Genomic DNA, 72,089 nt, shown 5'->3' with positions numbered 1-72,089 from the left:
CAAAGGCTTTAAATCAAAAACAGGATCTTCCTTTGGTGGAGGTGTTGTACCCAAGTCTTCCACCGGTAAATCATGCTTGAGAATGGGTTGGCGAAGAAAAATTTCCTCAAGCTCATCTCTTTCCTTCCTAAAAACTTCACTCTCGCTATCCTCCAAATGTTGCTGCAAAGGATTATTAGGAACAAGAACAATAGATGCACACTGTTCCATTTTAAAATCATTACTAGGCAAATCAGCTTTATAAGGAGTTTTGGTAAATTTAGAGAAGTTAAACTCATAAGATTCACCAGCAAATTTAGTCAAAATTTTCTCTTTCTTGCAATCTATAATAGCTCCACAAGTATTTAGAAAAGGTCTACCAAAAATAATAGGACAATAATCACTAGCAGCAGAACCAAGTACCAAAAAGTCAGCAGGATATTTAATCTTACCGCATAGAACTTCCACATCTCGAACAATACCAATTGGAGAAATAGTTTCTCTATTAGCCAGTTGAATAACCACATCAATATCTTCAAGTTCACAAGAATCAATTTCGTGCATAATCTCCGTGTAAAGCTCATAAGGAATAGCACTAACACTTGCACCAATATCACATAATCCATAATAGCAATGATCACCAATTCTAACAGATAGCATAGGAACACTAGCTTGTTTGGGTTTATTAGGATGTGAAACAATATTAGAAGCATCTTCACAGAAAATAATATGACCATCCTCCACATTTTCAGTCACAAGATCTTTAACTATTGCAACAGCAGGTTCAACTTTTATTTGTTCTTCAGGTTCTATAGGTTTCTTTTCACTTTTATGAACCGCACTATTTATAACAGAGTACTCCTTCATTTTAGCAGGGAAAGGAGTTTTTTCAATATAAGCTTCAGGAATAACATGATCAGCAGTTTCAACTACAACGCATTTATTAATAGATGAATCAATTTTATCTTTATACGGTTCATGATACTTATCGAAATTCTTCTTTGGCAATTCATAGTGAGAGGCAAAAGCTTTATAAAGATTTGCAGCAACTTGAGAATCAAGACCATATGTAGCACTCATATTACGAAATTTATCAGTATCCATAAAAGCTTCAATGCATTTATAATCATAAATTATACCTGATTCTCTATCCTTGTCGTTCTCCCAACCTTCAGTATTTTCTTGGATCCGATCAAGAAGGTCCCTTTTAAACTCTTCTTTGTTGCGTGTAAATGATCCAGAACAAGAAGTATCCAGCAAGGTCTTGTCTTGAAAAGAAAGTCTTGCATAGAAATTATCAATAATAACATTACCAGGAAGCTCATGAATGGGGCATTTGAGCATTAAAGACTTCAATCTCCCCCAAGCTTGGGCAATACTCTCTCCATCATGAGGCCAAAAATTATATATGCGATTCCGATCCTTATGAATTTCACTTGGAGGATAGAACTTAGAATAAAACCAGGGCACAATATCATTCCATTCAAGAGAATCCCCATTATCCAGTAATTTATACCAATGCGCCGCTTTACCAGACAGCGATAAAGAGAATAGTTTCTTCCTCACTTCATCCATAGCAATACCTGCACATTTGAATAACCCGCATAATTCATGCAAAAACAGTAAATGATCACCAGGATGGACAGTTCCATCCCCTTCATAGCGGTTATCCATAACACGTTCAATAATTTTCATAGGTATTTTATATGGTATCACTTCCTCACTGGCGCCTCATCTACTACCGTTGCAGTAGTAGTAGATTTCCCAAATAAAAATTGAAGAGAAGATCTCTCCATAATGACTTATAGCAAAGCAGAAATAAAATCAGCACAACAGTAAAGGTTTTCCTTACCAATTCCACTTACCAATAGCGCTTCACTCCCCGGCAACGGCGCCAGAAAATAGTCTTGATGACCCACAAGTATAGGGGGTGTATCATAGTATCTTCGATAAGTAAGAATGTCGATCCCAACGAGGAGCAGAAGGTGTTGACAAGCAGTTTCGATGAAGGATTCACTGTAAATGCTCACAGACAAGTATTCAGGGGGTTTTGATGTAACAGTTGAATAAAGTACGAGTAAGTAAAGTGCGAGAGTAACAATTGCAGCGAGTGGCCCAATCCTTTTTAGCACAAAGGACAAGCCGGTTTGTTTACTTATAATGACCAAACGTTCTCGAGGACACACGGGATTTTAGTCTAGTGCTTTCGCTACATACGGCTAAATAATCTTCATTGTTATGATAAGTGTTGTGTGGGTGAACCTATGCTAATGTACCGCCCTTCCTAGGACTAATACATACTTGTGATTATACCCCTTGCAAGCATCCGCAACTACAAGAAAGTAATTAAGAATAAATCTAACCACAGCCTTAAACTCTGAGATCCTGCGATCCCTCCTGCATCGATATACCAACGGGGTTTAGGTTTCTGTCACTCCGGCAACCCCGCAATTAGCAAACGAATACAAGATGCATTTCCCTAGGCCCATAAATGGTGAAGTGTCATGTAGTCGACGTTCACATGACACCACTAGAAGAATAACACCACAACTTAAATATCATACCATTGAATATTACTCAACCATAGTTCACTACTAACATTTAGACTTCACCCATGTCCTCAAGAACTAAACGAACTACTCACGAGACATCATATGGAACATGATCAGAGGTGATATGATGATGAATAACAATCTGAACATAAACTTGGTTCAATGGTTTCACTCAATAGCATCAACAACAAGTAGAGATCGATACCGGGAGAGTTTCCCCTATCAAACAATCAAGATCAAACCCAAATTGCTACGGCGGTGACGGTGTCCAGCGGTGGAGACGGCGGTGATGATGGTGGAGATGATGATGATGGTGATGGAGATGATGTCCAGCTCGATGACGGTGACGATGGCGTCGATTTCCCCCTCCCGGAGGGAATTTCCCCGGCGGATTCCTGCCCGCCGGAGAGCTCTTTTCTCTCTGGTGTTCTCCGCCCCGCAGAGGCGGCTGTAACTCTTTGCGAGGTACCCTCTGTGGCTTAGGTTTTCGGGACGAAGGATTTCGCGAAGAAAAGGAGGCGAAAGGGGTCGTGGGCCCCCCAAACCACATGGCGGCGTGGCCAGGGCATGGGCCGCGCCGCCCTAGGGTGTGGGCCCACCCTGGGTCCTCCTGGCCCCTCCTTCTGGCTTCCTTCGTCATCTTGAAAAATAGGATTTTTGGTGTAATTTCCTCCCACAGTTGATCTTCCGAAATATTGCGTTCTGACGGTGCTTTTTCCAGCAGAATCCTGGCTCCGGTGCTCGATCCTCCAAAAATGATGAAACATGCAAAATAGATGAAATAACATAAGTATTGTGTCTCAATATGAAATATATCAATGAATAACAGCAAATTATGATATAAAATAGTGATGCAAATTGGGCGTATCAGGCTGCGGCCTAGGAGGGCTTGGTGTGGCCAGCCCCTCCCCTATGCCCCTCATTATATAGGTGGAAGCCCCAAGAGTTGTATCCCAAGTCTTCGAATAAGACCCCAACACCAAAACCTACCTTTGGTGGGAAACCTACTCAGGATGGGAGTCCCACTCTAGGTGGGATTCCCACCTTTCCTTGAGGGAGGGTGGCCAGCCACCTCAGGTGGAGCCCACCTGGGACTCCTCCCTTAGGGTTTGGCCGGCCAAGCTTGTGGAGTCCCTCCGGGACTCCACCTTCCATAGTGCCTTTCTTCCGGACTTTTCTAGAACCTTCTAAAACCTGCCATAAATGCACCGAATCATTTCCAAACTTGGAATATGACTTCCTATATATGAATCTTATTCTTCGGACCATTCCGAAACTCCTCGTGATGTCCTGGATCCCATCCGAAACTCCGAACAAAACTTCGAACTCCATTCCATATTCCATATCTACTTAAACGACATCAAACCTTAAGTGTGTCACCCTACGGTTCGCGAACTATGTAGACATGGTTGAGACTTCTCTCCGACCAATAACCAATAGCGGGATCTAGAGATCCATAATGGCTCCCACATATTCAACGATGACTTTAGTGATCGACTGAACCATTTACATACGATACCGGTTCCCTTTGTCACGCGATATTTTACTTGTCCGAGGTTTGATCATCGGTATCTCTATACCTCGTTCAACCTCGTCTCATGACAAGTACTCTTTACTCGTACCGTGGTATGTGGTCTCTTATGAACCATTCATATGCTTGCAAGCTATTAGACGACATTCCACCGAGAGGGCTCAGAGTATATCTATCCGTCATCGGGATGGACAAATCCCACTGTTGATCCATATGCCTCAACTCATACTTTCCGGATACTTAATTCCATCTTTATAACCACCCATTTACGCAGTGGCGTTTGATGTAATCAAAGTACCTTTCTGTTATAAGTGATTTACATGATCTCATGGTCAAAAGGACTAGGTAACTATGTATTGAAAGCTTGTAGCAAATAACTTAATGACGTGATCTTATGCTACGCTTAATTGGGTGTGTCCATTACATCATCCATATAATGACATAACCTTGTTATTAATAACATCCAATGTTCATGATCACGAAACCATGATCATCTATTAATCAACAAGCTAGTTATACAAGAGGCTTACTAGGAACTCTTTGTTGTTCACATAACACACATGTATCAATGTTTCGGTTAATACAATTATAGCATGGTATGTAAACATTATCATAAACACAAAGATATATTATAATAACCATTTTATTATTGCCTCTTGGGTATATCTCCAACAACGTTGAAGGTCATGCCTTCCTCGTCGAAATGGTACACCCTCAAGGGTGGTATTAAACCCGCCATTGGGGCAGAGGCTTCGTGTTCTTGGATTTTGGTTGGAGAATGCAAAATTTGGAGAGATCGATCGAGACCGGGAGATAGGCTGGGAGGTTGATCATCTTGTAATCATAGGATTTTATAGTAGAATCTAATGCGAAAACGGAATCGACAACAAAATTATGGATCAATTTTGATTGGCGTCTTTCCTCAAAAGTTAACCCGTAATACGTTTCTAGTGCACGAAGCGGTTTCACGCGGACCCGATCGCTTATGACTCACATCGACCGAAGCGTACGCCAGAATCACACACAATGGTAGAGAATACATTGTGTGCCAACTAGGACATCGCATACGATTCGGAATTACCAATCGTGTGCCGCCTACTTTGCCATATCGAAATTTCTTAACATGCTACTCCGATACCTCATTGGAACAAAGCAAATAATTAACTAAAAAAAATTATTAGCCCGTAAGGAATCGGGAAAGAATAATTTAACCTCAAATTTTTTGCACACAATTATTAAGAACATAGTTGAATGCCCGTGCGTTGCTACGGTTTTCTCAAATTATTATTTTGCCGTACATGTAAGCATAACACACATGATAATTCTTTTCTTTTGACAATCAATATCACATATATTTATAGTAACAAATAGTACATGGTAGAGATACGGGAAAATCACCGAGATCTTCAAATTCTCCTTCCTTCCATGACACAATCTTATAGTTCTCTGAAGGCAGCGAAAAATAGATACCAAACTATAGATATGAAAATACCAACAAAGTTTTTCCCATTGTTTTAACTTGAGCCGCAATACCAAGGCTACGTGCACACGTGTAACCACTGAAGTAGTCAATCAACATCGGCAAGAGTACCAACACTAGTATGCCAAGGAAAATTAACCGAACAGCCTGGTCGATGTTGCTGGTGAGCCGAGAGTACGAATCACCATTGTCGAAGATGTAGCAACCGAGACAAATATTGCGAGTATAATCCTCCTTGCGGCAACCATGAGAAAAGATCCAACATTGTTCTGGCGACGAAAGATCTGAAGATCCATACCAAGATAATTGTAATCCTCGAATGCCACCATTGACGCCATGAATGAGATCTTGTCGTCGAATGAAGGACTGAAGAATACTTATTATAGACGATGAGATCTCCAATGTGGCGAAGGCCAACAAGAAGATGGCTACCAAACCCTAACCTAATCTATTGAAAACCCTACTTTTTTAAAAACTCCAAGCATAGATCGGGTTTCCCATCCATCACGACGCCGGCAAGGCCGGCTGGAGGAGGGGGAACCGATCTATAGTGGAGGCCAAGGCGCGGTTTTCTTGGAGGCGGCGGCCAGGAATAATGATTATTGTGACACCATTAGAGCAGGCGGCGACACATAAGAAATTGTGTTGCATGCACGAGGTCACGTTTGAGCCAGCTAGAAAAATGATGTTTTCCTCTCCTTAGCAAGATTTTTATTCTCTTTTTTGAAAAAAAATACCAGTGGGCATCGGTACTTTCGGTTACCGGGAAATACCGATCCAAATATCTCCCTTAAAATTATACAAATCTGAGTAAATTTAAAAAATATGGTAAATACCGGTTGGTGTTCTTTACACCGGTGCATACCGAGAAAACCGGTTACCGGTGATGAAATTATTGGCCTGAAAAAAAAATCCCTGCTCCTTAGTGCATTCTTTTTGCTGATTAGACTTGACTGGCCAGCTAGCCAAACATGTAGGTCATTTTTAAAGCTATATTCTACATTTTTTTTAGCATATAAAGTTCTATTGTATCTGGAAAAATATTTCTCTCAATTCAAAATACGAACGTCATAGAAAATTTTCGTTCAAATCTCTTCACCTACTTTGGTCATAGAAAATGTACTACTTCCATCGAAATTCAATTTAGTTGCCTTAGAACTTGAGGCAGCATAGATGGATCCAAGTATTGCGAATGTACTATATGCCCCAACTTTGATTTCTGAAATTCTCGGTTGCATCACCGCATCAAACCAGGGAAAAATAGAAGCTGTAAAGGCAACTTAGGGCCCTTTTGTTGTGGCTTTTTTTGGCTTTGGTAAAAGCCAAAAAAAGCACTTAAATAGGTGCTTTTTTGGTTTTTGGGTTTTGGAAGCCAAAAGAATAGGATCTTTGTTTTTGGCTTCCAAAATCCAAAAGCCCAAAAAAGTACCTTGGTTTTTGTCAAAGCCAAAAAGCCAAAAAAAAAGCCACAACAAAAGGGCCCTTATCATATTTCCCAACACCATCATGATTCTAGCATCTATATCTCTTAAATTTTCAAAAACATATATGCAATGTTTACCTTTGCTCCGTTTCTTTTTCTTTCCTTCCCGGTGGATTGTGCTTTCTAGAGTACTCTTTATAGAAGAGATAGACACACCGGAAAAATAATCCAGATGAGAATATGAAGATCCAAAGATTGCGAAAAGAAAAGAAATATGGAGTACTTAGAACGTGCACACAGAGTAAGCTGATGTATATACTTTGCCATCCCGGCGTGCTTGAACAGACCATGGAGGCCGCACAGAGCTGATGACGTACTTGAGCCGTTGAGCACCGCCACCATCAAGGCAAGTAATCTTTGTGTCGTAGCAGTCGCCACCTGAGGCGTGGCCTCATCAACGACCTTTGTTTCGCCATAATCGGTACCTCATATTTGCTAGGGCAGCACATGGGCCTCTCTTCTCGTGAATGTTCCCCAGACCTGCAGTAAGATCGCTTTCTTGGACCTAGGGCAGCACAAGTGCGTTTTTTATTGGAGCTTGCGATGAGAGGCGAGAGGTCCACGCGGTGAGCTCGACAAAGACGTCGGAGTCGGACTCGGTGTCACGTGAATGTGAGAGGAGAGAGAGCTAGTCTGGCAAGAGTGGTGGCAGCCGACGGATGGCCGGAGAGGGTGCGATAGTGGCGGCCTGGCGGGGATAAGGGGTGAGTCAAGAAACCAATGAAAGTAGCGAGAGCATTGGTGAGACAAATTTGCCAGATAATACGAGTTTGAGAAGGGAGCGACGCACCACCAACCATCACCGATCGCTAACCGTGATTGCTTTCCATATTTATCTGAATTCTGGTAATTATGGCGGTGCTGGGATAGTTTGTTGACGAAGTTGTGCAGGACAACCACGGCGACCAAGCTAGCCTAACCCGCTAAAGATCAACCAGAAAGACTGTTTTCATTTGATATTGTGGCAAATATGTGCATGTGATCATGTTCTGATTGCTTTACATGTACCGTCCTTCCGATCATATCGTCCTAATTTCTTTCCATATATTTGTCCATTGATTGTCTCATCACTATTGACTATGCCGATCCTGTGATCAATTTGCTGATTGATTTATTTCTATGTATTAACTATGGAAAATCACGTGACTATGGCAGTCCCATTAATATGACAATCCCGTTTCTGCATGTTGTCGTTTTTTTTTTTGTAAGTATATGATGGATGGCTGGATGGCAAGCAGTAGACGTTTAGTAAGATTGGACGGTCAAGATGTCTCCAATATTTAACATCAAACATTTTTAACGACGTACGAACTCACATATAATAGTAAAGATAATTGTGTGCAAGTATAGGAGTAAGTCACACAGTTTTCCTACCGGGCGACCGTTTGCGTATATTCCGATACGCTCAAAATATATAGACCGTTTGGTACGTTCAAGCATTGCGGTCTGGCCCATACTACACAGATGCTAAAAAAATTCAACGTTCAGCTACACAACACACATAAAGGATCTTTCGTGTGCCACGTGGGTTCTTAAAAGACCCGATGTGTACTAGTGAATGTTGCTTTATATATGGAAAAAGCTATTAATGTGCATATTAATCAAATTCTGATCTAATCTGCTTGCACACAAAACTCTCAATAATCTATTGACTGTCCGAAGCTCTTTACATAGACCAACATTCTTAGATGAAAAAAGATGTGATGGAAAGGTGAATCAAACCTGAACTAAGTGTCACAGGAGCTTTACATGTTTACATAGACAAAAAAATGCATACATAATTCAGGAGCAGCCTGAACACAGGTGCTTTTTTGCGTGAATTATTTTAGGTATATGAAAACACTACTCCAAAGAGACTGCAATACCCGTTGTTATACATCATTATGAATAGGTTCCATGTTCTTGGTATGTTCCTATTTTTCTTACTATCAAAAATAGACTAAGAAAGGTTTAGATATTTCACATATTTCCCAGAATTCTAATGTATTTTCTTTAGTTTTTTGTCCAACTCCGCAAGGAAAAGACCTACGGAAAACAAATAAAATATTTTAACGATAACATGCAACTTGGTATTATGTGCTTCAGTAGAGGCCCATTCAGGTCTTAAAATGTTATTTCACTCTTGCATAAGTCTATCAAACCGTCTTATGAATTTTAGCCAATGATGTTTGTTTTAATGTACAACTGAGCACATAGAAAGAGATTAGCAGCTTTAACTTCATTATAAAACAGCCTCATTCAGCTTCTTATTTATCTTTTGCTCCATTTGTACTACAAATCATATTACAATAATCAATATGAGTACTATCCGTACATTCTATTTGCGGTTCATTTTACTAAAAATGATAATGAGTATGATTAAACTCTTTTATAAATCTATCTCGCCGCAACACGAAGGGTATCATCTAGTTGAAATTAGAAGCTTGTTGGGCTCCTTGGATAAAACAAACTAGAAGGATACTATGCGCCTTGTGGAGGAAATTTTGCGAGCAATTATATTGTATAGATGAAGTTGTACAAATGGAGATGTGGACAACTTGATGAAAAAAGGTGACATGTATCCGCTTTCATGTAAAGATGCATCAATAATAAATGTTAGCGGAGATGACATGAATATTTGATTAGCTAATGAAATAGATGATTTGGATGGTTTGCAAAATGTTGCGTAAAATTTATGGAGTTTTGTTTTATAAGAAATATAGATTAATCAACGAAGACTAATGTAAAATGTTGCGTAATTTTTTTTCTATATTTAATGAATCCATGTCAACAATGTGGATACTAGTTTTAAACTTCTTATTTTTTGCGAAATGGGGGAAATATCACCACAGCTTCTGCATCCAAGAGATGCACACAACATTTTTATTAGATTGTTCACAACACCTTACAAGAACAATTACGAAGATCGAACTAAAGCCACCAAAATTAACGATAACTCGCTAATCCTACATCATCGAGGAGGGGGGGGTCAATGAACAGAGCCAACACCCTGACATCACACCAACGCGCATGATCAAAGAACCGAAGGCCTTGACAAGTCGCCCAATGGCGAGCAGGTGGCACAACCGGTCCGGCAGACACTCGACGCGTACCACCATACACGCTCCAGAAGTCCTCGCCACCACCGTCTTCCGCATACCCATCTTCAGGAGAGACCAATGCAATGATCTTGCGAGGCCTGCCACCACGACGCCAGATGACACCACCATCCTGCACACATCCATGACGCTGCGTCCGTCTCCGAGGCTCCGTTGCACCATGCCGCCGAGACCCGCCAACATCGGCGCAGTAGATGGAACACCGCTTCGCCAGATGACTTCCTCAATGTATCACTTGTTCCAGAACGATGCCCTCAAGAGGGAAAACGACACTAGAGGGGCCGCCATCATCTGATCCGTATCCACATCTGGGGTTTCCCCCAGAACAAAGAAGTTGAGGTCGGATTTGTAGCAATGATGCATGCAACAAGGTGATGACGCCCGAGGGTGCCACCATCATCGGCTCCGACCGAATCGGAGCCTGGTTCTCACCGGCCAGACTCTACCCCAATGCTATAGATCCTCCTGACGAAGATTCGATGCCGTCCGCCGCGCCACCGATGCGGCGCCGTGGTACCCGGTGATGTCTACGTTCCCCCTCCTTTCCTGTAGACAGTGTTGGGCCTCCAAGAGCAGAGGTTTGTAGAACAGCAGCAAGTTTTCCCTTAAGTGGATACCCAAGGTTTATCGAACTCAGGGAGGAAGAGGTCAAAGATATCCCTCTCATGCAACCCTGCAACCACAAAGCAAGAAGTCTCTCGTGTCCCCAACACACCTAATAGGTGCACTAGTTCGGCGAAGAGATAGTGAAATACAGGTGGTATGAATATATGTGAGCAGTAGCAACGGTGCCAGAAAATAGCTTGATGGTGTGTAGTTGATGGTGGTGGTATTGCAGCAGTAGTAACACAGTAAAACAGTAAACAAGCAGTAGTAACGCAGCAGTAGTAAACAAGTAGCGATAGCAGTATTTAAGAACAAGGCCTAGGGGTTACACTTTCACTAGTGGACACTCTCAACATTGATCACATAACAGAACAGATAAATGCATACTCTACACTTTTGTTGGATGATGAACACATTGCGTAGGATTACACGAACCCTCAATGCCGGAGTTAACAAGCTCCACAATTTGTTCATATTTAGTAACCTTATAGTGTAAGATAGATCAAAAGACTAAACCAAGTACTAACATAGCATGCACACTATCGCCTTCATGCATATGTAGGAGGAATAGATCACATCAATACCATCATAGTAATAATTAACTCCACAATCTACAAGAGATCATGATCATAGCCTACGACAAGAACCACACGGTGCACACACTAGTCACCTTTACACACGTGCAGGAGGAATAGAACTACTTTAATAACATCACTAGAGTAGCACATAGATAAATTGTGATACAAAACTCATATGAATCTCAATCATGTAAAGCAGCTCATGAGATTATTGTATTGAGGTACATGGGAGAGAGATGAACCACATAGCTACAGCGAAGCCCTCAGCCTCAGGGGTGAATTACTCCCTCCTCATCATGGGGGCAGCGATGGCGGTGAAGATGGCGGTGAAGACGGCGGTGGAGATGGCTCCGGGGGCAATTCCCCGTCCGGCAGGGTGCCGGAACAGAGAGTTCTGTCCCCCGAATTGGAGTTTCGCGATGGCGGCGGCGCCCCTGGAGTCTTTCTGGAGTTTCGTCAATTGGTGTCGAGGTTTTAGGTCACGACGGCTTAAATAGGCGAAGAATCGGAGTCGGAGGGGGCCTGGGCTGGCCACACCATAGGGGGGCGCGCCCCCCCCTTGGGCCGCGCCACCCTAGGGTGTGGGGCCCCCCTGGCACTCCTCCGACTCTCCTTCGGTGTTCTGGAGCCTTCCGGGAAAAATAGGAGGTTTGGCGTTGATTTCGTCCAATTCCGAGAATATTGCCCGAACAGCCTTTTACGGAACCAAAAACAGCAGAAAACAGCAACTGGCCTCTCGGCATCTCGTCAATAGGTTAGTTCCGGAAAACGCATAAAAATGATATAAAGTGTGAACAAAACATGTTGGTATTGTCATAAAACAAGCATGGAACATCGGAAATTATAGATACGTTGGAGACGTATCAGCATCCCCAAGCTTAGTTCCTACTCGTCCTCGAGTAGGTAAACGATAAAAGATAATTTCTGAGGTGACATGCTACCAACATAATCTTAATCATACCATTGTAAAGCATATGAGATGAATGCAGCGATTCGAAACAATGTAAATGCAATGAGTAAACAATTGAATCATATAGCAAAGACTTTTCATGAATAGTACTTTCGAGACAAGCATCAACAAGTCTTGCATAAGAGTTACTCATAAAGCAATAAATTCTTAGTAAAGGTATTGAAGCAACACAATGGAAGATTAAGTTTCAGCGGTTGCTTTCAACTTGTAACATGTATATCTCATAGATAGTTGTCAATGCAGAGCAATATAACAAATGCAATAAGCAAGTATGTAAGAATCAATGCATAGTTCACACAAATGTTTGCTTCTTGAGGTGGAGAGAAATAGGTGAACTGACTCAACAATAAAAGTAAAAGAATGGTCCTCCATAGAGGAAAAGCATCGATTGCTATATTTGTGCTAGAGCTTTGGTTTTGAAAACATATAGAGAGCATAAAAAGTAAAGTTTTGAGAGGTGTTTGTTGTTGTCAACGAATGGTAATGGGTACACTAACTACCTCGCCAACCGGACTTCCAAGAGCGGCTCCCATGAATTATTTTATTTTTGGGTGGCACTCCTTCCAACCTTTCTTTCACAAACCATGGCTAACTGAATCCTCGGGTGCCTGCCAACAATCTCATACCATGAAGGAGTGCCTTTTTATTTTAGTTTTATTATGATGACACTCCTCCCAACCTTTGCTTACACAAGCCATGGCTAACCGAATCCTTCGGGTGCCGTCCAACAATCACATACCATGGAGGAGTGTCTATTTTTGTTAATTAATTTGGGACTGGGAATCCCATTGCCAGCTCTTTTTGCAAAATTATTGGATAAGCGGATGTGCCACTAGTCCATATGAGAGTCCGTCAAAAGTAAATGACAAGGTTGAAAGCTAAACACCACATACTTCCTCATGAGCTATAAAACATTGACACAAATCAGAGGTGATAAATTTTGAATTGTTTAAAGGTAGCACTCAAGCAATTTACTTTGGAATGGCAGGAAATACCACATAGTAGGTAGGTATGGTGGACACAAATGGCATAGTGGTTGGCTCAAGGATTTTGGATGCATGAGAAGTATTCCCTCTCGATACAAGGCTTAGGCTAGCAAGGTTGTTTGAAGCAAACACAAGTATAAACTGGTACAGCAAAACTCACATAAAAGACATATTACAAGCATTATAAGACTATACATCATCTTCCTTGTTGTTCAAACACCTCACTAGAAAATATCTAGACTCTAGAGAAACCACTCATGCAAACCAAATTTTAACAAGCTCTATGTATTTCTTCACTAATAGGTGCAAAGTATATGATGCAAGAGCTTAAACAAGAGCACAACAATTGCCAAGTATCACATTACCCAAGACATTATAGCAATTACTACATGTAGCATTTTCCAATTCCAACCATATAACAATTAACGAAGCAGTTTCAACCTTCGCCATGAATATTATGAGCTAAGAACACATGTGTTCATACGAACCAGCGGAGCGTGTCTCTCTCCAACACAAGCATTTATTCAAACAAAAACAAAAACAAGAAACATACAGACGCTCCAAGTAAAGCACATAAGATGTGACGGAATAAAAATATAGTTTCAAGAGAAGGAACCTGATAATTCGTCGATGAAGAAGGGGATGCCTTGGGCATCCCCAAGCTTAGACGCTTGAGTCTTCTTGATATATGCAGGGGTGAACCACCGGGGCATCCCCAAGCTTAGAGCTTTCACTCTTCTTGATCATAGTATATCATCCTCCTCTCTTGACCCTTGAAAACTTCCTTCACACCAAACTTCTCATAAACTTCATTAGAGGGGTTAGTACATAATCAAAAACTCACATGTTCAGAGGTGACACAATCATTCTTAACACTTCTGGACATTGCTCAAAGCTACTGGAGTTTAATGGAACAAAGAAATCCATCCCACATAGCAAATGAGGCAATGCGAAATAAAAGGCAGAATCTGTCAAAACAGAACAGTCCGTAAAGACGAATTTCTAATAAATACTTCCGTTGCTCAAATCAGAAAACTCAAAACTAATGAAAGTTGCGTACATATCTAAGGAACACGCACGTAAATTGGCATATTTTTATGATTTTTCTACAGAGAGAAAATCCCAGATTCGTGACAGATAGAAATCTGTTTCTGCGCAGAAATCCAAATCTAGTATCAACCTTCGATTAGAGGCTTCACTTGGCACAACCAAACACAAAACTAAGATAAGGAGAGGTTGCTACAGTAGTAAACAACTTCCAAGACACAAAATAAAAACAAAGTACTGTAGCAAAATAACACATGGGTTATCTCCCAAGAAGTTCTTTCTTTATAGCCATTAAGATGGGCTCAGCAGTTTTAATAATCCATTCGCGGGAAATAGTATTTGAAGCAAAAGAGAGCTTCAAGAGGCAAATTCAAAACAAATTTAAGTCTAACATGCTTCCTATGCATAGGAATCTTGTAAATAAACAAGTTCATGAAGAGCAAAGTAACAAGCATAGGAAGATAAAACCGGTGTAGCTTCAAAAATTTCAGCACATAGAGAGGCATTTTAGTAACATGAAAATTTCTACAACCATATTTTCCTCTCTCATAATAACTTTCAGTAGCATCATGAGCAAACTCAACAATATAACTATCACATAAAGCATTCTTATCATGAGTCTCATGCATAAAATTATTACTCTCCACATAAGCATAATCAATTTTATTAGTTGTAGTGGGAGCAAATTCAACAAAGTAGCTATCATCAAATATAGGAGGCATATTGTAATCATAATCAAATTCACTCTCCATAGTAGGTGGAACCAAAAGACTACTATCATTATAATCATCATAAATAGGAGGCAAAGTATCATCAAAGAAAATTTTCTCCTCAATGCTTGGGGGACTAAAAAGATCATGCTCATCAAAACCAGCTTCCCCAAGCTTAGAATTTTTCATATCATTAGCAACAATGGTGTTCAAAGTGTTCATACTAACATGTTCCATGGTTTTTTTAATTTTCGGATCAAACCATCCATGTCTTAACTCAGGAAATAGAATAAAAAGCTCATTGTTGTCCATTATGCCAAACTAGTGTAAACAAGAAACAAAAAGATGCAATTGCAGGATCTAAAGGAAATAGCTTCGAGTACTTACAATCGCCGGAAAATAGCTTGGTAGCCGAGATCCGGAGTGTGAGTACCTTTTACCTTTCCTCCCCGGCAACGGCGCCAGAAAAGTGCTTGATGTCTACGTTCCCCCTCCTTTCCTGTAGACAGTGTTGGGCCTCCAAGAGCAGAGGTTTGTAGAACAGCAGCAAGTTTTCCCTTAAGTGGATACCCAAGGTTTATCGAACTCAGGGAGGAAGAGGTCAAAGATATCCCTCTCATGCAACCCTGCAACCACAAAGCAAGAAGTCTCTCGTGTCCCCAACACACCTAATAGGTGCACTAGTTCGGCGAAGAGATAGTGAAATACAGGTGGTATGAATATATGTGAGCAGTAGCAACGGTGCCAGAAAATAGCTTGATGGTGTGTAGTTGATGGTGGTGGTATTGCAGCAGTAGTAACACAGTAAAACAGTAAACAAGCAGTAGTAACGCAGCAGTAGTAAACAAGTAGCGATAGCAGTATTTAAGAACAAGGCCTAGGGGTTACACTTTCACTAGTGGACACTCTCAACATTGATCACATAACAGAACAGATAAATGCATACTCTACACTTTTGTTGGATGATGAACACATTGCGTAGGATTACACGAACCCTCAATGCCGGAGTTAACAAGCTCCACAATTTGTTCATATTTAGTAACCTTATAGTGTAAGATAGATCAAAAGACTAAACCAAGTACTAACATAGCATGCACACTATCGCCTTCATGCATATGTAGGAGGAATAGATCACATCAATACCATCATAGTAATAATTAACTCCACAATCTACAAGAGATCATGATCATAGCCTACGACAAGAACCACACGGTGCACACACTAGTCACCTTTACACATGTGCAGGAGGAATAGAACTACTTTAATAACATCACTAGAGTAGCACATAGATAAATTGTGATACAAAACTCATATGAATCTCAATCATGTAAAGCAGCTCATGAGATTATTGTATTGAGGTACATGGGAGAGAGATGAACCACATAGCTACAGCGAAGCCCTCAGCCTCAGGGGTGAATTACTCCCTCCTCATCATGGGGGCAGCGATGGCGGTGAAGATGGCGGTGAAGACGGCGGTGGAGATGGCTCCGGGGGCAATTCCCCGTCCGGCAGGGTGCCGGAACAGAGAGTTCTGTCCCCCGAATTGGAGTTTCGCGATGGCGGCGGCGCCCCTGGAGTCTTTCTGGAGTTTCGTCAATTGGTGTCGAGGTTTTAGGTCACGACGGCTGAAATAGGCGAAGAATCGGAGTCGGAGGGGGCCTGGGCTGGCCACACCATAGGGGGGCGCGCCCCCCCTTGGGCCGCGCCACCCTAGGGTGTGGGGCCCCCCTGGCACTCCTCCGACTCTCCTTCGGTGTTCTGGAGCCTTCCGGGAAAAATAGGAGGTTTGGCGTTGATTTCGTCCAATTCCGAGAATATTGCCCGAACAGCCTTTCTGGAACCAAAAACAGCAGAAAACAGCAACTGGCCTCTCGGCATCTCGTCAATAGGTTAGTTCCGGAAAACGCATAAAAATGATATAAAGTGTGAACAAAACATGTTGGTATTGTCATAAAACAAGCATGGAACATCGGAAATTATAGATACGTTGGAGACGTATCACCCGGCAGCACCACGCCCAAGCCCTCCTTGTCGGTCAGCCGCCGCCAACACCGGCCGCCAAAGTGGTTCAAATGGGACAAGGGGACGAGGACGGGCCTCGTCGGTGCCGGTGCCAGCTAGACTTTGCCCGGGCGCGCCCCTTGGCGGCGGTGGAGGAGGGAGGAGGCAGGTGGAGGAGGTGGGAGGCGCGGCGGCTAGGGTTTCCTCCCCCGCCGCCCACGTGGGATCGAGAGGGAGAGGGAGGAGGCAGGTGGAGGGGGTGTCATTATTTGGTCACTATGAGTATATAAAAATGATAAGATTTGTAATGATAAAACTATTCTCTTATGCAAGTCATTTTGCAGGTGCACGGTCGTTCATGGTCGTCTCTACAACGTGTGGAGCACCGAGAGCTACCGTGTAATCTTCAGATTGGACCTCCGTCACCATAGGTGCCTCTAGATTTTATTACTCCCTCAGATTCAAATTAATTTTATGTATTTTTTCCGAAACGGGGCATTGCCCAGCCTCTGCATCAATGTGATGCACACGGGCTTTTCATTTATTTGAAAGGTTCAAAAATATTCAGAAGTTTACATCACGGATCAGAGATGGTTGGTACAAGTATCAACAATCGGAAAATGAATAAAACCACATAATTATCCATTTTGTATCCTACTAGTGTGCCGCCACCTAGTAGCCTGAAAAAATAAGTCCTGAGTAACCGACATCAGACGGTCGCACCCAATATCCATAGTCTCCTGCTGATCCTCCGGAAGAAGGAAAGCCCATTGTTGGATCCAGTATGTCGCACGCCGTATAACATGCAAAAAATTAGTTCCCTTTTGTCTATTAAAAATTAGGGATTTCTATTTCCGTGCCCTCGGGTCCTTAGTTGTACTCAGTTTTCTCCAGCTCCTTAGTTTTTCCTCAGTTTTCCCCAAGACCTTGTCTGAAACCATCACAGGTGCTGTAACGGCCCGTTGCCCGACGGTTGACCATTATCTTCTGACTAGTGGGGCCACGTAGAGCCCGCAAAGACACGTTAGACGATCCATCTTTGTTTGACCGTAAGCATTGATGTATCCTGAACAAAACGCGCACGAGTGGGGCTTCGGTATATCGAATGACAAGTGGGGCCATGATGCTGATACAAGGGGCAATACACGGGTAGGATTTGATTTTTAAATGGAGCTCGATCTACAGCGATGGCACGGAGGAGGTGGCCTGCGGGGTGCCGAGATGAGATCGACGTCCACAAAGAACTGCATGAGGTGAGACCAGATGCATTAGATAGATATGAACTAGACGCGTTGAACCATGCAAATAAGAGAAGAAATGGTCGACGACTATCTCAAAACTTTGACTGACCGTGTCGGACACGAACAGGAGCAATGTAGAGAAAACTAGTGTCTCTCCTTTCTGGCGTGTATAGATGGGTGCTAGAAGAGTGTGGTAGCGAAGGGAAAGACCTCGCGGTGGTCTGTGGCGTCCAGCATAGCGGGGCGGTGTGGCCATGCCCACAGCGGCGTGCATGCATGTTTGGCATTGGCATCAGCATGTACGTTCGGCATTGGCCTCGGCGGTATCTCTGGTGTGTCAGTGATCGAATGAGGGGACGTGATTGAGGGTGCATCCCGACGGTGACCTAGCAGTGGCGGCGAGCATAGCCGTTCTGACCATGCCGATATCGGCATCGGCATCGTTTGGAGGCTGTGGTGCTCGAATCAAGGTGGGATTTGTTTCTTGTACGCCAAAATGAATTTGAAACAAGTTTCGTGTTGAAGGTTAGGTAACGAAAGTTTGTAACTAAAAATTATACTAGCGTCATGGTGAGGTTCTTTTTGATAGAGCTATACAGTTGGGCAAACTTTTTTTGACACTTTTTAGATAGGGTTCCTTGTTGTTACATGAATGGCATCATGTATGGCAAATTTATGGTCATTTGGAGATGTTCGAAAAAATCACTTTGCTTAACCGCATGCCGTTTCGTCTCACTGAAACCAGCTTTTCTAACAAGGTGATTTTTTCTACCTTCTCTAAATGACCTCAAATTTCATACAACTGATCTTCTATACATAGATAGATAGACTGTTTCGTTTTTACATTTTTCAAACTTTTTATTTCCCTTTATAATACCCAATTGATTTTCAGGTCAAAACCTCGAAAAACAGCATCATGTATGGCATCATTTTTGCCCTAAATTTCAAATTTTGTGAAACTTTCCCTTTTAGATATTGCTTGTTGTTATAGGTATGGCATCATGTTTTTTCGACCTTCTCAAAAGGGATTTTTTCTACCTTCTCTAAATGACCTCAAAAATTATACAGACGATCTTCTATACAAAGATAGGTAGATTGTTTCGTTTTTATATTTTTTAAACTTTTATTTCCCTTTATAATACCCATTTGATTTTCAGGTCAAAACCTCGAAAGTTAACATAAGTAGATGGTGAACCCTCCCAAACTTCAAATACAGAGATAGATAGATTGTTTCGTTTATCATTTTTACCGTGAATAGTAATGGCTACAAGAAATGGTTGATGGTTTATCATTTTTTGCGTGAAAAGTAATGGATACAACAAATCGGTGATGGTTTATCGTTTTTTGCGTGAAAAGTAATGGCTACAAGAAATCGGTGATGGTTTATCATTTTTTGCGTGAAAAGTAATGGATATAACAAATCGGTGATGGTTTATTATTTTTTGCGTTAAAATTAATGGCTACAAGAAATCGGTGATGGTTTATCATTTTTTGCGTGAAAAGTAATGGATACAAGAAATCGGTGATGGTTTATCATTTTTTGCGTGAAAAGTAATGGATACAACAAATCAGTGATGGTTTATCATTTTTTGCGTGAAAAGTAATGCATAAAAGAGTTTATAATTTTTAGCGCGTGAAAAATAATACAGAAAACCTCCCTTTAGCATACTTAGAGAGTGGAAGCTAACCGCCGACAAAGAGAGAGGGGTTATCCTGCCTGTTAGATCATACGATCAACGGTCGGCGGGCACGATCCGCGTGACATGGGCTAGACCAATCAGGGCACTGTTGCACGTCTGCGAGAATTTGTGGAGGGAGAGGGCAAAACTGAGTAGTATCAAGAAACCAAGGGCACCTGAGTGATAAACAGACTAAGGGATTCAAATATGAGATTTAAAAAATGGAAAATACCTGTTTTATACAATGAAACACATCTTGGCCTACCTCAAACTATTTTCAATACAAATATACATGAGTGTGAGAATTGTGTCCTCATTTAGACAAAGTATGTTTTGTGAAAAGCTGTTTTCGGAAGGGCTTATTGTGGAAAACCATGCACCTTCATAGCTACTAGGTGATTTCAAAAGTGGCAACTTGTGGTAAAACTTGATTTATCTATGACTTATCTATGATTTGAGAAGTGGAAATTTGTGGTAAAGACTCCATGAGTAAGTGCCACTACTTTTCGGAATTTTTTGCACATTAAATGACTCATTTAGCTAGTTAATCCCATTTGTTGACTCTCTGTTGACCAGCCAGTTGAGGGTAAAACTGAGCATATTGCACTAGGCAGTATTAGCACTCAAGGGGAAAACTGAGCACACAAAAAATGCTAGTACAAATCTCGAGGGTATACCTGAGTATATCTAAATTTCTAGGGTTAGACTCGAGGATGCGTGTTGCGGTGCAGAAATGGAAGACGTGAAATTGTTGACGCGTAGACGCGGGTCGCGGTGCAGATGTCGAAGACGTGCAATCGTGGACGCGTGTCGCGTTGCAGAAGTCCAAGACGTGCAGACGTGCAACGGTGGACGCGTAGGACGCAGGTCGCATTAACCACCCCTCGTCTTTATAGACGCCTCCTCCTACTATCTCTGTCACTCTCAGTCGCTCACGCAACGCCGCCTCTCTCACGTCCCATCATCTTCTTCAAAGCAAAAAACCCTCTCCCTCACCCTCACCCTCTTCCTCTCCCTCTCCCTCTTCTCTGCCGGCGAGATGGACAAGGAGAATGCCAATCCCATCGTCCATGACGCTGTCGGCTCCAAGCGCGATGCCTCCCTCTTCGACGTTGTCCCCTCAACGGACGTCGGCGCCTCCTCCGCCGGTCATCGGAGGCTGCTGCCATCGGTGGCGGTCAGATCCCGCCGGGATATGACCCCTATGAGAAGGTGCCGTACGTCCCGCCCCCGAACCCCTACGACACCTCCATGGAGGACACATGGAACGAGGTAACTACAGTTTGCTTTCTTTTTTGTTCCCCATTCCTTTTTGAACCCTATTTTTGCTGGTGTAGATGGATCTGTAAATGGATGAGTATTGGGCTAATATTTGCGCCGATTTTATTCCATTTTGTTTTGATCCCTTCTTGATTTCGTTTAAGATTTGAGGTTCGGCCGTTCGGTTTATTTATGCAAGTAATCATGGGATCTCAATCAGTTATTTTATGCAAGTAATTATGGGATCTCAATCAGTTATTTTATGCACGAATCAAAAGATATCAACCGTTTGATTTTGCAAATAATCTGGAATGTGTTCAAGTTTAGATCTGGAATCTGTTTCTTTGCATATGATGAATCGGTGGGCACAAATTTTTACCGGGAGGGTTCAGCGAACCATTGCTGTGTACAAATCTGTTGTGCATGAGCTTTGGTTCGCTAACCCCTTCCCTGTAGACATATAATCGTGTCCACTCTAACTGAGGCTGCCTCTGTTTTTCCTAACTTTTTTATGATGCACGTTAGTCATCGTTGTAACTCATTCACTCATAGTTTCCTTTTGATATGGATCAGCTGTCTCGCAGCGACGTCGGCAGCGACGACGAGCACCATGACACCAAGACTCGCCAGGTGCTGCGGAGGCTGCAGGTCGGCCAGTACGTCTCCTACTTCGCCAAGGGTGTCTACAGGTGCCCCTTCTGCACTAGGAGACTCGGTGGCACTGACTTCAACTGCCTCCTCACGCATGCCGAGAACATCGGCAACACCTTCCCCAAGGTCGGCACGACGGTGAACCCCCACTCCTTCCGCGCCAAGCACAAGGCGCTCGGCATGCACCTCCGCAGCTTCCAGCGGGTGGAGATCTCCGCCGGGCGCATGCCTCCGCTCAAGCCCAAGGCTCCCAAGGGGAGAAACAAGTGGAGGCAGAGGCAGATGGGGTAGGCGGAGTCTTGGACGTGTGCTGCTGCTGCCTCCTATTTTGTTGTTAGCTACGGATCCCTTGTTGTTATGTTGTTAGTATGATGATGCTGTGAAGAACCTGGAACCTGTTACTATGTTTGGCTGCTGTATGCAGCTTATTATCTAGGGAGGGGTCCCTATTATCTATCTCTATTCTACTATATGACTGTGTGAATTTATCGTACATTCCCTATAGATTTGCTTCTAGATTTAACTACATACATATGGACCAGATGGAGTACTAGATTTGCTGCCATATTGGGCGAACAACGAGGGCCAAAATGCACAAATAATTGAAGAAAGACACAAATGCAAGCTTCTCTAGATTTGATACTAATTAGGTGAAAAAAGACAGAGCCAAAAGGCATAAATAATTGAATAAAGACAGAAATGCAAGCTTCTCTAGATTAGATACTAATTAGGTGAAAAAAGACAGAGAGAAGGAGGCGGAAAAGGTACTCTTAAAAGGGGAAATGATAATTTGGGCCGAGAGAGACAAAACCCAGCTCCTCCTCACGTGCAACCAAACTCTATCTCGTCCTGTCCCACGCGGTCCCTTTCTACCAGCCCCACGCGAAGCGGCCCCACACAACGCGGCCCCACACGTTAACACGGAACGGTCAACTAAACGGGAATCCTGCCGTCTGAGCTCCTTCTGCGGGTTTCAAACAAGGACTTGGAGAAAACTGAGAAAAAACTAAGGAGCTGGGGAAAACTGAGTACAACTAACGACCCAAGGGCACGGAAATAGAAATCCCTAAAAATTATGTCATTCCGGTTTGTCCAAATAGACCAGCATACAACAGATATGCCAATCCATATTCTATTCTTATCCAATTTATGAACCCCATTAAGCCAATTACCCAACATATTAGTAATATTTGCAGGTGGGTGTATACCAAAAGTAAAATAAATCATTCGCCAAACAATTTTGGCAAATGGACATGATAAGAATAAGTGATTTATGGTTTATGGCTCATTACAAAAACAACATTTAGTGCATCCATGCCAATTCCATGTATATCTACATGTGTTTGTTAACTAGATACATCTATATTCAGGAATCAGAAAATTTTAGACACATCTGTTAACTGATACATCTATATGGAGTACAGTTTTTGTAACGAGATACATAGAGTAGGACATACTCCATCTTTCTCAAATAGTTAAATTACCTAGTACATTTTGGATTTGATCAAAATCTAAATCATCTGCTAGCTTTTCTCAACATCTGATAACAGTTTTGCGGTATCCTTCTCAGCCTCTGCAGACTCCTTGAAACTGTCGTGAGCCGCGGATCCTCCGTCTACATGGCCGTCCTCCAGGCGAGAACCATCGTGCTCCATCTGCTGCAGCTCCGATCCCGCCAGCGACTGCATCCGGGCCCGGTCCCTGTCCCGGGGATAGCTGCAGTAGAGGAAGGAGTATATGGCGGTGCAGACCGTGAAGGGTATCGCGATGGCCGTGTACAGCGCCTTGGCCAGCGACGCCGCGTTCTCCCGGTCCAGCCGGGGGCCCAGCCCCTTGTCGTCCGGCCTGTACCCGTACACGCGCTGCGCGAGGATGCCGACGATCGGAGGCGCGAACGACGACAGCACCGTCTCGAACGACCTGTCCAGCGCGTAGATGCTCGTCCTCGATTTCTCCGGCACGATCTCCGCGAAGATTGGGCTGCAAATTGCTCGAGTTTTTTTCACTCTCCATGATATACATATGTTGAAAGAAATGCTTATGGATGTACGGCGGCCGGCGAGGCTTACAAGTTTGTAGCGGGGCCGTTCCAGGAGATGCAGACGCCCATGACGAATAGGACGACGCCGTGGATGACGCCGGTGGACGGATCGTCTGGCAGCCCCAGGAGCAGCACGGCCGCCAGGGGCACGGCCGAGCCCGCGCTGATCTGCGACAGCACGATCCTCCCGGCGTCCGGGTACCGCCGGGCTAGGGCGTCGCCCATCTTGCCCCCGATGAGGCCGCCGAGGGAGCTCGCGACCCAGAAGATGGTCATGAGCACGGCGGTGCCCCGGTGGCTGAACCCGATGAGCTCCAGCCACATGGACGCGAAGGAGAGCGCCGACCACGGGAACGAGCCGCTCACGCCCTGCGCCACGAAGATCTGGAACGTCGGGATCCGCACCACGAACTTGGCCTCCGCGATCATCTGCTCCACCACCCGCCGTGCGCTGGGCTGCTCGTCGCCGCCTGGTACGGCTCCGGCAGCCGCGACGTCGCCCGTGGGGAAATGGGGGTCGACGGAGAAGAACCAGTTGAGGGCGCCCACTGCGACGCTGATGACCGCCACGAGGTGGAAGGCGATGCGCCAGCCGGCGATCCCCAGGACCGTGGTCTGCGCCAGCAGAAGGCCCACGAAGCCGCCGGAGATGAGCCCGATGCAGCTGGCGAGCTGCAGCCAGCCGAAAGCCGAGCCGCGGGTCCCGTCGTCGGTGGAGTCGGCGACCAGTGACTGGATGGACGGCACCACGAGCGCGAGGCCGATGCCATTCAGCCCCCTCGAGATTGCTACCTGGGATGCAAAGTTTAGGTGTGAACACCCTTTCTAATATGGGTGTGTCTATGTCTCAGTTGACTGAGATTTACTCAGAAAAGTGCAACTGCAGTTCAAGAAAAGTGCAACTCGGTTCAGTTGCACATTTCTGACAGAAAAGTGCAATTGCACTTTTTTAACAGAAAAGTGCAACTCAAGCACTTTTTTGGAAGTGACTTAGACTTAAGAAAATCTCAGTTGACTGAGACATAGCAAAACCGTTCTAATATTTGAGGTAATATATCAGACAATTAGCGAGCCGAACGTCATAACTGACGAATTTGTGGTTGCTGTCGCTATTTCAGAACTTGTGGTTGTTGTCATACTCAGAAAGTCAGAAGCATTTATAAGCTTGGAGGATTAAAAAATCAAGTACATATTGAAGCTTGCATGATCAAAGTACTCAAATAGATTATTGTCTCTCGGTCGAAAATTCAGTTTAAAGAGTGCAATCTGAATCTGGACAGTAATTTAAACCTCGGAAGCACAGCAGATCTGCAAATTAAAACTTAACTCCACATGCATCGAACTGCAGCAGCAGCAAAGAGAAGAGCAAAACTGCGGGAAGGGATGGGTGCACGCAGCAAGGATCTGACCTGCGCGAAGGTATCGGAGATGCCGACGAGGAAGGTGGAAGCGGCCCAGAGGAAAGCCCCCACGGCGATGACGTGCGCGCGGTTGTGGCGCGCGGCGGCGTAGGCGGCGAGCGGGTAGCACGCGGCCTGCACGATGGAGCGGCACAGCGTGAGGGCGCCGAGCCACGTGGGGTCGGCGTGCAGGGCGGCGCCGATCTCGCGGTACACCGCCGGCAGCAGCGCCTCGTCGGCGCGCTCCATGATTGACGCCAGGCTCACCAGCAGCAGCGTCCGCCGCCGGTCCCGCTCGAGATGACGCTGCGGCCCCGTCATGCCGCCACGCCCTCCGCTCCCTGTCTCTCGCTAAGGTCAGTTCACCAGCCTTCTCCGGTCTCCCCTCCCCGGCATTACTAGTACTGCTACTGCGCCGGCGATCCGGGGTCTCCTCTCCTCTTCGCGGGAAATTTTATATCACGACCTGTCGCCTCGTTATGCGAGATATTTGTCGAGCCTTCTGTTTGCTCTCGCTGACATGTGTGTCCTACTCCGGTGTGGGGCCAGTAGGGAAGGAAAGCGCATTTGGATGACAGTGGGATCCACTGTGAACCTGGGACATCTGAGCCGAGGTAGTCGCGTGTTTCCCATTGGTCCGCTCTTGTGGGTTCCAGATGGGGGTGAATAGTGTGTGGAATTACAGGGTCTGTGGCAGAGAACATAGAGTACTAGAAAAGCCGTCAAACATTTTCTTTGCACGGATGGCATAAACAAGTTCTATCAGTACTTAACAACCTTTGTCCTAGGATGCTTTAGGATCAGACTTTTAAAATCGTGATCAAAATATGTTTTTATTAGTCCCTCCATTATACGAAGGTTGTTTGAGGTCAAAATTTAACATTTCTGAACTATACTGAACCTAAAAAATGTACTCTACACATGTTCAAATTTAGCTAAGATGCATTACAATATGTTCAGGTTTTGCACGTCGTGAGCTGGAGACGAGATGCATTACACACGAACCGGTACCTACTGGAGTCTAGGAGAAAGGCGATCGTGAAACCCATGACCTTATAGGGTTTTGGAGGTGTGGCGGGTTGGTGGGAGTGTTCTTGTTCCTTTCTTTTCAGTGTCTTCTTCGGCACGCTGAGGCAGCGGCTGCATCCTGATGTCAGAATAAGCCCCCTCCCCCTCGCCGCCCTATCCTCACTTTGGTAGTGCGGTTAGCGCTGGTGGAGGGTGCGTGGAGGTTTGTGTCCAACGGATCTCCTGGGACCTGGTCCGTTTTTGTGTTCGTCGGTGTGGTTACGGCTTTGGCTCTACTGATCTAAGGTTCTTATCATTGACGATAGTTGTTATTCTGTTGTGTTGGCTCTTTGGAGTCTTAGCACGACAACTACCCAACAGTCTACTACAACAAGCCCAACTTCAACAAGTTTTGCCTGGCTCCAGCGATGGAAGGGTTGGTGACGTGCCTTCGGCTCGCTCCAGTGCTCGTAGTCTTCGCTAGGTGGTCCAAAGACATATTTGTAATTTTTATTACCTTTAGTGTTCTTTGTATTATTTTTTGAAGTAGAAAGGTCCCGAAGGATCTGGAATCTGCATTCTTTGGCGGTTGGTGTACATTTGCAGAAAGGACCTCGCAAACTAAAGAAATTATAACATGGTCTAGTAGCTAAGCATGGGACACCCTAAAAAAGATCACAGAAAAGTGATACGAGTCCTTGCAACTCGCCGACGACGAACAACCTCCAAAAGCCGCCAATACAACTCTCACCGGGGTCTAGACTACTTGGTAGAGCCGAAGCTTGGAAGGCCACATTGAGGTTGGGGAAGATCCTCCGAAGGAAGAAGCACACATTAGAACATTAACTTATGTTGAGGACGGCGGGACTGGTCTTGTGGCGGAGGATAGCAGCGGCACATGTTGTTGTCGCCTTCCTCTCCACTGTAGGGAGCGCATACTCCATCACCAAGATGTAGGATCCGTGAGGCTATCGCCTTCCTCTCCATCGCCGCCACGGTCGACCATGAGAAAGGAGACAACATGAAGACCACCGAAGAGGCAATGGTAGCACTAATTGAGGGTATCTGCCTTGAAAGCGAGCTTCACCGTCATCCACCATGGAAGCATGTCAGAGATCCTTGAAGACGGCCACCCAACGACATGCCAACTCGTGGGGGCGGAAGAAACCCCCTTCTAGCCACTATATCTAACAACGACCAGTATGTGTTTACTTCACCTCCACGGCTAGGAGGATGGTGATTAATAGATTGTCAATCCTTTTCTTTCGCAAAAAAGTTGGAGATAAGATACAATTAATATTTATGCATACTTCTAGGGTAGTTATCGAGAAATTTAGAAGTAAACACATATCGCTACATTCCATCTTACGACAAGCTGCAAGTATTGGAAGGGTATGGATCGGTACATCCCCTTGTATAAGGGTAGATATGTCTGCCTAACCTTCCAAACATAACAATAGATCACGGGTAGGTATTGGTGTAGGTTGATTGGAGATTACCTCAACAGAAGAGCTTCGTAGTCATCATCATGGCCCGCCAGGGTGTAAGAGGATGAACTCCTCCAAGCGCAATGGTTGACCGATCGAGGTAAGTGTATCGTCTATGCTTTTCGATTTGTTGAAGTAGGCAGTCATGGTCGAGTCGAGCTTCTTCAACTCTTGGAGTTGGCGAAGGATTCCCATGTACCGCATCGTTGCTCGGTGGTTGGGGTGGTGTTTCTTCATCTCAGCGACGCTCTGGTGCACTTAGCCGAAGGTGAGCAGCAGCACCATGTTCCCCTCAACGCATAATAAGCCTAGTGTGGTTTCAGAGCAGGTAGATCGTTTCCCTGCTCGATTTATTGTTGTCTCAGTGACGGGAAGAACTTGTGTCGACGAGATCTGATCAGATCTGTCGGGTTCTGGAGCCCGCGGGGCAAATATTCGTGTCGCGTCAAGATTCCCAAGAAAAAGGTTAGGCCTTTGTCTGCTTCTATGGCCACGCAGCTCCGAGGAGTGCATCCTCGAGACTGCTTGAGCTCCGCCTTGTTTGGCTTCCGCAGCGATGACCCAACCTACTGCTCTGGAGGCCAGCACAGAGCCCAACCCCGTGTAGCTGTTGGCCCAGTGCAAGGACTACATCAATCTCCAACTTTAGAGACCTTCTAGCTCCAAAGTGTTTGGCTCCTCCTGCGGTGACCCAAGTGGTTATGGCCTCGGTATCACCATAATTGAGCACGACATGATGCGGTGCTAGATTGGTGGAGATGGAGCTCGACGAGATCACGTTCTCCATTTTAGATCTAAGGTCCTTTGTGCAAAATCTAGCGATGGGTTTGTGTTTTTATCTTTCCAAGGTCCTTTCTATATATTGTATCTCGACCACTCAAAGTTAATGATGAATCTCTCGGCCCTTCGGGGCCGATACCCATAAAAAATATTAAACCAATAGCCTAACCGACGTACCAAGGGCGAAAAAAGGGGACTAATTCTAGTAAATTTAGTTAAGTAAGTTCTAAAATGAGAACCGTTAGATCCTAAATATTGTCTTTACATTTCAGAAACTATGGTCGTACATATCAATTTGTGTTCTGTGCCAGGATTCTACATAAAACAAAAAAAGTACAATTTTTTTATAATTAATGTTAGTAGAACCAAACAATTACAATCAGCGGGAAGGTTCAAACACACTTTTTGGGTTAGGCCAGTGTAGAGAACAAATAAACAATAACAATTAATGTTAGTAGGACCAAACTATTACAATCAGCGACACTGCTTGGGTTGGGCCATTGTGGAAAACAAATGAACAATTACAAGTAATGCTAGTAGATCCAAACGATTACAATCAGCGGCAAGCTTCAAACGCTTCAAACATACTGCTTGGGTTAGGCCGCCGTGGAAAACAAATAAACAATTACAAATAATGCTAGTAGAAGCAAACAATTACAATCAGCGGCACTGTTTGGGTTAGGCCAATGCGGAAAACAAATAAAAAATTACAATCAGCGGCAAGCTTTCAAAATCACTGCTTGTTGTTAAAAAAAAAATGAACACAATGGAAAACGCCTACCTTGTATAGTGAGGAAAAAGGCGAAAAGTCATATTGGATCCTGGGCACCAGTGCTCTCACCGTATTAAAAAATTCGAAAATTATATTTATATATTTAAAAAAATTATGTAACAAAATTCTAAAAGTACCTAATGACGTACCCCACTAACCTAAAAAATCTCAATTTCAAATGTTTTGTTTTTTGACCTATACAAAAATGACAAAATCTGTTTTCTTTTTGTAGATTTGAATCACTATACTCAGATCTATGCATTTGTTATTTTTGTGCAGCCTAAAATACACAATATTTTCAGTTGAAAATTTACAAGATTATGGGATACAATACCGGCTACATCATAATTTATTTTCAGATTTTTTTGAAGCTTAGAAATATGATTTTGAAATTATTTTTCGAAGTGAGATCACTCGTGCTCATGTGCACCAAATCTCTGTCCGAAAAAAGGCAAAAATAAGAAGATGACACAAAATAACAAGCGCCCACCGTGGGGCTCGAACCCACGACCACAAGGTTAAGAGCCTTGCGCTCTACCAACTGAGCTAGACGGGCCTTTTGATTTTTTATTGAACTTCAACATTACATCTTTATTTAAAGCACTTTTCCACCAAACCTCTAAAGAACGCTCTTTTTTTTTTGCAGGTAAAAACAAATTTTATCAAGCCGCAAGGCTTATAGACTCCTCTGATTCGATGTCCTGAAGAGTTATAGCAGAACTCGAACCGAGCCAAAACCAGTTCTATGCTCTGATCTTGCAACAAATGACTCACCCTAACCTGCCCACGATCTGCTTTTACAAAATTGCAAACACTACCTTGACATGCCAAGGCGAAATAATATGCAAGTACGAGGATCTATCTTAATCCTTAGCAACAACAGCTGAGACTGTATCGATAATGATGGGAAGCTGACATCGGAGAGTAGCCAAGTAAAGGCCCTCTAGGCAAGCTTTCGGTTCACTTTTAAGGGCATCTACACAGCGCCGCAAAAAAGCCAAGATGAAATGATGATTGCTCCATGTTCATCTCGTAAAATCATACCAGAACCTCCCGTTCCATCCTCAGTTTTGATCCATCAAGGTTTAATTTAACCCACCCTGTCGGGGGTATAAGCCAAGGTTTATCCTGTGGCTTCTTATTCCACTGCCTAGCTACTGACGCTGCAGCAGTTTCCATAGATGGTTGTTTACCTTTCAGAATCGTGTATGTTGATACCGTTTCAACATTCTTCCTTAACTTCAGATAGCCGCAGAGGAAGCGGCATGACCCCTCGGTCGAGGGCAGGGGCTTATCATGTGTGGCTTCGTTTCGCTCATGCCATGCTCTCCATGCTACCAGATGCGTGGTGTCAACTAGTTCCTGAAGATCTAACAAGACCGATCGAAACCATGTCACCGACTGGTTCTGCAAGTCACTAAAAACTCTCTAACTAGTATACTAATTTCTTCTGCTGCATATAGCTACAAATAACAAGAATACATTGCGGTAAAAATAGCTGCTCACTGGTCCTACTACATAAATAAATACATTCATACTATCAACAAAGTAAAAGCTGAATGAAAAGAGATCTGTGCCGTTTACAAATTGACCTGAAGATATGCAATTTGAGTTCTCAACCGTACTAGAATACTTTGGCAAAGTTTGGGAGGACATCATCACGAGCTTTGAGATGATTTGCTGTGACATTACGCTCTGATCACCTGGGACTGCCACTCTATTCAACTTGGTGATGCATCAACGCTTGCTCATCATCATCAACATCAAGCTCTTCCGCACCATACTTGATATCGATCACTGTGGCATGCTTCCTTCCAGTGTAGTGGTCTCCAGACCTTTCCAGGTCGACCAGTTGCAGCTCTGATGAGATAAGAGTGTCCATTCTCGCCCTCTGCCTGTCGCGCGGGTATGTCCCGTACAACAGGTAGTAGATGAAGCAGCAGAGCAGCATCGGGATGGCGATTGCCGTGTAAAGAGCTTTCGCTAGGGCAGTGGCATTGGACCTATCCTTCGCAACACTGCTCACTCCAGCCCCATATGAAATGGGGGGTGTATCCATAAGCATGCTCGGCTAAAAAGCCGACGACGGGTGGAGCAAATGATGCTAGGACCGACTCAAAGGAACGGTCCAGCGCGTAGATACTTGCCCTTGATCTCTCCGGAACGATCTCTGCAAATATGGGGCTGCACATGAAAATTTTATATTTATAACCAATATACAGAAAGTCCTCTATTATCAACATTTTATAATTAGCTAATACTCATGCTAAGCCCCTTATTACAGAGCAAAAAAAGGAAGTACCAATGATGAAATAGTCATATGTGTAACTAGTCGGCGTGAACTATAAACTTTTCATACTCATTGGCTTCATTGTTGTTAAAAATTTCAAAATGCATTTTGTCGTAGTCTTTCAGTATCAAACGATCAAACAACCAAAGAAAAGGTTACTTACTTGTTAGTAGCCAGGCCGTTCCAGGAGATGCTTAGACCCATGATAAAGATAACAAGTCCATGCAAGACACTAGTAGAGGAGTCATCAGGTAGTCCAAGCAGCAACAGCGCTGCAATCGGAACTGCAGAAGCCGAGCTGATCTGGGACAGCAATATCCGGCCAGAATCCGGGAAGCGAACAGAGAGATAGTCCCCCATCTTTCCACCAAAGAGCCCTCCAAGCGAGGTTGCCAGTGCAAATATTGCTGTGAGAGCTCCAGTTTGGTTGTGTGTAAAGCCCACCAGCTCCAGCCACATTGGGGCAAACGACAACGCCGACCATGGGAGCGATCCGGTGATGCCCTGAGCCACGATGATCTGAAACGATGGTATCTTCACAACAGCTTTGGCTTCTGTGACCAAATCTTTCATTTGTACCCATGCCGACTTGCGCAAGAGTTGCCCGCCACCCTCAGGGTTGCGAAAATGAGGATCCACCGCGAAAAGATAGACTAATGCCCCGACCACCACACTGATGAGGGCAACAATGTGAAATGCGACACGCCAACCGGCGATACCCATGACTGTGGTTGATGCTAGCAAGATGGAGAACGAACCTCCAAGCACCGAACCTATGTTGCCTGTGAGTTGAAGCCATCCAAATGCAGAGCGTTGTTATCGTCAGTGTAGTCTGCCACTAGAGATTGGATGGCTGGAGTGACAAGTGCTAGACCAACGCCACTCAATCCCCTAGCTACTGCTACCTGTTCAAAAACCATGTTTTCAGGGAAATGCGTTCTTGGTTATCACTTATCCAAAAAATATATGGAAGTATGTTTTAGGAAGCATCGAAAGTTCGAAACATTATCAGCAAATAGATCTGATTGCACACGTTTGCTGCTGGGAAGTACTCTAGCAACCTTAATCCAAATGTTTATATTCAGTCTGTCAGTCAATCAACAGCATTTCAATTGATATTCAAATCTTTACATGATTGGAATTGGAATGAAAACATCACAAATACAGAAGCCGATAACGCTGAATTGCATTTCTAAATTTATAAAGAAACCAAACATAACTAAGCATGGTTTACTTCCCCTGTACTACTTGGTTATGCTACATTAATGGCAATAGTTACAACTAAATGTTGGTTACCATTAGGGGATCTGTTTTGAGATGCCAATAAATTTTTTTTGTGCTCTGAGAATTTTCCAGATGATTTGTTTCGTTTACATCGACATGGACTTTGCATCAAACTTCGAAGCTACACCAGATGCAACGCACACAGACAGTTAAAACAGAGCATTCATTGGCTTTTGGCTCTAGAGCGTAAACGCACAAGGAAAATGAACGCACTGGATCCGCTGCGGATGAATAAGAGCATACACCCGTGACGATCCATGCCCCGAATTCCCAAAATTGGATCCACAGTTCAGTCGAGAGGCTCAAGAATCACGGACGCAACGAAGAAGAATCGAGTATTTCCGTTATGGCAGGACGGACCTCGGCGAAGGTGCCGGAGACGGCGACGAGGAAGGTGGCGGCGGCCCAGACGAAGGCCCCCACGGCGATGACGTGAGCGCGGTTGTACCGCACGGCGGCGTAGGCGGCGAGCGGGTAACACGCGGCCTGCACGAAGGAGCGGCACAGCGTGAGCGCCCCGAGGCCCATGGGCGTGGCGTGCAGCGCGGCGCCCACCTCCCGGTACACCGCCGGCAGCAGCGCCTCGTCCGCGCTCTCCATGATGGCCGCTAGGTTCACCAGCAGCAGCGTCCGGCTCGACGCCGCTGCTGTATGCTCCATCTCGCCCGCCCTCTCTCCCCCCGCACGCGAGGTCCCGTCGGCGGCTTCGTTGTCCTTCGGCTTACCAGCAGCGACTTCTCCGAGAGCGAGAACGACGAGGGCGGGCGCGCGTGTTGTCTGCTTCCCGCCGCGATTTCGAACGACTTTTCCCGGCTAAGGAGCGACTGGCGCAGGATCACGGCCGTTGGCCTCATATTGAATGGTGTGATGAGGTTCCAGATCTGTAGTAACGCGTAGGATCAGCTGATGGGGAACAAGCGTGGACTCAGGAAGGTTCTAGTGGAATTCAATCAACGAATTTTCTACCCAAAAATAAGGATTTTTCAAAGAACGCTGCAAGCCTCTTGATCCCTGTGACATTACGCAAAATGGGCAAGCAAATGTGGTAAAAACCTACCGCTACGGTGAGCAAAATATTGAAAAAAGCATGGTGCAAAATGCACTTATCAGTCGGCAACTGCTCCCAAGCAGTGGCACGATGAATGCCTACTGCGGGAGGCAATGCTCAACCCTCTCACCCCTCTTCTCTTCTAAATTCTTATTTATATTTCTAGAATTCGTTTAATTGTGTTGAAAACTATGATATGTAAAATTAATAACTTGGTTGGAGATTGTGTTTGACTGTTGTGAATTATATCTGAATTTTAATTAGTATGAGTATGTCAAAATTGTGTGCATTAATAGGATTTTCCCAACAAAAAATCAAATTAGAATATGGAATAAGTTTACAAGTTCAATTTTTTGTTGAATCTATATGTGTTCCAATATTTATTTTCGGTCTATATGTGTCAAATATTATTGTAATAGAATAGAAATTGGCAAATGAGGATGGGCAATTGGTGGACAATGAGGATGTGGCATGGTAAAGACTGAGGCAGTGTTTGGATGCTTAGAATTGGGCTCTGAATTGAAGAATCTAGAATTGAGGGCCCAATTCTATCGTTTGGTTGTGTTTGGTATTCGTCTGTGGAATTGTAGTCCAATTCCGAGCCCACCCCCGCACCAGGCTAACTTACCCCTTCGCGAATTCAGACCTCAGCACCTCCGTATTCATGTCTGAATTGGAGCAGCGCTTCGCTCCGTCCCGAACAGGCCAGCTCACGCGAGAGGAGCTCCTCCCGTCGGCGCCGCCAGTAAACTTTTCTGCCCCGCCCCTGTCCCCGCCGGCCAGACGAGCGCCGCCGTCGGACAGCCGAGCGCCACCGCAACTACACGACCGGCCCCGACCATCCCCGTGGTCCACAGCCTCTTCTTCCTCTGCCACCAGCGCGGTCCTGGCTACCTCCGCCTCCCCGTCATCCTGCACGGCTCCGCCGCCTTCCCCTGCGGCCGACAGGAGGCGGCGCATCTCCTGGCTCCCTTCGCGCGGCCGGCCGGGGCCCTCGCATCTCCGGCCTCCCCCGCACCAGCTCGGCACTCCGGCACCACGACACGGAGAACCGCTCGCCGTCGTTACTCCGCCCGCGCCGCCCTGGCACCACGACACGGACAACCGCTCGCCATCGTTGCTCCACCCGCGCCGCCGGCAGCCCCACGCGGCCGCAGCTCCAGCCCTTCCCCTGTCCCGTCGCGGATCTCGTGCATCCCTCGTCGGCAGTCTGGCGCTTCTCCCTGCCCATTGCCGTCAGAAGAATCTCGGGCTCGCCAGTCGGTCGTCTGCTCCCCTTGCCCCATTTGCACTTCGATTTTGCAGATTTGGTGGAGAAGAAGAAGTGCTGATTCAAATCGAAATTTTGCAATTCCACACAATGTGCATCCAAACAAGATTTAGAATTCCATTGATCTTTTGATTCTATAGCTGAATACCACGCGCATCGAAACAACATTTGTGGTATTGAATTGAATTGGTTGATTTGGTTTTCCATTATCAATTCAATTCAGAGCCCAATTCACTGCAACCAAACATATCGGTATTCCTTCTTATTCCATGCCCTTGGTATCACGCTATCAGCCATATGAAAACAACATGGATACGGTGATCCCAAGCAAGGAAGAGAAGGAAAGAAGAAATGATCTACCGGGAAAACCGTCGTTTGAGCAACCTCGGCCATACTATGGTAGAGCAATTTGCTAACACCTTGACACTATGGTTCAACTATTACAAGCCTCATGAGCTACAACATAAAGGCTCGAAGGCTTGCTAATATGACCTATAGTGTATATTCAAGGAAAACACTTGAACTAACATGACTTCTTCAATAAAATTGTGAGTTTAGTAAATGCCTCATATATAGATATAGGACAAAGCACACTTCTTTATAACTAATGCTCTCGAGTCATGTGTTCCAATCGTCGATCATTTCTAGACAAGTGCTTCAAGCTAGCTCCTCGCTGAATATGTTTCAAAGATTTCTTCCCCATTGTAATGTATAGCAGTTTTTCCTCTGGTTTTGTATCATACCACAACTAAAGCGCATAATACATAATACTAGTTATCATCAATATTTTTGTATTTTCTTGAGTGTTCATTGAGTTGTCACCATCTCATCAACCCACTTCGGATCTAGACGTGTGCACGGCGGGGGGGGGGGGGGGGGGTGTAATTTTAGAGGTTGAGCCATCATGTTCATCCAATAATTTCCTTATCAAAAAGTTTGTGCAATAATTTTGAACAAAATTTTAGAGGGAGAAAAACACAAATTCTAACAATATACGTTTATAAAACTTCCTATAATAAAATTAATCAGGGTTTATACAATCAACTACGACCGCTACACACGGAGGAATCAGCAAGTCACACACACAATTACACATCACCAGCCACCAGGTGCTTATGCCCACACACAAAATTTGAAGTCCCAAAAGATTGTATTTCTTTATAAGAAAAAAGTACTCAAATCCTTTGTATTTGAACAATACATGCCAGGTCAAAACAGATTATGGGTCTGCCCTGGCAACATACTCGCAATCGGTCACCACAATGTTCCAGAAAAAGAGCAATGGAAGACATCACTGGCAAGAAGGCATACTTTCACCAACGTCGGCATGACGAGGCATTCCTCTCATGATGAACTACTAGCGCTTTCCTCCAAATTACATAAACCGCACACATCAAAAGTTTTTGCACACTTAAAGTTGAGAAAATCCGGTCACAACTTAGTAAGCAAAAGCATTGTGAAAAAAAAAATACCACATGCTCGTGTTACAGTTTCTCAAGAAGGAACAAAAATGAACGAATGCGCCCACCGTGGGGCTCGAACCCACGACCACAAGGTTAAGAGCCTTGCGCTCTACCAACTGAGCTAGACGGGCTTGTTGAACTAATTTAGACTTTCACTTAGAGATGCCCAACCTGTGTTGCTCAATTCTATCCCAACAGTTACATAAATCTTACTCTCTCAAAAAAACAACATAAAGCTTGAACTACTAATTTCTTCTCCTGCATATTCCTCCAAATAAATTGGTATACTTTTCTACAGGTAAGTCTCTGTTCCTACTCACTAGTCCTTCTACACAGAACACTGTATCCATACTATTAACAAAGTGAACTGAAAGAAAAGAGATCTATGGTGGCACAAAGTGATCTTCTTGAAGATATGCAATCTGACCTCTCACCCATACTAGGAGCTACTTTCGAAAGAGCTTTGTGATAATTACTGTCATATTACGCCCTGGTCACCTGAGACTACCACTCTCTTGAACTTGCTGATGCATCAACGCTTGCTCATCATCATCATCATCATCATCATCAAGCTCTTCCTCACCATACTCGATATCGATCACAGTGGCATGCTTCCTTCTAGCGTTGTACTCTGCTACTCCATGAGACCTTTCCAAATTGATCAGCTGCAGCTCCGATGAGATAAGAGTGTCCATTCTCGCCCTCTCCCTGTCGCGCGGGTATGTCCCGTACAACAGGGAGTAGATGAAGCAGCAGAGCAACATCGGGATCGCGATCGCCGTGTAAAGAGCTTTTCCTAGGGCAGCGGCATTGGACCTGTCCCTCGCCACACTGCTCACTCCAGCTCCATGTGAAACAGGGGTGTAGCCGTAAGCATGCTGAGCTAAAAAGCCGACGACTGGTGGAGCAAATGATGCTAGGACGGACTCGAAGGAACGGTCCAGTGCGTAAATACTGGCCCTTGATCTCTGAGGAACAATCTCCGCAAATATGGGGCTGCACATAAAAAGTTTGTATTTATGGCCAACATGCAGAGATTTCATAGATTGGCAGAAATCTGTAGTCAGCATATATAAGTACTCCACTAATGATGAAATTGTAACCATTATGTCAACTAGAGTTTGTGTCACGCATAATGGCTCTATTGTTGTTATAAACTTGTTATGCATTTTGTCGTTGTCTTTGGGTATCTAACAAATCAAACAATCAATGAAAGTTTACTTACTTGTTAGTAGCAGCGGCATTCCAGGAGATGCTTAGCCCCATGATAAACATAACAAGCCCATGCAAGACACCAGTAGTGGAGTCATCAGGTAGTCCAAGCAGCAACAGAGCTGCAAGTGGGATTGCCGAAGCCGAGCTTATCTGAGACAGCACTATCCGGCCAGAATTCGGGAAGCGAACAGATAGATAATCCCCCATCTTTCCACCAAAGAGCCCTCCAATTGAGCTTGCAATTGCAAATACTGCTGTGAGAAGTCCAGTTTTGTTGTGCGTAAAGCCCAACAGTTCCAACCACATTGGGGTAAACGTCAACGCTGACCATGGGAATGACCCGGTAACGCCCTGAGCCACAATGATCTGAAACGATGGTATTTTGACGACCGCTTTGGCTTCAGTGACTAAATCCTTCATCTCTGCCCATGCCGACTTGCGCAAGAGCTGGCCGCCACCCTCAGCGTTGCAAAAATGAGGATCCACAGCAAAAAGATAGACCAATGCCCCTACCACCACACTGATGAGAGCAACAATGTGAAATGCGATACGCCAACCAGCGATACCGAAGATTGTGGTCGATGCTAGCATGATGGAGAACAAACCTCCAATCACTGAACCTATGTTGCCTGTGAGTTGAAGCCATCCAAACGCAGAGCCCCGGTTATTATCATCGGTGAAGTCTGCCACTAGAGATTGGATGGCTGGAGTGACAAGTGCTAGGCCAACACCATTCAATCCCCTAGCTACTGCTACCTGCTCAAAGAAGAATGTTTTCATGGAAAATCGTTCTTGATTATCATTTTATGGAAAAAAAGAAATGTACTCGTAGTATGTTTACTTGCTTAGGGAACACACACATTTGCTGCAGTGAAGTATGTAGCAACCTTAATCAAGTAAATGTGTGAGATACTGATGTTCATATTCAAACACTGAACACCAGTATCTCACTTGATATTCAGATCTTACATGATTGAAATAAATAAAAAATACGACAGAAACAGATAATACAGTACTGAATTGAGTTTCTTAAATAAATATAAAGAAACCAAACATAACTGCAGCGGTATCACATGTAAGCATGCTTTACTTCACCTGTAGTACTTTGTTATGCTACATTAACGGCAATAGTTACAATTAAAGGTTGGTTACCATTCTGGGATCCTTTTTGAGATGCGAATATGCTGTGAGCACATTCTAAGTCCAGATCAGATGATTTGCTTCGGTTACATCGACATGAACTCTGCTTCAGACTTCGCAGCTACGTCAAATGCAACGTGCGCACCGCGCGGGTAGTTAAAACTGAGCATTCATCAGTAAAGCGTGAATGCGCAACGAAAATGAACGCACTGGATCTTGTGCGGATGAGCAAAAGTGGAAAAGATCCATGCCCCCATTTCCCCAAACTGGATCCACGATTCAGTAGAGAGAGCGCTCCCGAATCGCAGCCGAAACCCAGAGGGCCAGAGGAATCGAGCACTGTCGTTAGGGAAGAAGGACGGACCTGGGCGAAGGTGCCGGAGACGGCGACGAGGAAGGTGGCGGCGGCCCAGAGGAAGGCCCCGACGGCGATGACGTGGGCGCGGTTGTAGCGCACGGCGGCGTAGGCGGCGAGCGGGTAGCACGCGGCCTGCACGAAGGAGCGGTACAGCGTGAGCGCGCCGAGCCCCATGGGCGTGGCGTGCAGCGCGGCGCCCACCTCCTTGTACACCGCCGGCAGCAGCGCCTCGTCCGCGCGCTCCATGATGGACGCCAGGTTCACCAGCACCAGCGTCCGCCCCGACGCCGCCATCGCGGCCCCCCCTTTCCGCCGCTCGCGAGCTCCAGTCGGCGGCAGCTAGCGCGGCCGGAGAACGACGAGGGCGTGCCGTGCGTCTGTCTATTTCGCGGCGTGATTTGGAACGACTTTTCCCGGGGCTAAGGAGCGACTGGCGCGTGATCGCAGCCGTTGCTCCCGTCGTATTGAAGGCTGTGATGGGCCACCGGATCTGTAGCAACGTGACGGGCCAGCTGACGGGAACAAGCGTGGACTGAGGGGTGCGAGGAAGACGATGGATTGGCTTGGCTGGCCGGACGTCGCCGGCTGCGCTTCCACGTGGCTCGGCGCACGGCGGAGCGATGCCGGAATATTCAACGCGTGGCCGCGGCGGGTCCCGCTGCCGCTTTGACGCTGTCCTGACTGTTTTTATTGACCAGGTCAGACTTCAGAGGAAGTCGCGAGCGCCTGGGTCACATCACATGGTTTGGGCCTCTAGCCCATTTGACGTTGCAGATGTCTCCAGTCATTCTGATTCCTACCAGTGGTTGCAATGCCTTGAGGTTAAGGGGAATTGCATTATTTTCCTACCAGTGGTGCCAAAGACAGGGAGGAGAAGAGGAAGGGAGCGAAGATGGTGCGGGTCGAGGAGGCTAGGGACGAGGATCTGGCGTTACTCTTGTCCGAGAGTGATCAGGAGGCGGAGGTAACGGTCGCGCAGACCCGAGGAAGGAGGCTAATAACAAGGTGGTGGTGGTGCGCGGAAGAAGGAGCAAGGGGGTGCCGGTGGCAGTATCGCGCAAGAGTGTTCAGAACAAGGGCAAGATGGAGGCCATGTCCTCGTTCAACAAGGCCAAGCTCTGCATAGTCGAGAAGAACCTTGACAAGGGTCTCGACAAAGGTAATGAATTCGCATCACTTGACTCTTTTTCCCGACGAGCACTTCATTAGGGATGGTCGGTGGTGTTCGAACCTTTGGCAGTCTCGCCTTCGGAGGAAATTGAATTAATGAGTGCCAAAGAGAGGTCCCATGCTGCCATTGCGTTGGCAGAGGCTCGATTGGCCAGGGAGGCCGAGGCCCGGTTGGTGGCTGAGTAGGCCGAGGTGGCTAGGACTTCCTCGGGTTCTGCTGGGGTGAACAAGGGGAGTCCTTCCCGGCTCGCCGGTGAGAACCAAACGAATGGGAGTGATTAAGAGGGTCACGAGACTTCATTGAAGGTTCGCAAGGGTGGGGATAAATGCCCAGTATCCCAATGCTAGGTTTTATCTGGAATATTAGGGGTTGGGGACACCTGGGATGCATGGGACAACTCAGGGAGTACGCGCGGAGTGAGAGGGTAGACTACGTTGGCCTATAGGAAACAATTAAGAGTGATTTTTCCTTGGCCGAGCTCCACAACATTGTGGCAGGGCCCTTGTCTACCACAAAGCTAAGAAGCTTAAGTGGTGGTTCATCCTTGTTTATGGTCCAGCGGAACATGACAATTCGACGTCTTTCCTTCGGGAAGTGGAAGACATGGTAATGGGCGCAAATGAGTTTTAGTCATTGGGGGTAACTTTAACCTCATTCGGGGAGCTCATGATAAAAATTATAACAATTTGAACTGGCCAAGGATTCATTTGTTCAACGATGCCATTGTATTAATGTCGCTCAGGGAGATGACACGGGTGGGCCCCGTTTCACCTCGACCAATAAAAAACTGAATCTAGTTAGGTCAGTGCTAGGAGAGTCTTTGTGTCGCCTTCTTGGGAGACATGCTACCTATTGTGCTCGTTGACTGTGGTGACACAGATTGGGTCAGGTCATACTACACACATCTCGTAGGGGGTGAGGGGTGATATTAAATCCAACCGTGCCTAGGGCTACTAGGTTTCAAAGAATTTTTTTCAAATAACCTCGTTGATATTGCTGCTTTCAGGGATCACAGTCACAATGTGGTTGGTTTCTTGCAAAACTGGTCCAGGGAGACTAGGCAGTTCCTAAAATGCCGGGGGCGAACTTAGGAAAGGAAAAATGGTCGCGAAGGAGCTGCTCTTGGAAAAATTGTAGAGCTAGAAGGTTTGGCGGGATCTGTGGGCCTTGATGAGGAGGGTTGGGCCGTGAGGTATTTCCCTGAGGACCAGCTAATGTAGTTTGTGATGGAGGACGAGGAGTACTGGCGGCAAAGAGGGGGGATCAACTGGATTCTCAAAGGGGGTGCTAACAAGGCATACTTTGGGAGATGGATAAACCCTAGCAAAATTATGAAATGAAATATAGTGTTTTTATTTGTCTAATAGTTATAAAGTGTGTTGGTTCTTATAAATGATATTTGTGTGTTATCGACCACATAATATTTGCCCACATGACTTTGGTAAGAGTCATCATTGCATGTGGCTGGCGGTACGTGGGTGTACATGTGACAACAACCTGTTGCCTCTGTCAATCACATGTATACGAGGATAACAAGGACTCGTGCCAATGAATATGAACATGGGGAGACCCTTAATTACCGGACCTATGCGGCATGCTTAGAGGAAATGTAGTGGCCATGAGGGATGTGAGAGCAGCTTCCGGGAAACACCCATACAAGGAACCGTGCCACGCACAGATATGTGTAAAAGATAAAATCTATATTCCTAATCACTATACCTAGGTAGTGGTGGATGTGCAACTCCCCGAAAACGTTTCCCCCTTATTGAGTTCCGTTTACTTTACTATTATTCGCATAGTCTCATTTATATTAGTTATTCATTTACTTTATTCACAAACTTTTGAAAACAAATCTTGTTGCTTTTCTTGTTGCTTTGCTTTGGACTCTTGCAGGTGCAGTCAAGTGAAGGTAACAAGAGGTAATTAAATATTTAACAAAACAAGCTTCTTGTGTATTCGATACTTTTGCTTTTGAAAACTAGCTACACGGGATTTGTGACTTTTGAGACATCAAGCTGTTTTCCAGCGCAGTTGCCGGGGAGCTTAACACTTTTGTTTTTTTGTGTTGAGTTATTTTATTTATTTGCACTTAGTTGTTTACATGTTCGAAGTGCGCACCGTGGGTTTGGAAATTGATACGTCTCCAACGTATCGATAATTTCTTATGTTCCATGCCACTTTATTGATGATACCTACATGTTTTATGCATACTTTATGTCATATTTATGCATTTTCCGGCACTAACCTATTAACAAGATGCCGAAGAGCCGCTTGTCGTTTTCATTGTTTTTGGTTTCAGAAATCCTAGTAAGGAAATATTCTCGGAATTGGACGAAATCAACGACCAGGATCTTATTTTTCCACGAAGCTTTCAGAACACCGGGGGAGAAACGAAGTGGGGCGACGAGGCGGCCAGACGCTAGGGCGGCGCGGCCCTGGCCACGCCGGCCTACTGTGTGGGCCCCTCGCGTCGCCCCTTAACCTACCTCTCCGACTATAAGAAGCCTTCGTCGATAATAAATCCAGTACCGAGAGCCACGATACGGAAAACCTTCTAGAGACGCCGCCACCGCCAATCCCATCTCGGGGGATTTAGGAGATCGCCTCCGGCACCCTGCCGGAGAGGGGAATCATCTCCCGGAGGACTCTTCACCGCCATGGTCGCCTCCAGAGTGATGAGTGAGTAGTTCACCCCTGGACTATGGGTCCATAGCAGTAGCTAGATGGTCGTCTTCTCCTAATTGTGCTTCATTGTTGGATCTTGTGAGCTGCCTAACATGATCAAGATCATCTATCTGTAATACTATATGTTGTGTTTGTTGGGATCCGATGAATAAGTGAATGCTATGTTATGTTGATTATCAATATCATCTATGTGTTGTTTATGATCTTGCATGCTCTCCGTTGCTAGTAGAGGCTCTGGCCAAGTTGATACTTGTAACTCCAAGAGGGAGTATTTATGCTCGATAGTGGGTTCATGTCTCCATTAAATCTGGGGGAGTGACAGCAACCCCTAAGGTTGTGGATGTGCTGTTGCCACTAGGGATAAAACATTAATGCTATGTCTAAGGATGTATTCGTTGATTACATTACGCATCATACTTAATGCAATTGTCTGTTGTTTGCAACTTAATACTGGAAGGGGTTCGGATGATAACCTGAAGGTGGACTTTTTAGGCATAGATGCATGCTGGATAGCGGTCTATCTACTTTGTCGTAATGCCCAATTAAATCTCACACTACTCATCATAACATGTATGTGCATGGTCATGCCCTCTTTATTTGTCAATTGCCCAACTGTAATTTGTTCACCCAACATGCTTATTCTTATCGGAGAGACACCACTAGTGAACTGTGGACCCCGGTCCATTCTTTTAATCGAATACAATCTACAGCAATACTTGTTCTACTGTTTTCTGCAAACAATCATCATCCACACTATACATCTAACGCTTTGTTACAGCAAGCCGGTGAGATTGACAACCTCGCTGTCACGTTGGGGCAAAGTAATTTGGTTATGTTGTGCAGGTTCCACCTTGGCGCCGGAATCCCTGGTGTTGCGCCGCACTACACTCCGCCACCATCAACCTTCAACGTGCTTCTTGGCTCCTACTGGTTCGATAAACCTTTGTTTCTTACTGAGGGAAAACTTGCCGCTGTATGCATCACACCTTCCTCTTGGGGTTCCCAACGGACGCGTGATGTACGCGTATCAAGCTCTTTTTCTGGCGCCGTTGCCGGGGAGATCAAGACACGCTGCAAGGGGAGTCTCCACTTCCAATCTCTTTACTTTGTTTTTATCTTGCTTTATTTTATTTAGTACTTTGTTTGCTGCACTAAAACAAAATACAAAAAAATTAGTTGCTAGTTTTACTTTATTTTGCTATCTTGTTTGCTATATTAAAAAATACAAAAAAATTAGTTACTTGCATTTACTTTATCTAGTTTGCTTTATTTACTGTTGCTAAAATGGGTACTCCTGAAAATACTAAGTTGTGTGACTTCACAACCACAAATAATAATGATTTCTTATGCACACCTATTGCTCCAACTGCTACTACAGCAGAATTCTTTGAAATTAAACCTTCTTTACTGAATCTTGTTATGAGAGAGCAATTTTCTGGTGTTAGTTCTGATGATGCTGCTGCCCATCTTAATAATTTTGTTGAATTATGTGAAATGCAAAAGTATAAGGATGTAGATGGTGACATTATAAAATTAAAATTGTTTCCTTTCTCATTAAGAGGAAGAGCTAAAGATTGGTTGCTATCTCTGCCTAAGAATAGTATTGATTCATGGACTAAATGCAAGGATGCTTTTATTGGTAGATATTATCCTCCTGCTAAAATTATATCTTTGAGAAGTAGCATAATGAATTTTAAACAATTTGATAATGAGCATGTTGCCCAAGTATGGAAAAGAATGAAATCTTTGGTTAAAAATTGCCCAACCCATGGACTGACTACTTGGATGATCATCCAAACCTTTTATGCAGGACTGAATTTTTCTTCGCGGAACCTATTGGATTCAGCTGCTGGAGGTACCTTTATGTCCATCACTCTAGGCGACGACAAAGCTTCTTGATAATATGATGATTAATTACTCTGAATGGCACACGGAAAGAGCTCCACAAGGTAAGAAGGTAAATTCTGTCGAAGAAATCTCCTCCTTGAGTGATAAGATTGATGCTATTATGTCTATGCTTGTGAATGGTAGGACTAATTTTGATCCTAATAATGTTCCGTTAGCTTCATTGGTTGCTCAAGAAGAACATGTTGATGTAAACTTTATTAAAAATAATAATTTCAACAACAATGCTTACCGGAACAATTCTAGTAATAACTATAGGCCATATCCTTATAATAATGGCAACGGCTATGGTAATTCTTATGGGAATTCTTACAACAATAATAGGAATACACCCCCTGGACTTGAAGCTATGCTTAAAGAATTTATTAGTATACAAACTGCTTTTAACAAATCTGTTGAACAAAAGCTTGGGAAAATTGATATACTTGCTTCTAAAGTCGATAGTCTTGCTGCTGATGTTGATCTTTTGAAATCGAAAGTTATGCCTAAAGAAAATAATAATAATAATATTGTTACTACAGCAAATGCCATCCAAGTTAGAATTAATGAGAATATAAGATTGATGGCCGAATTGCGAGCTAGGTGGGAAAAAGAAGAAAATGCTAAAGAAGATAAAATAGCTAAAGTTTGGACTATTACCACCACTAGCAATGCTAATGCTCCACATGTTGCTGCACCTCCTACTATTAATGGTAAAATAATTGGTGTTGGCAATGTTTCCACTTCTAATGCAAAGCGTGAAAAACTGCCTGAAACTGCTAAAACTGCTGAAATTGCCTGTGATAAAACTGCTGAAATTTTTTCCAACATTGGGGATAATGACCCCATTGCTTTAGATTATAATGGTTTGGATTTTGATGATTGCCACATCTCTGAAGTTATAAAGTTTTTACAAAAACTTGCTAAGAGTCCTAATGCTAGTGCTATAAATTTGGCTTTCACGAAACATATTACAAATGCTCTCATAAAAGCTAGAGAAGAGAAATTAAATCGCGAAGCTTCTATTCCTAGAAAGCTAGAGGATGGTTGGGAGCCCATCATTAAGATGAAGGTCAATGACTTTGATTGTAATGCTTTATGTGATCTTGGTGCAAGTATTTCCGTTATGCCTAGAAAGTTCTATAATATGCTTGACTTGCCACCATTGAAAAATTGTTATTTGGATGTTAATCTTGCTGATAATTCTACAAAGAAACCTTTGGGGAGAGTTGATAATGTTCGCATTACCGTTAACAATAACCTTGTCCCCGTTGATTTTGTTGTCTTGGATATTGAATGCAATGCATCTTGTCCCATTATATTGGGAAGACCTTTTCTTCGAACTGTTGGTGCTATCATTGATATGAAGGAAGGTAATATTAAATATCAGTTTCCTCTCAAGAAAGGTATGGAACACTTCCCTAGAAAGAGAATGAAGTTACCTTTTGATTCTATCATTAGAACAAACTATGATGTTGATGTTTTGTCTCTTGATAATACTTGATACACACTTTCTGCGCCTAGCTGAAAGGCGTTAAAGAAAAGCGCTTATGGGAGACAACCCATGATTTTACTACAGTACCTTTATTTTATATTTGAGTCTTTGAAGTTGTTATTACTGTAGCAACCTCTCCTTATCTTAGTTTTGTTGCATTGTTGTGCCAAGTAAAGTCTTTGATAGTAAGGTTCATACTAGATTTGGATTACTGCGCAGAAACAGATTTCTTGCTGTCACGAATCTGGGCCTAATTCTCTGTAGGTAACTCAGAAAATTATGCCAATTTACGTGAGTGATCCTCAGATATGTACGCAACTTTCATTCAATTTGAGCATTTTCATTTGAGCAAGTCTGGTGCCTCTTTAAAATTCGTCTTTACAGACTGTTCTGTTTTTGACAGATTCTGCCTTTTATTTCGCATTGCCTGTTTTGCTATGCTTGATGGATTTTTCGATTCCATTAACTTTCAGTAGCTTTGTGCTATGTACAGAAGTGTTAAGAATGATTATGTCACCTCTGAACATGTGAATTTTAATTGTGCACTAACCCTCTAATGAGTTGTTTTGAGTTTGGTGTGGAGGAAGTTTTCAAAGATCAAGAGGGGGAGATGATACAATATGATCAAGGAGAGTGAAAGCTCTAAGCTTGGGGATGCCTCGGTGGTTCACCCCTGCATATTTCAAGAAGACTCAAGCGTCTAAGCTTGGGGATGCCCAAGGCATCCCCTTCTTCATCAACAACATTATCAGGTTCCTCTAGTGAAACTATATTTTTATTCCATCACATCTTATGTGCTTTACTTGGAGCGTCTGTTTATTTTTGTTTTTGTTTTGTTTGAATAAAATGGATCCTAGCATTCATTGTGTGGGAGAGAGACACGCTCCGCTGTTGCATATGGACAAATATGTCCTTAGGCTTTACTCATAATATTCATGGCGAAGGTTGAATCTTCTTCGTTAAATTGTTGTATGGTTGGAAACGGAAAATGCTACATGTAGTAATTGGTAGAATGTCTTGAATAATTTGATACTTGGCAATTGTTGTGCTCATGTTTAAGCTCTTGCATCATATACTTTGCACCTATTAATGAAGAAATACATAGAGCTTGCTAAAATTTGGTTTGCATAATTGGTCTCTCTAAGGTCTAGATATTTTCTAGTAAGGGTCGAACAACAAGGAAGACGGTATAGAGTCTTATAATGCTTACAATATGTCTTTTATGTGAGTTTTGTTGTACCGCTTCATACTTGTGTTTGTTTCAAATAGCCTTGCTAGCCTAAGCCTTGTATCGAGAGGGAATACTTCTCATGCATCCAAAATTCTTGAGCCAAACACTATGCCACTTGTGTCCACCATACCTACCTACTACATGGTATTTCTCCGCCATTCCAAAGTAAATTGCTTGAGTGCTACCTTTAAAATTTCTATTCTCTATCTTTGCAATATATAGCTCATGGGACAAATAGCCTAAAAACTATTGTGGTATTGAATATGTACTTATGCATTTTATTTCTTATAAGTTGCTTGTTGTGCGATAACCATGTTCCTGGGGACGCCATCAACTACTCTTTATTCAATATCATGTGAGTTGCTATGCATGTCCGTCTTGTCTGAAGTAAGGGCGATTTACCATGAGTTGAATGGTTTGAGCATGCATACTGTTAGAGAAGAACATTGGGCCGCTAACTAAAGCCATGATCCATGGTGGAAGTTTCAGTTTTGGACAAATATCCTCAATCTCATATGAGAAAATTAATTGTTGTTGAATGCTTAAGCATTAAAGAGGAGTCCATTATCTGTTGTCTATGTTGTCCCGGTATGGATGTCTAAGTTGAGAATAATCAAAAGCGAGAAATCCAATGCGAGCTTTCTCCTTAGACCTTTGTACAGGCGGCATAGAGGTACCCCTTTGTGACACTTGGTTAAAACATATGTATTGCGATAATAATCCAGGTAATCCGAGCTAATTAGGACAAGGTGCGGGCACTATTAGTATACTATGCATGAGGCTTGCAACTTGTAGGATATAATTTACATGATGCATATGCTTTATTACTACCGTTGACAAAATTGTTTCTTGTTTTCAAAACCAAAGCTCTAGCACAAATATAGCAATCGATGCTTCCCTCTGCGAAGGGCCTTTCTTCTACTTTTATGTTTAGTCAGTTCACCTATTTCTCTCCATCTCAAGAAGCAAACACTTGTGTGAACTGTGCATTGATTCCTACATACTTGCATATTGCACTTATTATATTACTTTATGTTGACAATATCCATGAGATATACATGTTATAAGTTGAAAGCAACCGCTGAAACTTAATCTTCCTTTGTGTTGCTTCAATACCTTTACTTTGAATTTATTGCTTTATGAGTTAACTCTTATGCAAGACTTATTGATGCTTGTCTTGAAAGTACTATTCATGAAAAGTCTTTGCTATATGATTCAATTGTTTACTCATTGCATTATCATTGCTTCGAATCGCTGCATTCATTACATGTGCTTACAATAGTATGATCAAGATTATGATGGCATGTCACTCCAGAAATTATCTTTGTTATCGTTTACCTACTCGGAACGAGCAGGAACTAAGCTTGGGGATGCTGATACGTCTCCAACGTATCGATAATTTCTTATGTTCCATGCCACTTTATTGATGATACCTACATGTTTTATGCATACTTTATGTCATATTTATGCATTTTCCGGCACTAACCTATTAACAAGATGCCGAAGAGCCAGTTGCTGTTTTCTGCTGTTTTTGGTTTTAGAAATCCTAGTAAGGAAATATTCTCGGAATTGGACGAAATCAACGCCCAGGATCTGATTTTTCCACGAAGCTTCCAGAACACCGGGGGAGAAACGGAGTGGAGCGACGAGGCGGCCAGACGCTAGGGCGGTGCGGCCCAGGCCCTGGCCGCGCCGGCCTACTGTGTGGGCCCCTCGCGTCGCCCCTTAACCTACCTCTCCGACTATAAGAAGCCTTCGTCGATAATAAATCCAGTACCGAGAGCTACGATACGGAAAACCTTCCAGAGACGCCGCCGCCGCCAATCCCATCTCGGGGGATTCAGAGATCGCCTCCGGCACCCTGCCGGAGAGGGGAATCATCTCCCGGAGGACTCTTCACCGCCATGGTCGCCTCCGGAGTGATGAGTGAGTAGTTCACCCCTGGACTATGGGTCCATAGCAGTAGCTAGATGGTCGTCTTCTCCTAATTGTGCTTCATTGTTGGATCTTGTGAGCTGCCTAACATGATCAAGATCATCTATCTGTAATACTATATGTTGTGTTTGTTGGGATCCGATGAATAAGTGAATGCTATGTTATGTTGATTATCAATATCATCTATGTGTTGTTTATGATCTTGCATGCTCTCCGTTGCTAGTAGAGGTTCTGGCCAAGTTGATACTTGTAACTCCAAGAGGGAGTATTTATGCTCGATAGTGGGTTCATGTCTCCATTAAATCTGGGGGAGTGACAGCAACCCCTAAGGTTGTGGATGTGCTGTTGCCACTAGGGATAAAACATCAACGCTATGTCTAAGGATGTATTCGTTGATTACATTACGCATCATACTTAATGCAATTGTCTGTTGTTTGCAACTTAATACTGGAAGGGGTTCGGATGATAACCTGAAGGTGGACTTTTTAGGCATAGACGCATGCTGGATAGCGGTCTATGTACTTTGTCGTAATGCCCAATTAAATCTCACAGTACTCATCATAACATGTATGTGCATGGTCATGCCCTCTTTATTTGTCAATTGCCCAACTGTAATTTGTTCACCCAACATGCTTATTCTTATCGGAGAGACACCACTAGTGAACTGTGGATCCCGGTCCATTCTTTTTTTCGAATACAATCTACTGCAATACTTGTTCTACTGTTTTCTGCAAACAATCATCATCCACACTATACATCTAACGCTTTGTTACAGCAAGCCGGTGAGATTGACAACCTCACTGTCACATTGGGGCAAAGTAATTTGGTTGTGTTGTGCGGGTTCCACGTTGGCACCGGAATCCCTGGTGTTGGCCACACTACACTCCGCCGCCATCAACCTTCAACGTGCTTCTTGGCTCCTACTGGTTCGATAAACCTTGGTTTCTTACTGAGGGAAAACTTGCCGTTGTACGCATCACACCTCCTCTTGGGGTTCCCAACGGACGCGTGTTGTACGCGTATCAGAAATCAATCCAAATCCAAAACTCTAAAGGATTTTGGAGAATAATTCAATGCTTCTCTATCGAGCCTACATCCAAAGCCACAAAGTGATTAATTTTAGGTTAACTCGTATCTACTACTACATATAGTACTAGAAAAATATTTGCAGGAGAATATTATTCGGAGGACCCATATGCACACATTGATTACTTAATGATATGTGTGAAACTTTTAAGTTGAAAGCCTTTTCTTATGAAGATACGAAATTCAAATCATTTAGTCAAACACTTTCAATCATCTCCATCTCCACTAATATAAAAAGGGAGAGAGGGGCAGATCCAACAAATCTGAGCCCTACACTCACAAGATCTAACGACCCAGAACTGCCCAATGTTGAGCAGCTCACGTCTAATCGCTTCGCTAAACTGCTCCAGTTTAGACAAAAACTGCTCCAGCGCACGAGAGAAACATGCACTATCCCCACGAGGCCACGACCCCCACCCTATGCGTCGGCATCGCCGCGACCGACCATCCCAGGCTCCCAGCCTCCGCCGCCGCGTCCATCACGCGCCTCCAGTCCTCGCCCACCGCCAAGTGCCTCCGATCCTTATCCTCCACGTGCCCCAATCGCCTCCGGTCCTTCTGCTCCACGAGCCTCAATCGCGTCGCCGCAGGAGCCACTGCCTCCGTATGCCGCGGAGGCAAGGTCGGCCCTGAGCGGGTGCATCCGGGGGAGAATTGGTGCAACCTCACTGGGCCCCAAAATCCAAGGATCCCCCGGCAGAGTAGGTATGTGCTAGATTGAATCACTCATGCGATTAATGACCGAGTCATCGGCGGCGCTGCCGTCTCCTTCGTCTTCCCATTCGGTTTCGGTTCCTCCTTGCCCAATCTCCATTGGCTGATGAAAGGGGTTGCCTTCTGCTCGCTGTAGTTTATTTGCCTGTTTTGCCGCGGCTGAGAACAAGATCTTGATTGATATTATACAAATATATCTCCTCGATTCGCATTGGTGAGTAGAAATCATCTTCTACATAGCTCACATCCTTTCTACTCTTCTTCACCCAATCCGATTTCTTTCCATCGTTGCTTATTCTTGTTTTTTCTGATGATCTTTGTAATCCCCACTCTTGCAGTCTCCATAGAATCGAGATACCAAAGAGGATTTGACTGAGTAGAAATCATCTTCTACTTGACTGAAGTACCTGACTGAACCAAAAGGGGATTTGCTTCCTACTGTGGCGACATCCAGTCCCGGGACCAGGTGTTCTTGTTTCAACTTATGCCATATTTTTTTGTAATCTTTGTGTGCTAAGATGTCAACTAAAAAGTATTTTTGTACAGGAATTATGCAAACGAGCAGATGAGTTATAGAATCCCAAAAGGAGCAAATGTAGCACTTGACAAAAGAAAATTACTATTTCCTCCGATTCATATTACTTGCCGTTAGTATGGATGTATCTACAACTAAAATATCTCTTGATATATCTACATAGAAATAATTAATATGGATTGAAGGGAGTAGTACAAATACTATTGCTAAAATCATATCTTGAAACCTCTATCTATTGTACAAGTACAACCAAATAAGGGAGGCCTATATCAAATATCGACTTTATAAACTACATCTGTCGATAAAAAAAATGTCGCAAGTTTATCTAAATTTAGATATATCTAGATAGTATGTGCTCAAGGCGTGAGTACAACCTTAACTTGTTTACATGAAGCCAATTTCGGGGTTTCTACATCTATTCTTCATATTGAGATTGCAACGAAATACTGACCAAATTGATGCAATAACTTTATCTGCTATTCATAATTTCATATATGAGATGCCAACCAATTTTTTTTAATTCATTTTTTTGTTTCTCCTAAAATGAGAGAAGAAAAGGTTAAATGAACTTTCAATTTTCTCCGTTCATGTCGTTCAGTTATTGCAAGATTTTCTTTATTACAAAAATGAACTCATATGTTCCCTGACACAAGTGTAGTGTGGTCAATTCAAAGTATAGGTTCAGTTATAGTTCATTTCTAACAATATGCCAAGAATAGTGTATATATGTACACATTTCAGCAATCTCCGCCGACCTGCACGCAGTCGCTGCTGATATGCGGGCCGCCGCTGTGCTGACCAGCGGGCTACCCCGCCACCTGCCCCTTGCAATTGCCGCCGAACTGCAGGCAGGTCCACCGCATGGAGCGTTGATCCTCTCAATCGCTCACGAGAGATTTTGGGCATCCCGCTTCGCTGCTGCGTCGCCCTTCCACCCGGCCATTGCAATTGCCTCCGAACTGCAGGACGGTGCACTGCATGGAGCGTCGATCCTCGCAATCGCCCATGGGAGATTTGGGGCATACCGCTTCGCGGCCACCATCTTCTTCAAAACCTACGTTGATGATCTTGGGGTATGTGGGTCTTGCTTTCATTACGAACCACTGCCAATTGAGAAAACCAGGTTGCATGATGCTCAATGCAGTAATCCCAGTTCTGATAAAATGCAGGAGGCAATGAGGTTTATGGCCATGTCAATGTCGTGGCAATACTTTATTCAAGCGGAGCTAAAGGTGAGTGGTAGTTTTTTCAGTATATGTCTACAGCTTGAGTCTGACCTGGAAAGGATTTCCATATTGCCATTCCTATCATCTTTATGCTACACAGAAGTAAATAATCTGCTGAGCATGGTGTGTGGTGGCTGGGATTTTATGACTTTCAGTGTCTGTTGAGCATCTTAATTATTTTGCACAACCCGTACCACCAACTCTAGATATATTTACATAGTTGGTAATTCGTGAGTCATCTGAGAGATATTACTGCTATGTTACCCTCAGTTTGGGCTTGCATACTGTTATCTCTTGGACTGGCAAAGGCAGTCTTTGCTTCGACATGTTGTTCTGCTGAGTTTTTTTGGGGAGGCTATTTGGGCACCAGACTACATTTTATTACTATGCGCATGTGTGGTAGAATTGAATGATCTTCCAATTTTGAATCCTGCTCTAAATGACAATAAATCAGACTACAGATTAGAGATCGTCTCACGTGGGATTCTTGCACGGTATGTGTTTCATGATTTTTCTGAAAGGCGGACATTGTATGGTGCTATCTTCTTTCAACCCGTGTGTCACATTTTGATGTCAGTTATCTGGTGCAAACGACTAATTAATCAGACATATCTGGTGCAAATGAATGAAATAAAGATCCATCCAGCGTCAATTTCTTCATTCTTTTCCTGGTAAGAAACACTAAAACCAATTATTTATTTCATCTCGACGGCAGTGGTCGTTGAGCAGCAAGTCATGTACACTACCAAAGAAGACTCCTCTATTTGTAGACTATTCCAGGCTTTTTTTTTCCAATGATCCTTACATTTTTCATTGTTACTTAGGCTCACCAGCTTTGTTAGCACATATATCTATTTTGATTGAAATTAGTATACAACTCAAGTCATTTGTGCAGCCAGCGGTGCAGATCATTGTATTGCTTGGGTAGCTCCACCTGATTTTGCACAAGTGGATGCAATGTAGATATCACATAGTTCTATAGAACCATGTCCTTGATTTTCTGGCATCAACAGATGCTATGGAAATCGATGATTTTTTTCATTTTATGTCCTCAATTTACAAAATAACATTGATAATAATGACATAACAATTTAGTTATGCCTTTCTAATTGAATTATATTAGTTTACTTTACCAGGAAATATTATTTTATTCAACACGTGCATGATTACGATATTACCAAAGGCCAAAGGCCATATATACATGTATATGTGGTAGTCCAAAGGATAGAAAATGGAAAGCCAAAAGCCAACATAAGTACACATAATTATAACTCTAACAGCTATTACTGCTTGACACTAATGAAAATTGTTCTGAAGTAGTGAGAAACTGAGTGTTAGTCTTATAGCAATAGTGTCAAGCTGCTCTTGAAGAACTTGAAAAATGAACATAAACATTTCAAATAGTTAATCAAATGCAGATACATTCATGTTGGAACCCTGTGCTTATGTTCTTAACTTCTCATTTACTTGGAAGATGTCGAAGGGGCAGAAGAACAAATTCATTGCACAATCTTGCTCTTCTGAAGGTGATTTGAAGATCAGATCCCTTCATTTCACTATACTATTTTTAGACTATCGACAATCTTGGACGGAGGGAATACTAATTGTAGAGAATGGTTCACTGTAGTTAAGAGTCATTTTAGTTAAGAGTCATTTCTTTGGTCGGGCTAAACTTACAAAAGTACGCTGGGAGTTGCTTACTCCTAACATTGATCTTTGGTTTTAGTGAGGAAGCATGCTGTATTACGAGTTTTGGACTATCCAAATTCTGAAATGTCTAGAAAATTCAGCCACCTGTCCAGCTGAATACGTAAGTTCCTCTTTTCAGCCATCTGTCAAGAAAGAACATAATTGATTTCTGGCAATTGTATGAATTTTCTTACAATTTTTGTTGCTTAGCCTGATATTGACAGTACTGTCTGGTTTAAACATGAACCTTGTCCTTCCTTTTTCTAATTAACATTTGTTGTTTAAGTTAACATCAGTACATTATTATGGGTGATATGACATGTGTGTGTATTATGCCATGTTTGGTAATGGCAAGTTCTAAAATCTTTTTCTGTGTGTGTTGGTGATGCTGGAAATCTAATACGGTTGTCGGTTGTATCGTTTGTTTCTTTTTCATTTCCTGTGAAGTGTGCTTCTTTGTTCTTGCTAATTGAATACCGATGTCCCAGTTCCTTTTGGTATTCTATTTGCCTTGCAGCAAACATGATATGTCTTCTTTTACCCCTATGGTGCTTGATCTGGTAGTTAAATATGATCCCAGTTTATGTTCATGCTTTCCTATATGACATGTTATTGCTGTTTTAATTCCATTCTATAGTACCTGATACCTCCTCTCAGCTACAGATCAATACGATCCCTAGAAGCATGCTTCGGTTTTTTCATGTGATGGTTCAATTGTTGCTGTAAAAAGTTTGATTTGATAATTATGGGAATCTCCATATGTTAAGCTCTTAGTACTCCCTTTGTCCTGCATTGGATGTCTTAGAGTTATCTAAATTTGAATGTATCTAGGCATAAGTGTGGGATGGATGGAGTACTATTCTTAGAGATTGTTTCTATGTAATTAAGAGTTACTTCTTTGGTCAGGCTGAACTTACAAAAGTACGACGACAGCTGGTTACCCCTAAAACCTAAGTGTGGTGATTTTGCCGGTGAGGGATTCAATGTGACAAAAAGTGGAGATGCACATGTGGTTTTGTGGGGTTTCCTTCGGTTTGGAAATCTGCATTATTGAAGATGCTGAGAGGAACCTTTTCGAAGGTCTGCAGTAATTGAGATTGTATAGGCGAGATTTTTCGAGATTGATTGTGTTAAAATAGAGTGGCGTTTTTTTATATTGTGTCAAACCCAAGTTATGCACATATCTATTCAAAATGGGTTCTCCTATCCAAATCATTGCACACGCAGGATAAGAACATTATGTGGATTGACATTTGTAAGCCTTGCATATTCAAAATTAGAAATTGAGACATGATTTAAATTTAAATTTGAGACATGCACTGCACATGGTCTATTCAAAGTGGTTTCTCCAATCCTAATCATTGCACACACATGATAGGAAATATGTGGATTGACATTTGTAAGCTCTGCATATTCAAATTTTGAATTTGAGACATGCATTAAAATTTTAAATTTAAAACGTGCATTGCACGTGCAAGCTTACTAGTAGTTTTAAAAATCAGACCGGACCGCCGATTGAACCGGAAGTCCTGAACAACCCGGAACCAGCGCCTCTGCTAGTCTGTTTAGCGCACTAGACCGTTTGCGCAGGTGAAACTCTGGGGCAGGGAGTCGAACCTGGGTCTCTAACTACCTTGCCGCTGACCAGCAGTGCTAGCTTTGCTTGACATAAATCAATGTACATCAGTTTCTTTTGTACATAATCTTCACGGTATTACCCAAAAATGAAGCAGAACACCTAATGGACTTTTATTTTGTTGCGCCCATGGCATACATGCGTATTAAGCTGCTTGCTTAATTGCTGCTTTGCAGCTTTGCTGCATGCTAAATTGCATACATACATGCAAGTTGGTGCTCAAGTGCGGGCTACTTTGTTATGTTATTATGTGAATTGTTATGTTAAATTGCAAGTTTAAATATTTTTGCATGTCCGATTATTTATTTATTGCAGCATGTTTACATAAGTAAAAAATATATTACTCTATACCTTAAAAAACCAGATGGCGAACCGGTGAACCAACGGTCCAAGACGCCAACTGATGAGATTCGTAGCATAGAAAACAAAAAAATTCCTATCGCAAGAACGAATAACAAGCCAAGATCCAATCTAGAAGATGGTAGCAACGTGAAGATCATGAGACTAACCCTCGAAGATTTCTAAAGCCTACGAGATTAGATCTCATTGTTGTTGTAGTCGATCACTTGCCGCTTTCGAAAGCGCGTAGAAGATCTTGACGGTGCCACAGTCGGGCAGCACCTCCGTACTCGGTCACACGTTCGGTGTTGATGACGACGTCCTTCTCCCCGTTTCAGCGGGCAGCGGATGTAGTAGATCCTCCTCGGAATCCCGACAGCACGACGGCGTGGTGGCGGTGGTGGTGGAGATCTCCGGCAGGGCTTCGCCTAAGCGCTACGGGAGAGAGGTGGAGGAGGGAGTGGTGCTAGGGTTTGGGAGAGGGGGCTCTCTTGGGCGCCGGCCTTGGGGGCCCTAGGTGGTGCGGCCAACATTGTGGCTTCCCCTCCCTCTCCTCCTCATTATATAGGTGGAACACCCAAGGGTTTGCCCAAAGATTTGAATAAGACCCCAATTCAAAAACTGCCATATGGACGAAACCTAGAGGGACAGGGACTCTCCCTTTCCCCCTTTGCTTGGCCGGCCAAGGAGGTGGAGTCCACCATGGACTCCACCATCCCACTTGGTTGGCTGGTTAGGGTTGGTGGAGTCCAACCGGGACTCCACCTTCCATGGTGATTTCTTCCAGAAGGTTCTAGAACATTCTAGCACCTTCCATAAATACACTGGATCATTTCCAAACTTGGAAAGTGACTTCCTATATATGAATCTTATTCTCCGGACCATTCCGGACCTCCTCGTGATGTCCTGGATCCCATCCGAGGCTCCGAACAAAATTCGAACTCCATTCCATATTCCATATCTACTTAAAACGACATCAAACCTTAAGTGTGTCACCCTACGGTTCGTGAACTATGCAGAAATGGTTGAGACTTCTCTCCGACCAATAACCAATAGCGGGATATGGAGATCCATAATGGCTCCCATATATTCAACGATAACTTAGTGATCGATTGAACTATTTACGTACGATATCGATTCCCTTTGTATCGCGATATTTTACTTGTTCGAGGTTTGATCATCGGTATCTCCATACCTTGTTCAACCTCGTCTCCGACAAGTACTCTTTACTCGTACCGTGGCATATTATCTCTTGTGAACCATTCACATGCTTGCAAGCTAATCAGATGACATTCCACCGAGAGGGCCCAGAGTATATCTATTCGTCATCGGGATGGACAAATCCCACTCTTGATCCATATGCCTCAACTCATATTTTCCGAATACTTAATCCCACCTTTACAACCACCCATTTATGCAGTGGCGTTTGATGTAATCAAAGTACCCTTCCGGTATAAGTGATTTACATGATCTCATGGTCGAAGGGCTATGTAACTATGTATCGAAAGCGAATAGCAAACTGAACTTAATGACGTGATCTTATGCTACGCTTATTTGGGTGTGTGTCCATTATATCATTCACCTAATGACATAACCTTGTTATTAATAACATCCAATGTTCATGATCACGAAACCATGATCATCTATTAATCAACAAGCTAGTTATACAAGAGGCTTACTAGGGACTCCTTGTTGTTTACATAACACACATGTATCAATGTTTCGGTTAATACAATTATAGCATGGTATGCAAACATTTATCATAAACACAAAGATATATTATAATAACCATTTTATTATTGCCTCTTGGGCATATCTCCAACAGTCTCCCACTTGCACTAGAGTCAATAATCTAGTTTACATTTGTAAAGATATAACACTCTGGCCTTCTGGTGCTTTATCATGTTTTGCTCACGGGAGAGGTTTTAGTCAACGGATCTGACACGCTCAGAAACATATGTATTTTGCAATTCATTTGCGTCTCAACGCATCACTCATTTTCCAAATGAGTCGGCATATATGTTCAGTCTTATGGTGGAACCTTAATTCCGCGGTCTGAAATATGTCACTAATATTGTCACACACAATATAGCTTCAAAGTTATGACACTATTGGAACTACACCAAGTTCTCAAAGAACTTTTCGACTTAACATCCTCAGTCATTTGTCAAAACAATGACATACTCTGCTTTCGTTTGTAGAATCCGTCACAATATTTAGAACTCATCTAAATCTAGCATAGATTTCTTCTAGCTCATTGTGCTACCTTTTAATCAACACTTATCCTAATTGAGATTGAAATTTATTTTTATATGTGACCAAAGTAATATCGGTGCAACACCTTATAGCGATCTGTTTGTCATTACCCCATACAAAATTATATATATATATATATCCTTGGTTCTTCTAAAGTACACACGGATATTCCTACCGTTGTCCAATAATCATCACATGAATCATTCTGGTATATGCTCCTAATTTTTGGAGCACAGGACATCTGATTATGTACATATTATTCGTGATCTAAAATCACTCATGTGGTTTTACTCATTGAGTGTCAAATACACTCAAGTCTTGTTAAAACTTCACATGGAAAAGAATACCTTCTTAATATTTTAATATTGAACTACTTCAATATTCATTCTATGTACTTTAACTTAAACTTATTATGTGTTTCAATCTATCTTCATAGATTTTGACACTAAATATGTTTCAGTTCATATCCTTTCATTGAAGTTAATTCTCAATGAAACCTTTTTAATCAAGTATATAATTACATCATTTATAACCAACTATATGTCATCTACATAAAGTATTATAAATATGTCTTAGTGCTCCCACTTAATTTCTTGCAAATGCAAGCATCTTCATCGTTTCTGATGAAATAAAAAACTCTTTGACTATTTCATTCGGTGAAGATTCCAACTCCACGATACTCACTTCATCCAATTGAAATTTGTATACCTATCTAGTATTCCACGGACTAGCAAAACTCTTGGTTGTATCTTGTATACACCTTTAATACACACTTCTGTTAAGTAATGTATTTTGCCATCCTACTAGCACATCTCATAAAAGAAATATGTAGCGATTACTAGAGTAATCCACATAGACTATAAGCATCGCTACGGAAGATCTAATCTTATCGTAGTCAACTCTTTGAACTTTGTCGTAAACAATTTTTTTGACAAGTCGAGCTTCTTCAAGGATATTTCATCCAAGTCCATCAATTTTATAGATCCATTTACTTTCAAAAAGTATTCACCTATCTTGGATTTCATGGCGCATAGCCTTTTTAACGGAGTAAGGGCCCATCATAACTTCTTTGTATGTAGTTGGTTTATCATTGTTCAAAATCAATCCTTTGTCCACAAATCATTTATTTGATCACAAAGTAAACCATACCTACAAGGTTCAATAGGTACTTTGATCTCCATGGCTAAAACACTTTGTAGTCATGGGAGCCATGATCGTCGTGGCCGCTTCCGGAACCATTTCCGATGCTGCGCTACTCTGATCATTATGCTCAGGTTCATAAACCCTATCAAGTACTATTGTCTCCCACTCAAATACGTCGCTAGAAAACAATTTCTTGGAAATAAGCAAGTAACATTAACAAACACTTTGTATTTTACTTCATAGTTGAAAGAATTCCCAATTTGTTCTCTGGGATAACCAACAAAGACATTCATCCGATTTTGGTTGTAAATTTACTTATGCTATGCATACCAAAATTTAAGAAATAACTATTAGGGTTTATACCCATGCCATAACTCGTATGGTGTCATTTCAACGGATCATGATGATGCTCTATTCAGTGTAAATGCGGTAGTCTCTAAAGCATAATCCTACAAAAATATAATGGCTTCATTTTATTATATCTCACCATTAATCCAACAAGGTTTGGATACGTCTCTCGGATACTCCATCATCACTATGATACTCCATGAAACGTGAGTTGTAGAACAATTTCATAACTCTCTTAGATGTTCGCTAAAACTCGTAATTCAAATATGTCCACCATGATCCTATCATAGATATTTGACTTTTCTATTACGATGATTTCCACTTCATGCTGAAATTTATTTGAATCTATTCAAACGTTTCAAACTTCTTCTTTATCGAATATATCCACATATATACTCAATTCATTGTTGGAAGTTTTCATGAAGTAGAAGAATCTCCCGCACACAACTATGCCCTGTGAACCACATGCATCATCATGTATGTTTCCACTAAGTTAGTTGCCCGTTCAACTCTTGGCCTATGAACGGTATTTCAGTCATTCTCTTTTGAAAAGATTTGCAAGTGACAAACGATTCAAAAATCAAATGACTCAAAAAATCCATCTGCATGGAGTTTCTTCATGCGTTCATTTCTAACATGACCTAAATGGCGGTTCCACAAATAAGTGGAATTCAAATCATTTGCCTTATGACATTTTAGCGTCAGTGTTATGCATGTGTGTTTCACCATAATGATTTATAATAACTTATCCATCGTACATGGAATACTGTCAAAATTTGAACAACTTATTGTTTTCATTTGACCAGAACAAAACAACAATTATTAAGTTCTTTATTATAAATCTGAAGGGCTAGATAGAATGCCAACGACGAATATAATAACACTTTATTTTTCTCCAGACGTGCATTCCTATCATATTCCTTGTCAGTCACTTAGGCCATTGTATTCTTGTATTGTGTTGTTTTGTATGACACTTCATACCAACCAATATGGTACAAATACCCAAGAATTTAATTGTTTGACCAACCTAGGAATACATTCATAACATGTATATCATCTATATACACCTGAGCTAGACTTTTGATGTCTACGGGTGCTTCTATTCTTGTAGACAGTGTTGGGCCTCCAAGAGCAGAGGTTTGTAGAACAGCAGCAAGTTTCCCTTAAGTGGATCACCCAAGGTTTATCGAACTCAGGGAGGAAGAGGTCAAAGATATCCCTCTCAAGCAACCCTGCAACCACAAAGCAAGAAGTCTCTTGTGTCCCCAACACACCTAATACACTTGTCAGATGTATAGGTGCACTAGTTCGGCGAAGAGATAGTGAAATACAAGTGGTATGAATATATATGAGCAGTAGTAACAGCACCAGAAAATAGCTTGATGCTACAACTGGCGTGTGGTTGATGGTGGTAATATTGCAGGCAGTACGGATGCAGTAGAACAGTAAACAAGCGATGATTGCAATATTTGGGAACAAGGCCTAGGGATTATACTTTCACTAGTGGACACTCTCAACATTGATCACATAACAGAATAGATAAATGATATACTCTACACTCTCTTATTGGATGATGAACACCACTAATTGTGTAGGATTACACGAACCCTCAATGCCGGAGTTAACAAGCTCCACAATATTCGATATTCATATTTAAATAACCTTAGAGTGCATGATAGATCAACACAACTACACCAAGTACTAACATAGCATGCACACTGTCACCATCACACTATGAAGGAGGCATAGATCACATCAATACTATCATAGCAATAATTAACTTCATAATCTACAAGAGATTACAATCATAACCTACGCCAAGTACTACACGATGCACACACTGTCACCATTACACCGTGCAGGAGGAATAGACTACTTTAATAATATCACTAGAGTAGCACATAGATAAGTAGTGATACAAAGCACATTGCAATCATAAAGAGATATAAATAAGCACTTTACTATGCTATCCATAACAGTGAATACGTATTCTGTGAAATATAGCCTAAGAGACCCACACGGTGCACACACTGTCACCTTTTACACACGTGGGACAAGGAGTCTCCGGAGATCACATAAGTAAAATCCACTTGACTAGCATAACGACATCTAGTTTACAAGCATCATCATATGGATCTCAATCATGTAAGGCAGCTCATGAGATCATTGTATTGAAGTACATAGGGAGAGAGATTAACCACATAGCTACATGTACAGCCCTTTAGCCTCGATGGAGAACTACTCACTCCTCATGGGAGACAGCAGCGGTGATGAAGATGGCGGTGGATATGGCAGCGGTGTCGATCGAGAAGCCTTCCGGGGGCACTTCCCCATCCCGGCGGCGTGCCGGAACAGAGACTCCTGTCCCCCAGATCTTGGCTTCGCGATGGCGGCAGCTCTGGAAGGTTTCTCGTACCTTGGCTTTTCCGTATCGATGTTTTAGGTCAGGGACCTTTAAATAGGCGAAGAGGCGGAGTCGGAAGGTCGACGAGGCGACGACACAGTAGGGGGCGCGACCCACCCCCTGGCCGCGCCAGCCTATCATCTGGGGCCCACAGGGCCCTCCTCTGGTGGCTCTCGGGTGTTCTGGAAGCTTCGTGGGATTTTAAGATCTTGGGCGTTGATTTCGTCCAATTCCGAGAATATTTCCTTACTAGGATTTCTGAAACCAAAAACAGCAGAAAATAGGAACTGGCAATTCAACATCTCGTCAATAGGTTAGTTCCGGAAAACACATAAAATCATCATAAAGTATGTATAAAACATGCCACAACAAATCGAATGAAACCGCTTCGGATTTCTTTTGATGAAAACCCTTGTTCCGCTCTCGCTCGCCGCTACTAACGGGGTCTCGGTTGATTTTCCTTCCTTTAGCTACTCAGATGTTTCAGTTCGCTAAGTTTGAAAAGTCCAAAGAGCGCAGACTAGCCACGGAGCTTGGATACGGTTTCCCGATCGGAGGCGGATCTATCAAATCAATTCATAGTTGAGAGTGGAATAGTAATAGGAAGATCCTCTATCCATACTAAGACCAAAATGGTTTTTTTGATTGGGTTAGGAATTCCCTATTTTTTTAATCTTTTTCCGGAAAGACCCCTAACCAACCACCAACTTACCTTCCAACCAAGCCCTTCGATCCCGCGCAGCTGCAGGGTATATAATCTCGGTCCTCCCCAAGACGATCGTCTCCTCTCTTCCTACTCGATCTTCGGCGGGGTCGAATGCTTTCCTGGTCGAGGTTCAGTACATCTGCCAGGCATAGGGTTCTCAGCTCGATTCTCTGACGGACTTATGAAGGCACCCACGAAGAAATTCCTCAGAATGCCTTAAAAACAAAATAGAAAATCAATTACAAAAGAAAATGCTCAACCTTGAGGAAGTACTTCTCCCTAAGATACAGACATATCTAGCTCTATATTGTTTTAGTCAAAATGAGAATGACGTCATTGCATACTTCAAAAACTTTTTAAGATACAAAGTTATATACTATTTTGGCAGTTAAAAAAGCAAAATCTAAGAATCAAAGGAAGAAGGACAAAATCCGGAATCTTTCCCTAGACCAGAAAAAAGAGTAGTAGCTTCTCAGCGGTCAAGGCGGAATTCATACATCAACTACCGTAGTCGCTACACCTCATAGTGATGTCTTGCCCATTTTTTAAAGAAAGAGGACCAAGAAGAAGCCATCTTGTTCTTTCCTAGCCAGTCCCAAGAAAAGGACTGGAGACATAGCTTACTCTCTTATTAAGCAGTAAGTAAAGAAAGCTCTTCAAGCAAGCCAGTGAACCAATTCCATATGCTTGTTCTGCTTGTCCGAAAGAGACAGGAAGAAATGGAAACAAAAATGGACAGATATTTCCATTTCTCAAGTCTTCCACGAGCTCTCTCTCTTTCGTAAACCGCCTCTTAAGGTCGAAGATATAAAAAATAATACTAAATACGTTGGAGACGTATCAGCATCCCCAAGCTTAGTTCCTACTCGTCCTCGAGTAGGTAAACGATAACAAAGATAATTTCTGAAGTGACATGCCACCAACATGATCTTAATCCTACTATTGTAAAGCATATGAGATGAATGAAGTGATTCAAAGCAATGGTAAAGACAATGATTAAACAACTGAATCATATAGCAAAGACTTTTCATGAATAGTACTTTTAAGACAAGCATCAATAAGTCTTGCATAAGAGTTAACTCATAAAGCAATAAATTCTAAATAAAGGTATTGAAGCAACACAAAGGAAGATTAAGTTTCAGCGGTTGCTTTCAACTTGTAACATGTATATCTCATGGATATTGTCAACATAAAGTAAAATAATAAGTGCAATATGCAAGTATGTAGGAATCAATGCACAGTTAACACAAGTGTTTGCTTCTTAGATAGAAGGAAGTGGGTAAACTGACTCAACATAAAAGTAGAAGAATGGCCCTTCGAAGAGGGAAGCATTGATTGATATATTTGTGCTAGAGCTTTTATTTTGAAAACATAGAGAGAGCATAAAAGTAAAGTTTTGAGAGGTGTTTGTTGTTGTCAACGAATGGTAGTGGGCACTCTAACCCCCTTGCCAGAAAAACCTTCAAAGAGCGGCTCCCATGAAACATTTTTATTTTTGGGTGGCACTCCTTCCAACCTTTACTTTCACAAACCATGGCTAACCGAATCCTCGGGTGCCTGCCAACAATCTCATACCATGAAGGAGTGCCTTTTATTTTAGTTTTATTTAGATGACACTCCTCCCCACCTTTGCTTTCTCAAGCCATGGCTAACCGAATCCTCGGGTGCCGTCCAACAATCACATACCATGGAGGAGTGTCTATTTTTTGTAAAATCATGAAAGTTAATTAATTGGGACTGGGAATCCCATTGCCAGCTCTTTTTGCAAAATTATTGGATAAGCGGATGAAGCCACTAGTCCATTGGTGAAAGTTGCCCAACAAGATTGAAAGATAAACACCACATACTTCCTCATGAGCTATAAAACATTGACACAAATAAGAGGTAATAAATTTTGAAGTGTTTAAAGATAGCACTCAAGCAATTTACTTTGGAATGGCAGAGAAATACCATGTAGTAGGTAGGTATGGTGGACACAAGTGGCATAGTTTTTGGCTCAAGGATTTGGATGCATGAGAAGTAATCCCTCTCCATACAAGGCTTAGGCTAGCAAGGTTATTTGAAGCAAACACAAGTATGAATCGGTACAGCAAAACTCACATAAGAACATATTGCAAGCATTATAAGACTCTATACCGTCTTCCTTGTTGTTCGACCCTTACTAGAAATTATCTAGACCTTAGAGAGACCAATTATGCAAACCAAATTTTAGCAAGCTCTATGTATTTCTTCATTAATAGGTGCAAAGCATATGATGCAAGAGCTTAATCATGAGCACAACAATTGCCAAGTATCAAGTTATTCAAGACATCATACCAATTACTACATGTAGCATTTTCTGTTTCCAACCATACAACAATTAACGAAGCAGTTTCAACCTTCGCCATGAACATTAAGAATAAAGCTAAGAACACATGTGTTCATATGAACCAGTGGAGCGTGTCTCTCTCCCACACAAGAATTTATTCAAACAAAAACAAAAACAAAAACAAACAGATGCTCCAAGTAAAGTACATAAGATGTGACCGAATAAAAATATAGTTTCAAGAGAAGTGACCTGATAGTTTTGTCGATGAAGAAGGGGATGCCTTGGGCATCCCCAAGCTTAGATGCTTGAGTCTTCTTGAAATATGCAGGGATGAACCACCGGGGCATCCCCAAGCTTAGACTTTTCACTCTTCTTGATCGTAGTATATCATCATCCTCTCTTGACCCATGAAAACTTCCTCCACACCAAACTCGAAACAAACTCATTAGAGGGTTAGTGCATAATCAAAAAATCACATGTTCAGAGGTGACACAATCATTCTTAACACTTCTGGAAATTGCTCAAAGCTACTGGAAGTTAATGGAACAAAGAAACCATCCTACACAGCAAAAGAAGCAATGCGAAATAAAAGGCAGAATCTGTCAAAACAGAACAGTCCGTAAAGACGAATTTCTAAGAGGCACCAGACTTGCTCAAATGAAAATGCTCAAATTGAATGAAATTTGCGTACATATCTGAGGATCACGCACGTAAATTGGCAGATTTTTCTGAGTTATCTACAGAGAATTCAACCCAAATTCGTGACAGACAGAAATCTGTCTCTGCGCAGTAATCCAAATCTAGTATCAACCTTACTATCAAAGACTTTACTTGGCACAAAAATGCTATAAAACAAAGATAAGGAGAGGTTGCTACAGTAGTAACAACTTTCAAGACTCAAATGTAAAACAAAAGTGCAGTAGCAAAATAAACACATGGGTTATCTCCCAAGAAGTACTTTCTTTATAGCCATTAAGATGGGCTCAGCAGTTTTAATGATGCACTCACAAGAAATAGTAGTTGAAGCAAAAGAGAGCATCAAGAAGCAAATTCAAAACACATTTAAGCCTAACATGCTTCCTATGCATAGGAATCTTGTAAATAAACAAGTTCATGAAGCATAATGCAACGAGCATATAAAGATAAAACAAGTGCAGCTTCAAGATTTTAAGCATATAGAGAGGTGTTTTAGTAACATGAAAATTTCTACAACCATATTTTCCTCTCTCATAATAATGTCCAGTAGCATCATGAGCAAACTCAACAATATAACTATCACATAAAGCATTCTTATCATGAGTCTCATGCATAAAATTATTACTACTCCCAACATAAGCATAGTCATTCTTATTAATTGTAGTGGGGGCAAATTCAACAAAGTAGCTATCATTATTATTCTCATCATCAAATATAGGAGGCATATTGTAATCATAATCAAATTTATCCTCCATAACAGGAGGTACCAAAAGACCACAATCATTATAATCATCATAAATAGGAGGTAAAGTATCATCAAAGTAAATTTTCTCCTCAATGCTTGGGGGACTAAAAATATCATGCTCATCAAAGCCAGCTTCCCCAAGCTTAGAATTTTCCATATCATTAGCAACAATGGTATTCAAAGTGTTCATACTAATATGTTCCATGGGTTTTTAAATTTTCGCATCAAACCATCCATGTCTTAACTCAGGAAATAAAATAAAAAGCTCCATGTTGCTTTCCATTATGCCAGACTAGTGATAAACAAGAAACAAAAAGATGCAATTGCAGGATCTAAAGGAAATAGCTTCGAGTACTTACAACGGCGCCGGAAAATAGCTTAGTAGCCGAGATCCGGAGTGTGAGTACCTTTTACCTTTCCTCCCCGGCAACGGCGCCAGAAAAGTGCTTGATGTCTACGGGTGCTTCTATTCTTGTAGACGGTGTTGGGCCTCCAAGAGCAGAGGTTTGTAGAATAGCAGCAAGTTTCCCTTAAGTGGATCACCCAAGGTTTATCGAACTCAGGGAGGAAGAGGTCAAAGATATCCCTCTCAAGCAACCGTGCAACCACAAAGCAAGAAGTCTCTTGTGTCCCCAACACACCTAATACACTTGTCAGATGTATAGGTGCACTAGTTCGGCGAAGAGATAGTGAAATACAGGTGGTATGAATATATATGAGCAGTAGTAACGGCACCAGAAAATAGCTTGATGCTACAACTGGCGTGTGGTTGATGGTGGTAATATTGCAGGCAGTACAGATGCAGTAGAACAGTAAACAAGCGATGATTGCAATATTTGGGAACAAGGCCTAGGGATTATACTTTCACTAGTGGACACTCTCAACATTGATCACATAACAGAATAGATAAATGCTATACTCTACACTCTCTTGTTGGATGATGAACACCACTAATTGTGTAGGATTACACGAACCCTAAATGCCGGAGTTAACAAGCTCCACAATATTCGATATTCATATTTAAATAACCTTAGAGTGCATGATAGATCAACACAACTACACCAAGTACTAACATAGCATGCACACTGTCACCATCACACTATGAAGGAGGCATAGATCACATCAATACTATCATAGCAATAATTAACTTCATAATCTACAAGAGATTACAATCATAACCTACGCCAAGTACTACACGATGCACACACTGTCACCATTACACCGTGCAGGAGGAATAGACTACTTTAATAACATCACTAGAGTAGCACATAGATAAGTAGTGATACAAAGCACATTGCAATCATAAAGAGATATAAATAAGCACTTCACTATGCTATCCATAACAGTGAATAAGTATTCTGTGAAATATAGCCTAAGAGACCCACACGGTGCACACACTGTCACCTTTACACACGTGGGACAAGGAGTATCCGGAGATCACATAAGTAAAATCCACTTGACTAGCATAACGACATCTAGATTACAAGCATCATCATATGGATCTCAATCATGTAAGGCAGCTCATGAGATCATTGTATTGAAGTACATAGGGAGAGAGATTAACCACATAGCTACCGGTACAGCCCTTTAGCCTCGATGGAGAACTACTCCCTCCTCATGGGAGACAGCAGCGGTGATGAAGATGGCGGTGGAGATGGCAGCGGTGTCGATGGAGAAGCCTTCCGGGGCACTTCCCCGTCCCGGCGGTGTGCCGGAACAGAGACTCCTGTCCCCTAGATCTTGGCTTCGCGATGGCGGCGGCTCTGGAAGGTTTCTCGTACCGTGGCTTTTTCGTATCGATGTTTTAGGTCAGGGACCTTTAAATAGGCGAAGAGGCGGAGTCGGAAGGTCGACGAGGCGACGACACAGTAGGGGGGCGCGGCCCACCCCCTGGCTGCGCCAGCCTATCATCTAGGGCCCACAGGGCCCTCCTCTGGTGGCTCTCGGGTGTTCTGAAAGCTTCGTGGGATTTTAAGATCTTGGGCGTTGATTTCATCCAATTCCGAGAATATTTCCTTACTAGAATTTCTGAAACCAAAAACAGCAGAAAACAGGAACTGGCACTTCGGCATCTTGTCAGTAGGTTAGTTCCAGAAAACACATAAAATCATCATAAAGTATGTATAAAACATGTAGGTATTGTCATAAAACAAGCATGGAACATAAGAAATTATCGATACGTTGGAGACGTATCAACTTTCTAGTCTTTTCTTTCTTTCTGCCAAAAATCTTTTGTAGTTTCTCTTTTAGCTTTCCTCATTATTCAGAAAAACACTTCAACATCAATAACTTCTAGGTTTGTTGGTCAAATACTAATAACCTTGAGGTTCTTACTTTGAAGTTGATCATCATATGACAAGTGTTCCAGATTTTACTATCAGTAACTTTGTAATATGATGAACAATTTCACTCATAATTTTATCCATCATATCATGACGACTTTCCGAGACCATGTCTGTACATGCTAGGCTCGTAAAGTTTAACCTCAGTATTCGCATGTGCAAATCTGGCTTGCACCTGTTGTATGCACACGTAGAATCTATAAAACCCGATCATCACGTGATGCTTCGAAACGACGAGTCTTAGCAACAGTGCATACTAAGGACAATCACTTCATGGATATGCGAATATCGTTAGTGCCCAAATAGTTGGAGGATTGGGACGCCTGGCGTCTTCAACCTTCATACATTCCCATAAAACTTATGAGTTTATGTAGTCTCACCACATTATATTCTATCACCTTGCAATAAGGTCTTAGATATCACATATATCTCATACCTTGCTTATTTCTGAAAACAAAATTTTCAGATCCTTACTTTTCAGACAGATTTGAACTTCAAGTTTCACGGAGACAAGATGATTCTAGGTACTAATTGAAACCATTGTTTTTTAAATCAGGAATGTGAGGTTTACTAAAAGTTTGCAATATGACTTAATCATTTCTTGATTGTTTAACAATATGGTACCAGTATGTAAAGTTTCTTTTCAGACTTAACAGTATTTCTATCTCAATTACAAGACTAGCGTATGGTAGATAACGGATGCCAATTCTACAAATTTAATTCAAAATACTATTCAGACTATGTTCATGATAATTAGTTCATGTTTTAATCTAATTACTAATGAACTCCCACTTAATACAACATCCCCCATAGTTGTTTAGTGGTACACGATCCATATCCACTACACCAAAACCGATCATCACATGAGATGATGTAGCTTCAATGGTGAACATCAACATGTTGATCATATTATCCATATGACTCGTGTTCAACCTTTCGGTTTCCTGTGTTCCGAGGCCATGTCTGTACATGCTAGGCTCGTCAAGCAAACCCAAGTATTTCCGCGTGTGCAACATGGCTTACACCCGTTGTATGTGAACGTAGAATCTATCACATCCGATCATCACGAGATGATTCAAAACGATGAACTGTAGCAATGGTGCATACGAGGGGAGAACACTTTATTATCTTGATACTAATGTGAGGGATCATCTTATAATGCCACCGTCGCGATCTAAGAAAGATAAGATGCATAAAGGATTAACATCACATGCAATTCATAATGTAATATGATATGGCCCTTTAGTCTTTGCGCCTTTGATCTTCATCTCCAAAGCACGGACATGATCTGCATCATCAACGGGCATGATCTCCATCATCATCGGCGTAGCATCAAGGTCCATGGAGCCGTCCTCATGGTTGTACACCACATGTAGTAACTATTACAACTACTTTGAAATAATACTATTACATGAAATATAAAGACAACCATAAGGCTCCTGCCGGTTGCCACAATACAATAATGATCATCTCATACATATTCATCATCACATCATGGCCATATCACATCACCAAACCCTGCAAAAACAAATTAGACGTATCTAATTTGGTTTGCATATTTTACGTGGTTTAGGGTTTTCGAGCAAGATCCAATCTACCTACGAACATGAACCACAACGGTGATACTAGTGTTGTCAATAGAAAGAGTAGATTGAATCTTCACTATAGTGGGAGAGACAGACACCCGCAAAGCCACTTATGCAATACAAGTTGCATGTCAAGCGTGGAGCAAATCTCATGAACGCGGTCATGTAAAGTTAGCCCGAGCCGCTTCATCCCACCATCCCGCAAGATGCAAAGTACACAAACTAAAGACAACAAAAGCATCAACGCCCACAAAACTATTGTGTTCTACTCGTGCAACCAATCTGTGCATAGACACGGCTCTGATACCACAGATGGGATTCGTAGCATAGAAAACAAAAATTTCCTACCGCAAGAATGAATAACAAGCCAAGATCCAATCTAGAAGATGGTAGCAATGAGAAGATCATGAGACTAACCCTCGAAGATTTCCAAAGCCTACGAGATTAGATCTCGTTGTTGCTGTAGTCGATCACTTGCCGCTTTTGAAAGTGCGTAGAAGATCTTGACGGTGCCACAGTCG

At 42.8% G+C, this 72,089-nt stretch overlaps 3 protein-coding genes, 2 non-coding genes and 1 pseudogene across 20 annotated transcripts; 1 reads left to right on the top strand and 5 right to left on the bottom strand.

The window, feature by feature from the left end:
- Positions 1-23,217: 23,217 nt before the first annotated feature.
- On the bottom strand, positions 23,218-25,715 carry LOC127301172 (probable plastidic glucose transporter 2). Its single transcript, XM_051331395.1, has 3 exons — positions 25,303-25,715; positions 23,922-24,685; positions 23,218-23,832 (listed from the first exon to the last, which is right to left on the bottom strand). Exons 1-3 carry the CDS (start codon positions 25,612-25,614, stop codon positions 23,376-23,378), a joined length of 1,533 nt encoding a protein of 510 aa, XP_051187355.1. The 5' UTR covers positions 25,615-25,715; the 3' UTR covers positions 23,218-23,375.
- A 4,108-nt stretch (positions 25,716-29,823) lies between these two features.
- On the bottom strand, positions 29,824-29,896 carry TRNAK-CUU (transfer RNA lysine (anticodon CUU)). The gene has a single exon. It is a non-coding gene; the product is annotated as a tRNA-Lys (tRNA).
- A 979-nt stretch (positions 29,897-30,875) lies between these two features.
- On the bottom strand, positions 30,876-33,688 carry LOC127301171 (uncharacterized; annotated as a pseudogene).
- Positions 33,689-36,753: 3,065 nt separating this feature from the next.
- On the bottom strand, positions 36,754-36,826 carry TRNAK-CUU (transfer RNA lysine (anticodon CUU)). The gene has a single exon. It is a non-coding gene; the product is annotated as a tRNA-Lys (tRNA).
- LOC127301170 (uncharacterized) lies at positions 36,827-39,949 on the bottom strand. The gene is made up of 3 exons (XM_051331393.2): positions 39,415-39,949; positions 37,921-38,666; positions 36,827-37,691 (listed from the first exon to the last, which is right to left on the bottom strand). Exons 1-3 carry the CDS (start codon positions 39,700-39,702, stop codon positions 37,190-37,192), a joined length of 1,536 nt encoding a protein of 511 aa, XP_051187353.1. The 5' UTR covers positions 39,703-39,949; the 3' UTR covers positions 36,827-37,189.
- Positions 39,950-51,279: 11,330 nt separating this feature from the next.
- On the top strand, positions 51,280-56,274 carry LOC127301168 (uncharacterized). 16 transcript variants are annotated; one of them, XR_007851894.1, is made up of 5 exons: positions 51,280-51,823; positions 51,948-53,217; positions 53,314-53,376; positions 55,097-55,180; positions 55,966-56,274. XR_007851894.1 is itself a non-coding variant. In XM_071820209.1 (5 exons), the coding sequence occupies exons 2-4, from the start codon at positions 52,921-52,923 to the stop codon at positions 53,834-53,836; spliced, it is 372 nt and encodes a 123-aa protein (XP_071676310.1). In that variant the 5' UTR covers positions 51,280-51,823; positions 51,948-52,920; the 3' UTR covers positions 53,837-53,864; positions 53,948-56,274. The 16 variants fall into 16 exon arrangements, 4 of the variants coding, with proteins under 4 accessions (XP_071676310.1, XP_051187351.1, XP_051187352.1 ...); XR_007851889.1 differs by adding an exon at positions 53,948-54,041 and having other exon boundaries at positions 53,314-53,864; positions 54,845-56,274; XR_007851891.1 differs by having other exon boundaries at positions 53,314-54,041.
- The last annotated feature ends 15,815 nt before the right edge of the window (positions 56,275-72,089 follow it).

The sequence above is a fragment of the Lolium perenne genome, chromosome 5 (assembly GCF_019359855.2).
Source record: "Lolium perenne isolate Kyuss_39 chromosome 5, Kyuss_2.0, whole genome shotgun sequence".
NCBI lineage: Eukaryota > Viridiplantae > Streptophyta > Magnoliopsida > Poales > Poaceae > Lolium > Lolium perenne.
The sequence above is the reverse complement of the archived record's forward strand: the minus strand, read 5'-3'. Positions and strand labels throughout refer to the sequence as shown.

What these genes read in the sequence shown, in the direction of transcription:
- LOC127301172 (XM_051331395.1), bottom strand. Translation starts at nt 25,614, where the DNA reads ATGACGGGGCCGCAGCGTCATCTCGAGCGGGACCGGCGGCGGACGCTG. An exon ending in TCTCCGATACCTTCGCGCAG is followed by an intron (nt 24,686 to 25,302) that starts GTCAGATCCTTG and finishes TTTGCATCCCAG; the next exon opens with GTAGCAATCTCGAGGGGGCT. An exon ending in AACGGCCCCGCTACAAACTT is followed by an intron (nt 23,833 to 23,921) that starts GTAAGCCTCGCC and finishes AGCAATTTGCAG; the next exon opens with CCCAATCTTCGCGGAGATCG.
- LOC127301170 (XM_051331393.2), bottom strand. Translation starts at nt 39,702, where the DNA reads ATGGCGGCGTCGGGGCGGACGCTGGTGCTGGTGAACCTGGCGTCCATC. An exon ending in TCTCCGGCACCTTCGCCCAG is followed by an intron (nt 38,667 to 39,414) that starts GTCCGTCCTTCT and finishes TTCTTTGAGCAG; the next exon opens with GTAGCAGTAGCTAGGGGATT. An exon ending in AATGCCGCTGCTACTAACAA is followed by an intron (nt 37,692 to 37,920) that starts GTAAGTAAACTT and finishes TTTTATGTGCAG; the next exon opens with CCCCATATTTGCGGAGATTG.
- LOC127301168 (XM_051331391.1), top strand. Translation starts at nt 52,921, where the DNA reads ATGCGGGCCGCCGCTGTGCTGACCAGCGGGCTACCCCGCCACCTGCCC. An exon ending in CCTACGTTGATGATCTTGGG is followed by an intron (nt 53,218 to 53,313) that starts GTATGTGGGTCT and finishes GATAAAATGCAG; the next exon opens with GAGGCAATGAGGTTTATGGC. An exon ending in TTATTCAAGCGGAGCTAAAG is followed by an intron (nt 53,377 to 55,965) that starts GTGAGTGGTAGT and finishes TTCTTTGGTCAG; the next exon opens with GCTGAACTTACAAAAGTACG.